This window comes from Equus quagga, chromosome 18, assembly GCF_021613505.1.
Source record: "Equus quagga isolate Etosha38 chromosome 18, UCLA_HA_Equagga_1.0, whole genome shotgun sequence".
In the NCBI taxonomy this organism is placed as follows: Eukaryota; Metazoa; Chordata; class Mammalia; order Perissodactyla; family Equidae; genus Equus; species Equus quagga.
The window spans coordinates 15,243,050-15,315,138 of NC_060284.1; the positions used below are offsets into that span (position 1 = coordinate 15,243,050).

The following is a 72,089-nucleotide window of genomic DNA, read 5'->3' on the forward strand; positions in this document are numbered from 1 at the left end:
CAGCCACCAAGTCTGTGGTAATGTGTTATAGCAGCCATGGGAAACTAATGCACTCGTGGAGATGTCATTCTCCACAAGGAGAATGAAGAGGAGGGGACAGACAGTCAACCATAATTACAATAAGCAAATATATCCTAGAGTATGTTAGAAGGTAATAAGTGCTATGGAAAAGGGGAAAAGTAGTGCAGGTAAGAGGGATGGAGGGGGCCTGCTCCCTGCGGGGGTGCTGATGAGGCATGGGGGGACATTTTTGCAGTACAACTAGGTACTGTAAACTACAGTACTAGGATCGGCAGAAGAGACCTCATTGAGGACATGAGGTTTGAGCAAAGACAAGAAGCTGGTAAAGAAGTTACCTAAGTGGATATCTGTGGGAAGATTATTCCAGGCAGAAAGAACAACAGTACAAATGCCCTGAGGCAAGGGTCTGCCTGGTGTGTCTGAGGAAAAAAGCCAGGAGAATTGACGTCAGAGGGAGAGGAGAATGCAGATTAGAGAGGCAGCTGTAGGCGGGTCATGTAGGCCATTGTAGGCCACTTAGGCCTTTGTAAAGCCTGCTGTTAGGAAGAGGAAACCACTTTACAGACTGACTAGAAGTTACTTTCTAGAACATACTGTATATCTGGTCAATTCGGTTAAGTAATTTTCAATTGGAAAAAAATTATTGATAGGGTAAACTAGAGAATAACCGTCGACACAGAAACCTCTCCTAAATTAGTTTCAGAACACCAAACAGCTTGGAAGAATGGGATAGGTCAACTGATTATGTGTGTGAGACAAAAGTTTTCCATCACTTTTGAGTGTAAATATCTGAGGACTCTACTTGAAGCCAACTGAGTTTCCGCTGATATCTCTGCCTTCTTTTATTTTATAAATTTTTGGTTGATTATTTTAAGGTCAGATTTTCTTAATTTTGGTGAAATAGTTTGTTCTTACATTTTTTTTTCTTCTTCCGGTGTAGTTTTGGATGACAGCACCCACTTTTGGTGTCGTCTATATCTGGATTTAATGTATTTGAAACTGCGGCAGGTTCTCCGTGTGAGGCAGGGGTGTGAAAGTACAGTAACTAAATTGTGCTTGGATGGGTCAGCCGCAGGCCTGCATGGCAGAACAGCCTGGACTGATTGCTTTGAGCAGATGTCTCGGCAAGTTGGAGGCACAACGACACAGTGATGGCCAGCCTATCCTGGCCCAGTCGTTCAGTTCATATTCCAAGCACCTTCAGGCTTTCAATGGCAGCAAGGTTTACCCAATGTGTTTTCCATTCCACACTCTGACGTGGTTAAATTCTAAAATTACCTGCAGATGTGGTGTGATTATGAGCTCAATTTCTCTTTCTTCTTCCCATGTTGTGTTTAGATTATGTCTACCATGCCAGTCCTATCAAAGTTTCTTGCCTGCTTACATTTTGGCTATATAACTTGATGGCAAACTCATTCCAGAAACCATCTAGAATTGTTGCATCCAGAATTTTATTCAAGCTCAACAAAATAATATTTGTTGAAGAAATGAAGAAACCAGCATTAGAATTAGCAGGGAGTATCTGTCCTTGCCTTCCTAGCTACTCTTAACTTTAAGTTTTTGCAGATTCCCAGGCCAGTTCTGATATTAGATGGAGGTGTATCAGTGGACTCAGACCGTCAGCCAAGGGGAACCGGAGCAGAACTTGCATATGGGGTACCTGGGATGGGTCCCAGCTACCTGCCTGTTCAGTGAGCTGACTCTTCCACTAATCACACTGCATTCATCTAATCTTCACAGACAGGCTTCTCTCTTGGTTTCTCTTTCTATACTGTAGTCCCTTGTGTTACTGGTTCTCTGTATGGAATGTTATCCCGACTGGCTGGTGCCCTGATCACCTGCATGGTGTGTGGGAGGGCCAGTTTCATTTGCAGGCCAGGGAGTAGGATTGGGGGTTTGTATCAGGGTTCTCCAGAGAACTAGAACCAAAGGAACACCTGAATAGAACAAAAAGACAGACTTCCCCAGTAAGAGGGAATTCTCCAGCAGACTGCCTCTGAACTGGAGCTGGAGCACAGCTCTTCTGGGTCTCTGCCTGTGGACTGAACCCTAATGTGGTATAACATATCTTATGTATATATATGTAATATATATAATTTACATAAGTATACACACATACACACACACCCCTTATTGGTTCTGTTTTTCTGGAGAACCTTGACTAATACAAAATCCTAACGACCATTCTATCCCAGCCATTTCTCCTTTTCCTTTCCTTTGCCTGTTGCTCTCCAGTGTGTAGATAAGACATCTGAAGTTCAGAGGGGTCAAATGACTTGTCCAAGATTGTCAGCTAGTAGGTGACTGAATTGGCATGTTGAGATGTTGGTGGGGAGAGAGGGACATCAAAGATGACTGATATATATATATATATATATACCTGCTGGATACCTGGGACGTTTTAAAGGAATAGAGATGTCAGGAGAATGTACGTACTTTAAGACAAAGCTATACCCTCACTCAGTTGTGTTAAACCATCAACTGTGGCAGAGATTCGCAGAAGATATTCAACCTGCAGGAGAGGCGTTCTGGAAAAGGAGACATTTCTGTCTGATGATTAGCCTATTGAGAATAAAGATTTGATTATGCGAAAGAACAAACTTCCAACATGTGTGAAAAAAGCAAAGTTTCCATTTGTCAAGAACACAACGTTCTGACAGCAGTTTTGTTCCTCTGGTTAGGGATAACTGGCTTTCCCTGACGCCTCACAAGATGAAACCCACTTAGTGTCAGAGAAGTCACCCTCTGAAAGCCAAGAGTCTTTTGAACTTTAAAAAAAAATTCATGCCATACAGTGCTTTCAATTTTCACTTTGGCTTTTTAAAATTTTACAGTGGAAGAAACAATGTCAACCCCGTTAGAGTAAGTTATAACTGGCTTTCAGAAACTGAGACGTGATGCTTCGTCTATGCCTAGACATGGAACATATTGTGGAGAATGTGGGTAATTAGTTGCACAATTCAGGCTGAGAACAACTTTTCCTCCCAATTTTTTTCTGCCTTGTGTGTTGGATAATTTGAGAGTATCTTTTTGCTTTAATTTATTTAGTCTATAATTTTTATCTCCACTTTATATTATCTAGAGAGATACGTTTATTGAGACAAGAGAAATCTACAAATGTATATAGTTATTCAATACACATTAATGAGCATCAACAAAAGAATTGTGCTAAGTTTTGTGGAAGATGTGAAAATACAGAGGACTCAGTCCTTCGTCAGTTTAGCAGGTAGAAAGTTTTTAGTGCCATAAGGGAAAAATTGTTATATGAATTTATTCACTCACTTACCAAATATTTATTGATTGTATGTTATAGTCCAGGGACTCTGATAGAGGAGTATAAGTGACTAAGATCCAGTGTTTAGTGTGTGGAAGCTGAGAGACAAATGCAAAAAGCAGGAAAAGAGTACTATTAAAAGTACTAAAATAAAAAGTTTTTTCCTTTCCTTTGTGGTCTTGCTCTCGACTTGTCATGGTGCTGTTTTTTCGCTAGTTGATATACTAAGTAAATAAAAATTAAAATGTTAAATTAATTGCATGAATTCTATTGCTCATCTCTATATTGTGCAATGCCAATCCAAATGTAAATATCAGAACATTTCATTGGTATGTGGAGTCACGGAAATTGCACAATTTGTATTGCATGCCTTGTCCTTCGAGGGTGCCTCTAGCTGGCCAGAGACCAACTCAAAACATAATGAAGCTGGTCAGAGACAAACTCAAGACAGAATGAGGAAGGTTGGAAGGAAGAAGAGAGGATCCCCTAGTCATGGAGCTGACTGAAGGGGCAGCTGGGGCATTGGGATACTCATGGGTGAGTCCAGACCCTCACCGGCACCTGAGGGTCCCGCTCCATGATTTGGCATGCATGTGTGTTTGCCTGGGCCTCAAGGCTACTGGGTTCCTCCTCTCACCAGCCAAGGGACCTAGGTGTAGCATCCCAGCTGGGGCTTGGGCAGGGGGAGTCGAGCCAGGTGTCCCCTATTTCCATGGGCCCACTGCCCCAACCCGAGGTGGATGGGTGACCCCTAAAGATCTTAAATCTCCGTGCCAGTATGTGCTCAATGCCTGGATGAGGGTGGGTGCGAGGTTTGCCCCTGTGCTGGCCCAGACAAGTCTCACTTGGAGTGGGTTGGCAGCAACCATGCCCTGCCTCAAGATGCCATAGGGTGTGTACCAACCTCAACCCTACCCAAGCTCTCAGCCAGGCCCCTTCCTAGGTGAAGAGTGGCAGCAATTCTAAGGTGGGGGTGGGGAGGGGGAGGCTGGTTGGGGTCTAGGACAAGGGAATGGGTGGCTGAGAACTTGTCACAGAGAGGTCCATCCCCATGAGGTGGGATGGTGCAGGAGCCAGAGCTTCTAAGCCCCTGGTGCGTGCGCCATTGTCCCATTAGACTTCACTTACAACACACAAATGCAAAGATAAAATGATTAAGAATTTCAAGATCGACTGGCTGCATGCCCAAGAAGCCAGTTGTACTCTGGAGCTTAGCTTTTTGATATTGTTTCCATGGCTGTGATGGCTCCATCTTCCAGGGAAAGCAGTTTCCTCTTTGTGTTGAATTAGAGGAACAGCAAGCCTGTCAATACTTTCCCTTTCAAGCTTTCTTCACTTGAATTGCAGTTCAGGGGACTAATTTTTAATGTTTTTTTAGGGATGGTTTTCTTTACTTTTCCAAGGATGATCTCATCATCCTTCCTGCTGGTTTCAGATTTGCTTTAGATTTAGATGCTGGGGTTTTGAGGCTTCATGAAAGCAAAGCTCACATGAAGATTTTGGACAAGAAGTGAATACAGTCAGGGTGTCAAGATGACCCCTGATGACCACGTAGCCACCAAAGGACATTCCGTGGCAGTCGCCAATACTTGGACAACACTGCGTGTTCAGCTACAGTGAGCAGGGGAGTCTTGGCTGCTCATCACTTTCAGTGATGCAGTCTGGGCCAGGTTAAGGTCAAGGACTCAGGAGTGGAACAGACCTGGGGCTGAGTTCCTCCTCTACTGTCAGGTGATTGAACCCTTCATCTTTCTGTGCCTCAGTTGCCTCATGTGCAAAAGGAGAATCATGGTTTTGTCTTTTCTTATAGAGTTCTTGTGAAGGTTAATCGAATACACATGCAAAGTGTTTAACATGGTACTCAACACATAGTCAGTTGTCAATAGATGTAAATTCTACATCTTTTCATATGCAAGCATGAACTAAAAAGGGGAAGGAGGCAAAGTTTCTTTAAATAACCACCTGATGGTGTTAATGTGTACATTAAAAGAGCCTGTCACAGTGCTGGGCACAGGGCGGGAAATCCATACATATTATTTTTCTGTTCTGCCTCCTTCCAGCCTTCCCTTCTTTCCACCTGGCAGACTTTCTATTCTGCCCCTGTCATGAAGAGTTAATAAAAACATTAGTGCTAATAAAGGGCCACTGTTGGTTTTGGATATTGTGAAAGAATGTAGATGGATTGTTGCAAAACTTTTTGCACTGAAAGAAAAACAATACAGGCATCTGTCCTTCTGATGGTGAGATTAGCAACAACAAACCCTGTGTGGAAAGGACAGCTCTTTGTGTTTTGTTAACCCAGAGGCAGTACCAAGAGTTGGTAGGAGCATGGGTTTTGTGGTCAGACTTGGTTGTGTCACATGTGCTTGCCATTCTAATCACTTCTTTGTGCTTGGATTTCCACATCTGTAGTATACCTACTTCATTTGTTCGTTTATTCATTCATTCCTGAGCACCTCTACAGCCTGTGCAAGGTGCTGGAAACACAATGGCCATGACAGCTGTGCAGTTAGCATGATGTGCAGAAAGCACACTGACTTGTGGGGTGCTGAGCCGTGAAGCCTCAATAGGAGTCAGGCAGTGTGCGAGGGGTTGAAGGAGGGTTATTAAACGGGGAGCATGACTGAAGGCAAGAGACTGGTTTCAGGAGCTGAGAATGTCAGCGTTGCTGAGGCACAGAGTTCTAGGGGTGAGCAATGAGAGTTAAGCCTGTGGGGAGAAGTTGCTGGATAGATTAGGAAGGGCCCTGAAAACCACGTTAAAGAATTCAGAGTTTATCTTAAAGGTGACAATAGCACTTCCTAAACAGTACTTCCCCGTAAGACCAGAGTCCAGTGGGACCCACTGAGAACTCTCCCTTCCAGAAGATTCACAACACACATTAGTATCTATTAATGTTCTTTGGTAAAGGATTCTGTTTAATATTTGTTTAACAGTTTTCTCAAACCTAATTAATATTTAAAAAATATTAACCTCTCATAACTGAGGCTCAACTGGGACTGTGCTTGACAGAAATGATGAGAAATGAGAAGCCATTTTGGGGTTGTGAGTTGGGCCCCAACATAACCATATTTGCATTTTAGAGGTGGGTCTAGTCATAGCTACCACACAGGGAGCACCAGGCACTCTTCAAAGCACTTAAGTAATCAATTCTTATGACAAGTCCGTGAGGTAAGTATTGTTATGTTTTGCATTGTTAAAATGAGGAAACCAAAGCATAAAAGAATTAGGTAATTTCCTAACGTTATGGAATTAGTTATGAGGAGGGCCTTGCATATGAACTTGGCCAGTCTGGCCTTGGAGCCCATACTCAGCAGATTGATCTGACTGCATGGGGCAATGGATTAGAGTCAAACAAGACCGGAGACAATTAGGAAGAGATTGTTGCCATAATTCAGGTGAGAGATGATGGCCACATGGACTTCACACATTTGTTTAGAGGATTAAATATTATAACATGATTAAAGTACCAGTATAGTTTTTACCATATAGTAGGCAGTCAACAAATAATAATTTTCTCATACATATATGGAAAGTTGATATATGAGATACAGATATTCCAGGTTAGTGGGGAAGGGAGGGTGTATAAATTTGCTGGGGTTGCCAGAACAAAGTACCACAAACTGGGTGGATTAAACAACAGAAATTCGTTGTCTCACGGTTCTGGAGGCTAGAAGTCCGAAATCAAGGTGTTGGCACAGTTGGTTCCTTCTGAGGACTGTGAGGGAAGGATCTGTTCCAGCCCTTTCTCCTTGTCTGGTAGTTGGCCATCTTCATGTTTATATGGTGTTCTCCCTGTATGTGTGTTTGTCTCCAAATTTCCCCTTTTCACAAGGACACCAGTCATATTGGCTTAGGACCCACCCTGCTGACCTCATTTTAAGTCATTTACCGCTGTAAAGACATTATCTCCAAATAAGGTCACATCTGAGGTACTGGGGTTTGGGACTTCAACATATGAATTTGGGGGACACAACTCAACTTATAATAGAGGGGTTATTTAATAATGGCACCATGAATATTGGTTATTTATATGGAGAAAAACCCTGGGTTCCTCCCTCACATAGTACTCAAAAATCATTATTTGAAGGATTAAAGACTTAAATGTGGAAGGCAAAAAGGTTAAAATGTTTAGAAAATATAGAGTAGAATATCTTTATAATCCAGTTTCTGGAAGGATTTTAAAATGCTAAAATACAACACAAAGGATGTGATTTAAAATATTTAAATTTGATCGTATTAAAATTAAGAACTGCTCGTAAAAAATGATAGCATAAAGAAAGTGAAAAGGCAAGTTGTGATTTGGAAAAAGATGTTTGCAAAGCATATAACTGATAGAAGATTAGTATCTAGAATACACAAAACAAATTAGTAAGAAGAGGACAACCAATCCAGCAAAAAATTGGACAAAAGAGACGAACGGATATTTCACAGAAGAAACATGAATGGAAAAGGAAATGCAATTTAGGCCCATGATGTGATTTCATTTTACGACCACCTGGTTGGTAAGAAGCTGGACACCTCCAAGCATTATCAGGACTTTGGCTGAAGGGGAACTCCTAAGCACAGTTTGAAGGAGCATGAATTTATCGATACAAGGTTTTAGCATCATCTTGTAAAGTTGAACAATCTCATACCCTATGACTCAGTGATATCCCTCCAGGTATATATCCTACAGAAGCTCCCCACACAAGGTGATGGGTATGAGACATGAGACCAACCAGAGTAGAATATTTCCTAAGAACAAAAAACTGGAAATAACCCCAATGCTTACTGACAGAATACTATTAAAAAATTTGGATGTCAAAACATTGAGGTATTGTAGAACTTTGTAAATGAATAAGCTAGCACTATATATAACAATATACATGAATCATAACTCTTGTATGGAAAAAGCAAGTTACAGAAGTTACGTTACAAAACAAGGAAAATTAAATAATATATTTGTTCATTTGCATATTTATGTGATAAAACAATAAAATGCAAGGGAATGATGACAACAATACAATTCAGGATAGTGGTTATGTCAGTTGTCTCTGGGGGCAGGATACAGAGGAATGCAATGGAGGCAGAAATGTGCCGATAGATAAAACAATATTAGTAATGTTCTAACAGTCTTTGTTATGGATTGAATTGCTCCTCCCCAAAAAAGATATGTATGTTGGAGTCCTAACCTCCGGTATCTCAGAATGTGACATTATTCGGAAATAAGGTCATTGCAGATGTAATTAATTAAGATGAGGTCATACTGGAGTACAGTGGACCCCTCCTCCAATAAGACTGAGGTCCTTATAAGAAGATGGTCATGTGAGGACAGAGACATGGAGAATGGCACATGAAGATGAAGGCAGTGGTTGGAGTGATGCATCTATAAGCCAAGGAACACTAGAGATTGCCAGGAAATCACCAGAAGGTAGGCCTTGGGCCCCGACAGATTCTCCCTCACAGTGCTCAGAAGGAACCAACCCTGCCAACACCTTGATTTTGGGCTTCTAGCCTTCAGACTGTAAGACAACAAATTTCTGTTTAAGCCACTGAATTGTGGTACATACTTTGTTACAGCAGCCCTAGGAATCCCTTAATGGATTTAAATTAGGTAGAAGGTGCATGGTGTTTTAATTTATATCATAATTCACAATTTACAAGTGTGTTACATATGTTACTTTTTATGTATCAAATAGTTTTGTTGTTAGTACCTTCCAGATTCGGGCTCCTAGTGACCCTGTGTACAGCAGAGCGGAACCCTGCCCAGTCTTTTGTGCCATCCTCTCGTCTTCTGGCACCATATCAGACAATGCTCTGCTGCCATTAATATGATTTTCATCAAGCAGTTGTGTAATAAAAATAAAAAGATAAAAGAAGATATTATTATTTTCATTACTACCAAACCGGGGCATGTTTCTATTATTAATCTTGATGGCAAATTCCAGAAAAGCTTTTCTAGACAGTTTTTTTAAACTATAAAAATCAACTTTCAACACTCCCTTTGATTTTTATGGAGTTTTAATTTCAACCTCAGTGTCACTGAGTCCTTTTTTCTCTGACTTTAATTATAGTGTGCACATCTTCTGAGCAAAGTGTCCAGCATCTAATCCTGAATGAAAATGATTGCCAAGCACACACTTGTCATGGTATGTTATCTCCCTGTAGACAGGCCAACATCAGCTTTGGCTGCATTGAACACAAAGGGAATCCTGGGCATCTAACATCACATCAAGGTTTCGGGCATGCATGCCACAAAAGTAAGCACCTTCCCTGAGCCCAGAAGCCATACCAGAGCAGGGGCTCGTGTGCTTTGTTCTCTTAGCTATACTTCTGCCTTCTAGAAAACAGTGCCTGACAGGTACTCAAGAACTTTGTTGAACGAATGTATAAGTGCGTAGTTTTATGAGAGTATCCACTTCTCCGAAATAACAATACAAACTATCACTCTTCAAAAGAGTTTATCAGCCATCCCCGTTTGTTTCCTGATCTGTGTGTTTCCCACATCTGCTGATTCACCAGCTCTTCCTCCTCATGTAAGCAGTCAAAGACTTTCTCTGGGAACTTTGAACAGAGGATCAGATTTTGGTCCCATAAGGCCAGACATGTGTATGTGTGTGTTACTATGTTTTTTCTTTTAAGAGTAGTTAGTTGTTTAATCTTCCATACAAATTAATAGCTTGCTTTACTAACAGTAACATAATCTTGCCGTCTTGAGGAGAAGACATGTAGGTACTTTGGAACCTTTTATTGATACTCAGGTGAAATGTGTCTTGATTAAAGAATAGATTTTTAAAAAGGAACTCTAAGAATGCATGCGAAGTAGATAATTTTTTTTTAAATGGGATTTACCTAATACTTTGAAAAATAAATTAATATTGTTTTGAGTATATTACACAATGAATGTTATGATTTGACATTGCATTAATGAGGTTTTTTTCCTTTTTTTACTTGGTAGATAGAGCAGCTGACGTTAGTGGGGGGTTCCAGTGAGGGAGGGAGAGTTTCCTAGACCTCAAACTGTAATACTTGAAATGCTGACTGTAACACTGATAAATTCAAGCAACATTTGATAAGTGACCAGGCATATTTCTAGGTGAGAATAGACAGAGGAGCAAGACCTCTGTAGGAATTCAGTTCAGTGGGAGAGATGTAAGTAAACAGATAATTGCAATATAATGTGATTAAGTGCTATTAATCATCAAAGGGAAAATGGTACTCTATATCATTCACATTTTCAATGTGGTTTATTACACAGTTGTTCTTTGGATACTGGCCATCCAGACATAATGTTTCTCTACTAACCAGAATATTTGATTAACTAAATTGTTCAGTTCCCTGACCATACCTGAGTAACAGTTTATTTTACAAGTTATGATCAGGTCATTACAAAAACATCTCGATATCTACCACAGGGGAAAACTGTGCAATCATTCTTTTCTGTAATTAACGGCTAATTTATTTTATCTCGCTGTAGTATTTTATGATCCTTTTCAATTTCCAGAAATTTAGAGGCCTCTTCTGATTTTAGAATGGAGAAAAGATGGTTTATTTCTGTGTGACACTGGTTTTTTACATAGGTGGTGGCAACATTTTACTAAAAGAAAAAGAGCAAAGATCAGTAATAGATTCCTATAAGTGTTTACCTGGAAAAATGAGGCACAGTTAATAGGTATGGGGCAAAATGGTATTAGTAAAAAACAGCTATAGTATTAAACTGGCTCATTATAATTTCTTATGAAGTAATGGATATTGCTTCACTTGATCATGAAATTTTCTCCATAAAATTTGTTAGATTCACATCTCTTTGGGTAAATACTCACGAGAAATTCTCTCCCCATTGGGCCTTTTAATCATTAAAATGTTACAATCCCTTGTCTGCAGGGTTCTTCCAGAATGCTTCTCATCGCTTTCCCTTCTCACATTCCTTAGAAAGCCAGAAACACAGTCAGTGCTCTAATTGACAGTGAACCCTAAGGCAGGGACTGTTTCCATTTACAACACGTGGCTTGACTACCTGCTTTCAACTCCGTGGGGGATATCAACCACCAAGCCCTTCCTCAAATACACCATCTCTTTCTTCGTACCTGGTTTCTTTATCCTTTCCGAGCTGGATTTGGGATGAATTAACTCTGCAAACTACGATCTGACAGCTGTGGGTAAGCTTTCCTCCGCTCTCCAGATTCCCATTTTGTAGCCCTAGGGATGGCGTCTTGAGCTTGAAAATGAGTTCAAACAAAACTTTTCCCTAAGTGGTCGGGCTGCTGAAAGGGCAGCTCTGAGGCTGACGGGGGAGCCGTAGCATCTGAGCGCGATGCCCTCGTCTCTCCGGGTCCGGCTCTGGGCTCATGGAAAAGGGGCGGAGAGGAGACAGAAGAGAAAGGGGCGGAGGTCACCCGCGCCCTCCAGCCTGCCCAGGCTGCGAGCGCAGCTAGGTGCTGAGGGATCGGAGGAGCCGAGCGCCCGGCAGGTTCCACGGTGGGGGAGCGCGCAGAGGGACGCGCGGCCAGACCCAGCCTGAGCCGGAGCTGGGGCCGGGGCCGGGGCCGGGGCCGGGGCCGGGGCGGGAGCGGGAGCCGGGGGCGGGAGCGGGAGCCGGGGCCGGGGCCGGAGCCGGAGCGGGGGCGCGGCTCCCGAGGAACCTGTGGCGGCGGTGGCGGAGCGGAGCCGGGCGCGCGATGGCGCACCGAGCGGCGCGCTCTGCTGCTCCGCCGAGAGCCCTGCCGGCGGCCCTGGACGCCAAGGTAAGCACCCTTCCGGCGGCTGGCTTCCCACGCGGCTGCCTCCGGATGCTCAGCCCGATCACGGGTTGGCCACCCTATCCCCGGACGCTCGGCGGCATCTGCAGCCGGCCGCACTGGAGGGCACCTTAGCCTGCGCTTGGCGACAAGTTTGGACCATGCCCCAAGCTGGGAAGACTCCAGAGAGAAGGGTACTCGGGCTGACCCGTCCCGATTCTGAGCTGGGCGCCTGGGGACCGGGTAGAGAGAGTCTCAGAGGAGGGAAATGGGCAGAGGAAGCTATCCCCTTTTGGCTGTGTGGTTCCCTGTTGGCGACGCTTCGAGTCCTGCACCCAGGCCAGAGCAGGCCTTTGGCGCCCCCGGGGTTGGGAGAAGGAAAACGGCCCTCTGGCGTTTGAGCAATCGCAGAAAGTTTCAGCAAGTTAGGAGGTTTGGGAAGGATGTTGCAAGCCGAGGGCTGCGGGCGGCGGGGAAGTAACGGGAGAAAGTCGAGCTGTGAGTAAGACCTGGAGGAGACGGCCGCCCTCCGGGCAGGCCGGGCGGCCCCACTCGGGCGGGTCCCAGGAAAGGCTGGCTCCGGAATTCCCACCTCCCGGAAAGCTGCTCTGGGAAACGCCAAGCGAATTAGCTCGGGGCGGGGTGGCTGTGGTCGGTGGGTACTGAGGGTCTGTGACTCAGGCCTTAATTCACTAGGGAAGGAGCGGCAAATACGTTGTATTGGATGTTGCTACCCTGAAGCTGTAACTTAGCATCTAGGCAGATGTGCTCACAGTGAGCGCCGCCCGCCTCCTTTCCTCTCACCAGCCAGGATTTCTGCACAGGTGGTAGGTGGACCAGAAAACCTTCAGAGAGCCTCACCGCTCTGCTTCCCGTGGGTCACTGATGCGTGTGGTTTGCTGTTATTTGATCGAAATCAAATAGTTTTAAAACTTATTCAGAGAAGCCCTATTTAACATCAGTGAGCTTGCTGGTCCCCTTTGCCCCCTCCCAAAGTTTGGAGAAGATTGTTTTGTCAGCTAACAAACAGGTAGTTCACCTAAGGAATAATCTGCAGTTTGGGGACGAAACCCATCAAAGAAAAAGGCAGGAAATTTTGAAATGTTATGTCGTTATTTAAATAGACGATTCTGCTTTTAAAAACTTTATTGGGTTTAAATCTAATCTTGTTAGTGATTTTCGTAAAAAGTTTTAATGTGTCAGGGAAGTGTCAGGAAGAGATTTAGGAGGTGCCCATTGGCAGAGGGCCCCAGAGGTTAACCAAGGGGTCTCCATTTTGGCAGCTTCTTTACCTTGAAAATGACTCGTGGAACCGCAGGCAGATGTGTGCTGTTTACACTGTGATGCAACCTTGCTTTTGATAGGCCAGATAAATCTGATTCCCACCACAGGGTGCTGGGGCGCTGCGGTCTTAAATGTCAGATGAGCAGTTACCCAGTGCTCATAAATCCTGTCTTTATGCTACAGATGTCTGGACTGCAAGCCTGCACTGTTCTGAGAGGGAGATGACTTGAGCGACCAGCTTTTATCTCTACAACAATGTCCATGAACAATTCCAAACAGCCAGTGTCTCCTGCAGCTGGGCTCCTTTCAAATACAACTTGCCAGACGGAAAACCGGCTTTCAGTATTTTTTTCAATAATCTTCATGACAGTGGGAATCTTATCCAACAGCCTTGCCATTGCTATTCTCATGAAGGCGTATCAGAGATTTAGACAGAAGTCCAAGGCATCGTTTCTGCTTTTGGCTAGTGCCCTGGTAATCACAGACTTCTTTGGCCACCTCATCAATGGAGCTATAGCAGTCTTTGTATATGCTTCTGATAAAGACTGGATCCGCTTTGACCAATCAAATGTCCTTTGCAGTATTTTTGGTATCTGCATGGTGTTCTCTGGTCTGTGCCCACTTCTTCTAGGCAGTGCAATGGCCATTGAGCGATGTATTGGGGTCACCAAACCAATATTTCATTCTACGAAAATTACGTCCAAGCATGTGAAAATAATGTTGAGTGGCGTGTGCTTGTTTGCTGTTTTCATAGCTTTACTGCCCATCCTTGGAAATCGCGACTATAAAATTCAAGCGTCGAGGACCTGGTGTTTCTACAACACGGAAGACATCAAAGACTGGGAAGATAGGTTTTATCTTCTACTTTTTTCTTTCCTGGGGCTCTTAGCCCTTGTCGTTTCATTCTTGTGCAATGCCATCACAGGAATTACACTTTTAAGAGTTAAATTTAAAAATCAGCAGCACAGACAAGGCAGATCTCATCATTTTGAAATGGTCATCCAGCTCCTGGCTATAATGTGTGTCTCCTGCATTTGCTGGAGTCCATTTCTGGTAAGAACCTAACATTTTGACAATTTCTGCTTTCTTCAGTTAATCCATGTTCATTCAGTACAAAGTTTGCTATCTTTTTCCAAGTTGTTAGTCTTGCTGGGCAGCACTGTTCAGTCTTTTAAATGCTGGAGTTCACTCCTTATTTCAGCACTGAACTCTGGCTTAGATTTAAGCTACTTAGGATGCCCATGGTTATTTCCCCAAGCCCTGAGTTGAAAGAAATGTCTTGCCAAACAACTCTAATGGTAATGTTACCTGTTAGCTGTGCAGTATAAAGTAATTTTAACAGAAGTAACGTAGTTTTAATATACTGAATATGATTCGTCTCTAAAATGTGAAAAAAAATGACCAACTATAATACGGTATTGGAATGGACTCCAGTAAGTCTTGGTGGAAAATTAGCCAGACTTTTAATTTATAGACAAGGCATATTAGGTACCAGGTTCTTCTAAACACACAATGCCCAGGTCTCAGCTTACAAGGGGAGGTGATGAGTCGAGACAGTTGGGTAGTTCAGGTGAACTGTATGGATGGATCAGGTAAAGAAATCACTAGTTCGCTAACCCGGGAACCATGCCAGTAGTGCAGGGAAAGATTTGATTGGCAGGAAGGCCAGAGATTCTTCCCTTATCATTTCATTCCTTTCTTTTTTTTTTTAAATTTAGCCAGCAGCTATATTTGACAGCTTGGTATTTTTATTTGGAAGTGAAAGCTAAGTATAAGGAATTAGCAACAAACATAAGTCATTTATATTACATTCTGGGTAGAAGACAAGAAAAAAAATACTTATGATTGATAATATGACCTTCACTCCCTCTAACAGTTTACTTTATGATGGAAAGAGTGACACCACACCATGAAAGAGAAAAATTCCTTCTCTGCGTAGCTAATAATGGCAGCACAGATTATCTTCATTCCTTTTTCTGTACCAATGGGGAAACGAGCTGATATCCCATGTTAGTAATAGAGGTGATACACAGGAAGAGGTGAGGAAAAGGGGTGAGACAAAGGTAGATGGAACACAAAGGTCATGGTCAATGCCTTGAATGGTGGTTTGAAGATGCTTGTGACTAATGCAGTTTTCCTAGGCCCCCAACAGGCCCATTGCCCAGTTGTTGCCAGTGGAGTTTTAATAGAAAATCCTGATGATCTTGATGCACAGAAAATTTGGGGGGAGCTGCTGCTGCAGACAGATTTTTTGATAGCCTATTTTATATCATGGATGGATTTCTAGTTTTTGAATATTTCTTTATTTCTATGTGTATTATTTCCTCACAATTTCAATTTAGCTTCTTGAATTGTTAAATCATTTAAATATTTTTATGATGTTCCCGAATTGGTCCTAGGAACCACACCAGGGGAAGGCTGGGTTGGCTCTGTCAAGGCACGTCAACACTTTGAGGCTTGTTTGTTGTCAGTTTAGGTGACACCACACAGGGATATGACCTGTGCTCACGGGATAGTTGTCTCTGTCTGAATAGCAGAGGCCAGTTCTATCAACACTTGGAATCACTTCAGTGTTCATTCTTGAAGAGTTTAATTTATACCACTTGACAAGGGAATTTCCATTGAAGAAATGTTGCTTTTTTTCTTAAACTTTGAGATAGAGTAGCTTCTCGAAATAAAAAGTGAATCTGATTAGAGTTAAAATTAATTTAGGGGTTGGAAAGGAAATACAAAGAAGGTGAGAAAAGAGGTAGCTGAAATATTTAAAGACATTTTGAAATGAAGGTCATAGCCCTGAGGAAAACCTGAAAATAGTGAAATCGTGAACTCAGTGAGAGACAGAGACACTGAACAGCTGAGGTAATCAGTGGGGCTTTGGTTTTTGCTTGTTCTGAGTCACCTTTAAATTCTGCTTAGTTCTGACTTTTGACTTTGAGAGCTAGGAACGATGGGTTAACTACTCAAGACTATGGAAAGTGGTAAGGTCTCACTCTTGCCATGGATATGTTGAATTTATGTTCTTCCCTAATTTCTTTTCCTGAATTTTTGGTTTCCTGCACTGTTGACATGAATATTACAATTTAGTTCATATTTTGAACATATTTCCTACTGGAAACATAATTTTATTTTTGTGAAACATTTTCGGAGGTCTACGTTCTATTTATCTGTGATTATTGTTACATCTATGATACCAATATACCATTGCCTCTAAAATGCTTTTTAGTGTGCAGATTATTTCTGTGTTAGACATGTACTAGGTGTAGCACGGACACTCCTTGATGGATTGCTGTTTTGAGTTGTTTCAAGCATTCTTTGCATTCCTGGTCTGTCTTGTGGAGACTTGGGTCTTTAGCAAGTTCTGGCTAAAGAATTGATAACTTTCGTGGTCTTGGAACAAGCGCCTTGGGCATGGGTTAAGGCCATCAGACAGCTCTAAGTGGAATCCTAGTAAAACACTCAGGCTTGCAAATGTCAGAATAACACCCAACACTAATACCTCAATTGAAACATTTCTCCTTTTTTCCTTAAATGCCTAGGAGGAATTGCATAGATCTTAATTCTGAGCCAACATTCTCCTGCCCATCCTGTATTTTAAAACTTTCTTAGTTTTTAAAATACCTCTGAAACCAAGCTTCTAGATTCCCTTAGATGTACTATAATGGTGACAGCTTTCAGGTCACTGCCCTGCTTTACACCGTGAGCCTTCTCTCTATGATTGATAAATACAAATTGTTGGATTTGTAATTTGAATTGAACATCTGCACACAGCCTGTGACCTGTGCTGTCATTTTCAAGCCTCAAACTGAAACGAAGGTGCAGGTGCCTACCCTAAAAGAGGAAGCGAGTAATGCAGATGATGTCTGTGCTTGACAGGATGCACTGCATCAAAACTTATCAATAGTGGCATAATTTCTAAAACTATTTAAATTTGTAACTCATGACAAAGGGGATACTTTATTAATTTTGATGATTGAGTTCTAATCAATACAAAGGTAAGATGATCATGATGTTTGTTTGAATTCTCTCTCTTTTTTAATATACTTTATTTTTCTCGAGTAGTTTTAGGTTAACAGAAAAATGAGTGGAAAGCACAAAGTTCACATATACCTCCTCATGTCTCCCCTTATCTCTCTAGGCATCCTTGTTATTAACATCTTGCATTGGTGTGGGACGTTTATTACAATTGATGAGCCAATGCTGATGCGTTATTATTAACTGGAGTCTGTAGTTGACATTAGGGTTCTCTCATCGTGTTCTACATTGTGTGGGTTTGGACAAATGTCTATTGACATGTGTCCACCATTACAGTATCATACAGAATAGTTTCACCGCCCTAAAAATCCCCTGTGGTAGGTTTTTTAAAAAAAAATTTAATCTGTTTTATTTTCCCCAAAGGGGAAATGTGTGTGTGTGTATGTGTGTTTAGGAATTGAGATGTAGAGATGTAGTACAATCATAATATTAGTTTAAAATATAGCTTGTTAATGACTTCTTAAATTTTACAGTATCTGGATTTTATAGTTTTAAACATGGTTAACTCATATAAATTCATTTAATTACACTCCCAACTGAAAAATACAGGAAACTACAATAGATACGTATTAGTTTACAGCTCCATTTAGCACTAAGTTAATACAAAGATTTTTGAGAGTCAAATGGCAACTATAAAATCGTCTTGTGTGCATCCTAGGTGACTCCTTTTCCTTAATAAATAAAGCTTGAAGACATTCTTTTGACATTTAAAAGAGGGTGAAAAAGACATTTACCAGCACTTTCAAGTAACATTTTCTTAATATTCTTTGTTTCTTTCTTTATACAGGTAATGATTCTTTTTAATGTTCCATTTCTAGAATATGTAATCCTAAAAGGAATTTATTCTTATTGCTGTGCTTGTTTCACTAGTTTGGCAGAGCAGTAAATACTTGTTGACTGGTTGACTGTAACTCAAGTAGCATGAATGTCAAGAGATTGGAAATGATTGACCAGAATGTGGATGCTGAGTTTTGTAGGTAAGAGTTAATTAAGCAAATACTGAAACCAAGTGGTAATTTCCAATCTGTTCCCTAAAGCAGCAACTATAGACATGACACTATTAAACTTCAGCGATCTTTCTAGAAGGCCATACCTTTGTTGACCTTCTCTTCAGGGATAGAGGATTATTTTGAATTGGGAAAAGAAGTATAAAGTATATGAAGAGCAAAACGATTTCTTATGTAGGTGAGTTTCCCAAGAAATGTGTTCTCTTGCATGTGTAGAGATTGAGTTTGATTTTTCTAAGATTCTTACTCTTAACGCTAGTATTTCTAGTCAACGTAGTTAAATTTTTGATTACTAAGATGTTTGTCAGATATAAATCAAACAACTGGATGGTTAATTAACTTTACTGAGTTACTAAAGGTATCAGCATCATAATGACCAGATCTTACAGGGCTAGTGGCAAATGATTGAACAACACAACATCACAGAACACTTTGACTGTTAGTGAAGATTGTTTTCTTTGAAAGGCTGGCCCTCGTTATCATGTTTAAGAACTGTGTCATGGAAATCTGTATATGTGTCTTTTACACTTGCCTCTACACCAAAAGGACAGTGGATGGATGTACATTTACCTGTTTTAAGTGAAAAGAAAATGTGGAAAATGTATAAACATGTACATAAATAACGTGTACATGTGTAAATTATTTCCCAAATTAAAAAAATTAACTAATCCACCATTGGGTCTAACTGTACTAAAGAAAAGGGTTTTGAATAGCTTTCTTTCTTAAATTAAAAACAAAATGGGCTCTTATGGTTTTATGTCACATCTTGGAAAGTGGGTCTTTCTGGTGTATCCTCGGATTGCTGCTGATTTTAGAGGCAATGTTGTCATAAATTGTTGTAGCTCATTCCTTTGTGAAGTGAGAGTGCTCCCGTGTTTGGAACATGGAAGCAGCAGTGATGTTGTCTGAGTAAAGGACTGATGACACTTAGGTTCTGCTTCTACAAAATTCTTAAACAACTCAGACACATGCCACTCAAAATTCATATCCAGAAGAAAAGGTGTATTTTAAAGATGTGTTAATGTAGTTTACCTTATGGGAATCCAGGCTACTTCTGTGTTTGAGAGGGCATCGAGTAAGTGGCATGAGGTCAATGACAGTAGCTGGCAGAGGAACAGTTCTAGGAGATTTGGGAGCACATTCCTGTCCCTGAGCCTTGGCGTTCTCTTCCCTGTCACTTTCCTCCTGACATCCATGTGGCTTTCTCTCTTACTCCTCTCTTAAATTTTATGTCCTCTGTGTAGGTTATCTTAAAAAGTACCCTTTCTCTTCTCTCTTGTCCTCCTCTACTGTATTTCTGTCACAGCACTTAGCAATATCTGGTAACACAGGATTCATTTCTCTGTTTGGTGGTTGTTTGGTTTCTACCTCTAGCATATCAGCTCCTTGAAGGAAGGGACCTTGTTTATTGCTATATCCTCAGGTCCTAGACCAATGCTGCACATATTTGGGGTCAATAAGTATTTGCTCAATGAATCTCATGTAAGGAGGGCTCCGTCAGTGACGGCGCTCGTTTCCACTCTGGACCCACTCTGCTGATGAGGTCAGGACTCGGATGGTTGGCCTCAGGGATGCTTCTAATGCTTCGAATTGGGATTTGAATAGGAGAGGTCTGAGAGGAGGAAAGTGTGTTCAGAGGTTCCCCAGGAGTATCAGTTGGAAGTAAAATCCTGGAGAATCCTGAACATTCTATGGTTTGCATTGGTGCTAGAATTTAGAAATTTTGTCAGCAACCAGAGGAATTTCATGGGTAAACTATGATTGGTATTATTTTATGATGATGCTATTACAATTATTTGTCTACATACCAATTTTCTCTCTCATTCTCAGTGGTCCCTGCTGGCTAGGCTCTATATTACTGGTTTGTGTTTTAGTTTCTACAAGCCGTAGGTCATACACCAATGTTTGTTGAAAGAATGAAGTAAGGAACCAAATATTGAATGGGAAGTATTGAAAGCAAAGGAAGAAATTAGGTGACATAACTAATTCAAAGTTATTTTTGCCCCTTTGTCTTTAGCACTGCCTTTTTCTCTACATGCACACATTTTCCTCTCCCCCCAAATGTATTTAATTTTATTGGTGTTTTATCTTTGAGGAGGTCATGTCAGGAGACAAGAAGTGATAATTCCTTTGAGTAAAACCTGCAGATATTGGTCGTTCATTGTCATAAATAAAACCTCTATGGTAAATGTTGAAATTTTTCTATAGAATGAGCTTGCTTACCTCAAGTCTTTAGCAGCTGATTGAGTGAATACATGGCTTAATTTGTATTGCTAATCAGACTAAAAGATTGGGTAGGTTTTATTTTCACAGAGGATTAACAGTTTAAGGTCCAACAGACCTATTTTGTGGACACTCCGGTGCCCCATCCAGAACCCCTTTTGGGTGAGCCTTGCTCTGGGGGAAATTACTTCAGCCAAAGGGAGCTTCCCCCAGCCCATGGTTGTGCCCCGCTCTCTTTGGTCATTCTGTGTGCAGTGACAGGTGGATGTAGGGGTACAAAGCACTTACCTTCTTGCCTCATATGGGACATTTCTGAAGGGTCATCCATGCTTCAGAGCTTGCTGAGGTCTTTCCTGCAACCAGATCGCAGCTCTGCTTCTCCCTTGCCAAACCCTGCTTCCCTCACCGCCTCACACGCCCCAGAAAACTTCGTGCATGCAGATCTCTGTCTCAAAGTCTGCTTCCTGCAGGGTCCGGCTTCCCACAGTCTTCCAGAAGTCCATTTGTTCACACATTATCTAAATTAAAGTATATTACACGTAGGTTTCCACTGTCATTTGACAACAACATTGAACTTTGTATAGGCCTTTGCAGTTGAACTCATTTGAGTCGATCACCTCCCTTCTTGGAAGTGTATAGTGTAAAATTGGCCCAGCAAAGGTCAATTAATTTAAAAAGACACTGCTAGGTTGAGAATTTACGCAAAATTCTCTTGCTTCAGATGTGCACGATGGTCTGGTATACTTTGGTATCATTTACTCTTGGCAAAACATGACTTCCTGTTTTTAGGGAGAAAGACTTATAAAAATGCCCAAAGATATCATAGACATTGAGACGGCACTTACAAAACATTACTTGAATGATTCAAGTGCAAACGGATCAGAGACATGTGGATTAAATTTATACCCTCCTGGATATAAAAATCTTCTGGCTGAATGTGTTTGGGAGTTTTTATTAAGCTCCAAAACATTTGAAGAACAGTTCAAGATGTTGATGTGCCCCAAATCTCTCTGGGTTGCCAATTTTAATTTTATTTGCTTAGTCTTCTCCTTACAGGAGGTATAGAAAATGCGTTCCATTTATATTTGAGTTGGAAGGCATTTGTAGCCACACTGAATTTCACCTGGTACATCAATGCCCTCTATCTGTATTTAGAGAGGGCTTCATCCAATAGGAGCAATTCGTCTTTTGATATTTGTAAATATTAGCCTTCAGAGCTTTTGTAAATTTGTCACTTTGTCTGTCGTCTATCCTGGGTGTAAGGATAGCAATGCCACGAAGAGTGGATACAATTGTGGCTTTATACAGACAGGAAGGTGGTTTTTCTCACTCTTTCTATGCTACTGAATTCCCAAATAAAATTCAGACTGTGGAATGCCAAAGGGGAGTGTGGCTGTGGTGTGAGGATGAAGGAGACAGAGACAATTCGGTTATGTAAAAGGATTTATTTTAGCTTTTTGTGCATAGTCCCAAATCAAGCCTTCCCTTTAGAATACTGTAGTTATTCAAGTCCAGGCAGGGGGCAGGGTCCAGCCCCACCACCTCTTAGTTGTGACCTTGAGTTACTCTAAGCCAATTTTGCACTTCTGTGAACTGATTATAATAATAATACTTAGTTTAAAGTACTATCAGAAAAAATGGTTTGACCTTCCTATTATCCCATAACACAGTGATTGGTGCAGAGTAAATGTTCAAAAAAATCCAAAAATCCTCAAAAAGTCTATTGCTTCTCGCAATCCACCATCTCAACTGGAAATAATCATCTGTGTTTAGCTCAGATGTTTTCCATTTTCTCGTCTAGTAAGAAGGTTTGGTTGTAATGGAAGGGAAAAGAGGGAGCTCATAGATTCAGAAAACTTTCTTGGACATTTCCACTTGAAGTTTCAGATTATTGCTCCTTATTTCACTGCCTCACCAGAAGTAAAGATGTTGCCTGCTAATCTTTTGCATCTTATTCAAATTCAAATATTCCAATAATTTATGATTATAATACTCTGTAAGATATTCATTTATAAATTATTGGAATCAAGTTAAAATGAGCAAAAACTTACTGAGACTGTTGTGTATAAGGCACGATGCTTGGCTTGTGAGTGGTTCCAGGGAATAAAAGATAAAGCTCTTTCTTTAAGGAGCTTATAACTTAGTTGGAGTAAAAGATACACCTTGTCTAAAAGCTAAGATATTAGCTCTTGGAGAGGCAATATAGTGTAGTAATTAAGAGTTGTTTTGTTTCTTCCACTTACTGGCTGTGTGACCATAACCGCTCTGTGCCTCCATTTCCTTGTATGTAAAATAGGTCTAGAATAGTACCTTCTTCACTGGGTTGTGTGAGAACTAAATAAATTGATATATGTAAGATAAAATAGTGCCTGACATAGTAAGAACCGTATGCTTCAGTTATTATGCTGTTGTCATTATTGTTGCTGTTACTATTAAATATTAATGCTGCCAGCCAATAATTTTGTCAACGAGGTGACCAAAGGTGCTTTTTAACTAGTTATAAAATGAATAATGGTGCTATAGTAGCGAGCTGTCACTTGCAATTTGGTGGTCCGCAAGTCATTATTTGTTTATTTATTTGACAGACGTTTACTGAGCACCTCCAGGTAGTGCTCTAGATCCTAGGAGAACAATCTCTGTGATTTAACTGGTCATGATATCTATGGCCCTAAGCAACAGTACTTATAGGCAGTGAGAAAAGAGGACGTGTAGGAAATTGAAATATGAAGATCTTCAATTATATTTTCTGTTATAACAGAATAGCAGGTATTCTGTTAAGAATGTATGTGGATGAGATGATTTCTGATAACTTGTAAAAAGGAAAATTTCTATAGTGTATAATTTAGAAGGAAAAACTACTGGAAATAAATGTGATCCAAAGTCAAGTAATGTAAATTGTAAAAACCAAGAGAAAAGAGATTATAATGTGTATAATTGCTAGAGCCATAAAAATGTATGAATAAGAAACTCTGTAGCATTTGGAACAGGCTAGCGCAAGAGTAGAATTGAGCAGGTTATAATAAATTAATATTAAAGGCTAGAAGAATTTTCAACTAACGAAGCATGAATGGTAGAAAAATTAAATCTGAAATAGCAATTTACAATTCAAATTGGTATTTTATACTATCTTTTGATAAGGAAAGTGGTCAAGGATATAGAAGAGAAATAAATTTTGGTGAAACAAAGCATTACAAAAACCACCAACTCTTTCTAAAAATTTGGCTTAAGAAAATCTTAGAAAGGACTGAAAATAAAGCCAAATAAATTACTGTGAAATTAATAATAGAAATGAAGAAAATTAAAAAATTCGTCATTGTTCATTTACTCATTGATTCATTCTTTCGGCAGACTTTTGCTGAGCAAAATGTTGGATGTCTCTCCAGGTGGAAGGTAAAGCATAGAGACAGAGATGTGGACTGGGAAAATATTCCTGAGGCAAATTCTAGAATCAGACTTCCTAGCTCCTTCATTTTATCCACGATCTTTGCGCCCTCTTCTCCAACCTGTAACTCATACATGCATCTGCCTTTTTCTTCTCTTTCCACTTTTAATATGGGATAAATATAACTGTTGGCGTTTTTCTGGTCTTGCCTGGGAGCAGGGCAGAGGGTTAATTGATTCAGTGACAGTAGAGGAAGCTCTGGCCCGAAGGTGCATTAATAGGGGTTAAATAATAACACTGCTGTAGCAGCAGCCGTCACTGTTATTGTTATTATTATGATTACATATTACTGTGTTTTGCTTCTTGATTCATGTTCACAGCAGAGGACCAGAAAACACGGAAAATAAAAACCACATGAATGACAGAGAGACAGAGCGAGGAGTGGGAGAGGAGCAGGGACAAGGTAGTGAAGGGTGCAGGAAGCTGGCGGTGTGGGGTTGAGAGAGTCACTCAGGTGCTTTAAGAACTCCATTGGAAAGGAAAGACCTCCCTTTATTTCCACGGACGTCTTCTCCTTGTTGAGGAATATTAAATTTTGTGTGTTATAGTCCCTCAAGCTGCTTTAAAAAATAGAATGTTTTCTTTAACTGTAAAATTCGATTGTAAAAAAAAAAAAATACAGCAAACTACAAATTAAGATTTAAAAAATTTTTCCAAGTCCCACTATCCAGAGATAGCCATGATTAGCATTCTGGGTTCATCCTTTTACTCATCTGATTAGTTTAATTTCTTTGATTAGTAAACTTTTTTCTTTTTTTCTTTTTTTTTGAGGAAGATTAGCCTTGAGCTAACATCTGCTGCCAATCCTCCTCTTCTTTTGCTGAGGAAGACTGGCCCTGAGCTAACATCCGTGCCCATCTTCCTCTACTTTATATGTGGGATGCCTACCACAGCATGGCTTGCCAAGTGGTGCCATGTCTGCACCCGGGATCCAAATGGATGAACCCCGGGCCGCCTAAGTGCAACGTGTGAACTTAACCACTGTGTCACTGGGCGGGCTCCACAATGCATTTTTTTGATAGAGTTTTAGGGTGTTTTTCCTGATTGTTGTTTTGAGTTTTCTACTTTTTCTTGAGACAATATTGGTATATTTTATAAAATTTAGTTAAGTTTCTTGAGAGTATAAATTTAGAAGCAAAATTTTGTACTAAGAATTTCTTTATTATTAAAGATATTCTTTTCTATTAATTTATATTTATTATGCATATACAAATTGCATATATACATACATTTATATATGTATTTATTTTACCAATATTTTGTATAACAGTTGCATTATTTCTTTTTAAATTAGCCTTTTCAGAGGGCTGTCTAGTTTAATAGTTAAAAAATTTCTTATAGCAATTAATAAATCTTATTGTTTTCAAATTAGCTAACTTACTATTATTAGATTTTGTAAATATTCCATGGGCATATGAAAAGAATCTACGTTCTCTTTTTCTAAGTTACAAAGTTCAATACATAGCTATTAAATTAAGATTATTACTTATAGAATCCCATTTCCTTATTTTTTCCTAATTGTTCTATCAAATAATGTATATGAGAACTTAGAATTTTATTACATTTGTGTTTTTTTTAACAGTTGTATTCATAATGGTTTTCAATGGATTTCGATTTCAATGTAATGCCATCAGGGGTTAAAATTCATATTTGTTATGTCTTTGTTGTGAAGTTACTCCTTTCATAAATATATAGCAGCCTTCCCTCTCCAATTTAAAACGTTTTTCTTTGAATTCTTCTTTATCTTATACTGAAGGTGAGCATCTTTATTGCAATAGTAGCAATCCACTTGTGAGTATTTTGGATTTTGTTGTGCATTTACTATTATTGGTATAGTCTAAGAAACTTTTAGTGCCATTCATATTAATGGAAGACAGCGTCATAATAACATTCAAACAGAGCAAGTAGAGCTTTTCTCTCCCTCTCTGTCATGCCCCCAGTACCCCTTGGGTGGGCTCCAGAATTCTGACCTTGGAAAAAATGTAATGCGGGAAGTAAGTTCTCTTCTTATATTCTGCTTCCTGTGTTCTGGTAGCTGCTTTAGTTCTGCTCATTTAGGAAGCATGAGGCTAGATCAAAAGGGAGTCAACGAATGGAAGAGCATGGCTAAACTTCCAGTTTGGAAAGCCCATTAGTTCTGCCTAGTGCCAGAAATTTGCTCCAGAGGACAGTGGACTTCAGCACCTGGGATTGGCCTCTGCCTCTTCCAGTCCTGCTCGAGGTTTTGGTTTGTGTTTGCTGGAGATCTGTGTCCTAGGAAGAAACTTCTGAGAATATTCCTCCAATCTAGCATATCTTTTGGATCTGCTTAAATTAGAAATGCACTCTTTGGGGAAAAGCTGGACTAGAACTGCATGTAGAATGAAAATACTGTGTGAATACCTTCTTTCTCCTCATTTCCTAGTATAAAATCTTATTTCCAAATTGCAACACAAAAGTAGCAATATATATCTAGCGTTATGCTTGTGCTCATTGCGGTGAACCGAGAATTAGTTTCTGAAACAGATTAATCTTTATATGCTGCTGTAATGATATATTTTTGTGACTGACAATTTCCATATTTCTCTCATATACTATTTCTGAATCAATAAAGTACCTCACATACCAAATAATTTTTTAAAATTCCATAGTCTTTATAAACTTTGATAGCACATGGTGGCTTTGAAGCTGTTTTGGGCTGGGTGGTGATTCTTTTCTCCACTGAAAGTCCAAGGACAGCCAAGGCAGACTGTTCCTTATTTCAAAGGAATATAAAGCATTCCTGCTTTCAGTCAAGAAAAACATGCCAGGCAGTTCTAAATGCCTGGCATTTAGAGGCGATCTTTGCCTTTTTAGTTCATCTCTTTAAGGTCATCGCAGGCTGATCTATGGATCCGGACGCCAAAGACAGCTTGCCAACAGCTTTCCTGGATGGGGGAGAAGACAGCAGTCTGTCTAGGAGAAATTTCCATTGTGTGCTACTGACCTTCTCCCAATTGCTCACTTTAGGTTTGTCTGTATAAGCTAAATAGTCATAACACAAAGCCAGTCTGCTTATTTAGGTAGTTTGGGATCCATGTTAATTTCCATATGGTTGATTTAGCAAGCCATTTTATATTTGACTGTAAAGATCAACGAATAACCTGTCTTACTTATATCACTGCCCTGTGTCTAACACCCGCCTTGTGTGTGAATTGACCTTAAGATGTAACCACAGCGTTGGTGCCATCTTTCTCTTCAACTTCTTGGTTTGTCTTACGTGGTTGCAAAAAACTCAAGCTCAAAGCGATTCAACTCACCCAGACGTTATTTATCTGCTAAATGGTATAAAGAGATAAGCAAGAAATCAATGAAACATGATATGCATCACAGTGATTTCTCAATGATGCCCGATGTATTTGGTACCCAGCAAAGTAAGAAAACCCAGTGAGTCCTGAGGAATCTCTCTGCTACCCGCACCTACCCCAGCCCTCCCCTAATAAGGCCAAAACATTGAAAAATGTTTCAGCTTGAAGGACCAAGTTCTCTATTTTGGAATTAACCTCATCTTTCCTGTCCTCTGAAGGCCACTAGGATCTGTGGGAAACAGGCAGGGGCCTTCTTTGTGGTGAGTCGAGGGAGAAACCCAGCCTCGGGCCTCCCTAGTCAGTGACAGATGGACACTCAGCCTGAAGAGCAGAGGGAGGATGAACGTGCCATCATGACTTTAAGGTGAAACAGGGAAAGACAGTTCATTAAATAATGTTTTTATAATTAAAATCAGAACACTCATGTTTGAATGCTGGTTAAGTAACTAGGTGTTTTTCCTTCCCAAATTGCTTCAAGAAAGTCCAATGTTTCATAAATAAAATGCCAAAATTACAGGTTTGGCATGAAGTGTAGTCAAACGTATATATGACTGGTGGCTAAAAATCATTTCTCTAAGAAGAATTTGTTACTGTGGCACATTATGCTGATTCGAATCTGATTTTCTTTTTATTATTCAAATCTGATTTTCTTTTTACAATTCTGACATTACACTGATTTGAATCGGATTTTCTTTTCATTGTTCAAATCTGATTTTCCTTTTACATCTCTGACATTACACGGATTCGAATCTGATTTTCTTTTTATTATTCAAATCTGGTTTTCTTTTTACAATTCTGAAAGTCTTGATTTGTTTTTATTTACATTTGTAATAATTTTCTCCGTGAAACCTGCTCTGATTATTCTAGCCCACATTTATCTCTCTTTCTGTGGATAAAATATAGCAACTAATTCTATATAATTATAAAATTTGCATTGTTTGTTTTGTGACTGTCTGATCTCCAAATGGATAGGGAGCACCTTAGAGACAAGTCAGTGTCATATGTTTCTACTTTGTTTCCTGCGATGCCTGATATGCAACTTGGAGAGGTTCAAGGAAAATACAGCTCATCCATTCGAATCCTTTAATCACAAATGAAGTTAGTGAATGAAACAACGTCTTTATAGCTATGGTTATTAAATGCATATGAATGTCACATAAGGATTTTTTTTAAATGTTATAAATATAACTACAAAACTATAATTGTGATGATTATTTTATATGTAAAGTTCTTGCTTAGAAATTGTTTTTGTAGTGTAAGAATTAATTAATAAACCTCATCTATAACTCCTACCGCATGGCGGACAATGCTCTCAGCACTTCACAGATGTTAACCCATGAAATCTTTATTCCATTCTCACTTGTGTATTTCCTCAGACACGGAGAATATTTATGACTCTGTATGTTCAGAGGGTTTACCCAAAGGATACGATCATATAAGGCTTGAGATTATTTGCCTTCAGCATCATGAGCAGCCGCACAACATCACTGGCTATGTGTTGTAACTGAAGTTTTAGTTAAAATTGAAGTGAGTTCAGATTTCAGTCACTATTCATGGGGAAGAGCTCTGACATGAGGACAGCTCGAAGGCGTTGAGTTGGTTGTGATTTGTGGAGAAAGGTAAACATGATTAAAAGGAAGATTATTTTTGTAATCTATTGTTGTACTGACATAGGCCTGATTGAAAGTAAATCTTTGAACAAACTTGCTAAAAAGGCTGCCTTTGATGAATTAAAAAAAAAATTTTTTTTGCTTTTCTTCTTCCTTCCAGAGCATTTCCAATGCCCTCAGTCTCCTATCTTTCCCTGTCCTGAACTGAATGGGTCCTAATTTATCTGTATAAATTAAAAATTCCAAGTTAAAAAACTTGGCAGCTCTGTTAGTTGGTATTGAGTATTAAAAATAACGTAGATTTTGTGCAGCATCTTTTTACCTCTTGAGCAGTGTTCTTTGTCTTCTCTCTGTCCCGGAAAGGTTAACGCCCCATCCAGGGGAGAGAAGTCCTTGCTGAGTGTTTTGAGGGACCAGTGAGGCTTTGATTGAAACCAGAGGATGCCATGAGGAGGCAGTTTCAGAATTTTGATTACAACAAAACAAACTTTTGTCTTGAAAATGTGTTCATCTCGCACTGATAGCCTGTTTATTCCAAATGTCTTGCAAAATCTGATGGCTTTGCTCTCAGGACTCTCCCGTTCACCATCATGCCCAGGCACGTTTGTGGCTAGAGGATGCCATGGTCCTTGATTCTTAAAGAGAGCCAAAGATATGGCCTTAGAATTCTTTATAAAAAAGCAATCAAAACACATCCATAAATACAGTATGTTTAGAAATGCTCATTCGTCTATTCAGTAAGTGCCTTTTTTCTCACTGCCTTCCATGTGTCAGACACTGTCCTGGGTGCTAGGGCTGTGGTGCTGAACAAGACAGGCAATAGTCCCCCTCTCATGGAGGTCACATTCCTCTGGGGGTGGTGGTTGCCAGGGGCTAGGGGTTGTTTGGAGAGAAAGAGGGAGAATAAGTAAATAAATGAATTAGGATGATTTCAAATAGGGTAAGTGCCGTGCCTGAGGGTGGAGCCGGGGCTCATTCAGATTGGGTGGTGGAGGAAGGCCTCACATTGAGGTTAATCCTGGATGACCAAAAGGAGCCAGCCATGCGGAGATATGTGGGTAGGGTGGTTGAGTAGAGGGAACAGCCATCACAAAAACCCAATGGTGGGAATGAGCCTTCTGTAATAAGGGACAAAACAAAGGTCGTTAACTGGAGCAAGGGGAGCACAGGTGAAGGTGGTAGGATTTGAGGATGGAGAGGAAGGCAGGTGCCAGATTGTCTAGGACCTTATAGGCCCTGGTGAGTTTGGGTTAAAATTCGGTTGGAAACCATTCCTTAACAAAGGAAAGATTTGATCTGATAATTAGTTTAAAAAGATAGTTTTGGCTGGTAGGTGGAGAATGGATTACAACAGAGCAGGAATATAGCAGAAAGTTTTTTGTTTGAAATTTCATTGGACACATGAGTGATGAATAAATTACTCTTTTAGAACTTATATTGGGAAGTCAGGCAAATAATAAATCACTGTTAAATAAAGATCACCTTGGGAGTAACAAAGGAAATACTTTCAAAATAATTCTCCTTTAGGCTTAAAACACAGATATGTTTTGTGGCAAAAATTTTAAAGGAAACATATTTAGTTTATCTATTCTACTTGGTTAATAATCTCATATCTCCTCTGCTGGTTTGGCAAAGGGCATTTTGATGGGCAGTAATTTGGTTGAGAATATGCAATTATCTATCTGCGTTTTGCTTTTGAGATGAAGTTATTTGGCTCTCTTTTAATTCTCTTTATTATTATTATTATTAATTTTTTGGTTCTGGTTTTGCACAGCATCACACACACACAGACACACACACACAATTAGATAACTTCATGTTTTAGTTTCAAATGGTTTTCTGTTTCTTGACTCTAGAGAAACCAGCTTTGAAATGCCCTGATAATTATTTTAGTACAAAAGAGAAATGTTCAGTCATTACCGCGTTTGTTATCACAATATGAAGGACACCCAGGAACATACATTTGTAGGAAGGTGTTTGTTACAAGTCAGAAGGACTATGGGTCAGGAGTTTACATGTCCCTTGTTTGGGGTTTATTTAGGCTTTAGCTCTGGAATGAAAAATATTTTTTTTGCTACTGATTTTAATATTAACTCCCACTATCTCAACTGTGTCAATTATGAATAGGGTATAACATTTTATTCTGTAGGGCTTTTTTACAGGGCCCTAAAATATTTAAAAATGTCAATACCCTGCAGAAATGAATCTTTCTGGGCAGAGAAAGAGAGCTGGCCCCACCATAACAGGCCTCAGCAAATCCTGACTTGAAAAGAGGCTGTGCCTTCTGAGTCAAGATGCTTAACTATTCTCCAGCTTCTGTTATTGGGAAAGGATCAGTATTCATTCCCAGTTGAATGGCATAGTTAAGACCTCAATAAGATGACCTGACTTGGAAAACTGGTTGAGTTTCGCACTTCAGTTCTGCATTCATCTACCAAATATTCAGCAGGCACCTACTATATGCAAAGATATCTTGATGTAGGTTGTCTGTGCCGATGAGCATCTTCATCAGCGTTGACTCCACATTATATGACTCTAGTGAATCTCTTTAGCCTATACTCGAATCTGTACTTCTGGTTAGGTGAATTCCTGTGGTCTGTTTTAGTCGACAGAAATTTCTCATTACTTGAGTTTGGATGTACTAGCCACATCTCCTTTGGCAAATTATTAAGGATCTTGTTAAGGATACTGACCATATCACTGATTATATCAAGTAACGTGTGAATTTTCACGTGATACCTGGCAAACCTCCAGTAAAAGATGCTGCTTGATGGCTGTTATTACAGTTATGACCATCATTCCGTTTGATACCATAGTAAAAGTCAGGGGTAATTTGAAAAACATTGAGTGCCTACCATGGGCAGTTGCACATGTGCTACATGGGGATATAAAGATGACTCAAATGGGATCCTAACTTCAAAGGAATTTGTAGTTTATTTGAGGAGGTGTGAGCAGAACCAGCTCTATTGCAAAAGAACCCATGAGCAAGTGCGCATGGCCTTCCAAGGAGTGGCTTTGCTCAGGAACTTCACGTGTTTAGTCTCTGCTGAGAGACGAATGGTAGAGAGTTCTTGACCAAAGCCCCCTTGAGTTCAGGTTCATTGTGGTCTCTGGTGGTCTTTGGGTTTAGTGAAGTAGGTTCTTTTTTTTTTTTTTTTTTAAGATTTTATTTTTTCCTTTTTCTCCCCAAAGCCCCCCGGTACATAGTTGTATATTCTTCGCTGTGGGTCCTTCTAGTTGTGGCATGTGGGACGCTGCCTCAGCGTGGTCCGATGAGCAGTGCCATGTCCGCGCCCAGGATTCGAACCAACGAAACACTGGGCCGCCTGCAGCGGAGCGCGCGAACTTACTTAACCACTCGGCCACGGGGCCAGCCCCTAGTGAAGTAGGTTCTTAACTACCAATCATGAGACTGAGTTCTCTTCTAGAAATGCCATTTTGTCTTTTGACTTAATCATTGATTTATGAACTTTCTGTTCTCTTTTCTTCCTTGGATTAAATGACCTCATCTTTTCCCCACATTGATTCCTCTTCCATAAATTTGTAGTAAATGCCATTTTAGGTTTATATGGTTTCCTTTCTTTTCATGATGTGCTTCTTAATATGAATGTGTTTAATAAGGTCAATTCTTTTCTAAGATGCCAACCAGACACCATTGCACCTTTTGGAATTTTGGACCTTTGCGTTTCAGGGCTACAGGGGTTTTAGATCTTTGTATTTTTCACTGGTCAAATCAAGCGGGGAAATCTGAAGGCTAGTTCAGTCCATCTCCTTTATCAAATCACTTACTTGAATGCAAAGTCTGATTTCTTGTTGATTACATGTGTTTATCTCCTGTTGTTTATTTCTGGGAAACGTCATGTTCTTTTAAGTGAGCCCATGTTTGTGGTATTATTTGCAAAATCTCTTAAGAATTCAATGTCTTCTTTATAACCACAGAGGAAGGGCTTGGCTTTCTGGTGTTGCAAATAATACCACAAAACTTGGTAGCTTGATGGAAAAATTACAGAGAATTTATACGCTGGAAAGAAGAGAGTGCAATTGGATCCACAGTTTTACAGTAGTGCAGGGAAGAAATTTCTAGAGCTTTTGCTGACAGTCTCCTAAGGGAAGAGAACAGTCTTGATGCTGTTGGTGGTCATTTTCAGCCCTACTCATAGGATTAGTTAGACCTTTCTTGGTGATATGAGTGAATCATTAGTTTAATTCGGTGATGACTGGCTTTCAGTTTGAGATCGATCATGGTTAAAGTCTACAGAGAGTGTCTCCATTGCCTCCTTCGAATGTGTTTATAAAGGGAAAATAATTTGAACTCTCAAGCTACTTTTCATGTTAAAATTTACATACCACTCAGTGGATTTTGTAAAAGTACTTATTAAGTATGTCATTGTGCTTTAATTACTATGTTTTGATTACCCTGGGTTCTGAGACTCATGAGGCTCCATGAGGGATTTTTAACCTTGTTATTTCATAATTTGAAGGCAGATCATGGCAAAGTCCCCAGCATTCACCTCCTTGGAACCACTGAGTTCATGCGGGGAGAAGTAATCAGAGCTACACTTTTTTGTTCTGTCTCCTCAGGCAAGACAGGATAGTCAGCCTGCTGGTCGGGTACAGACCATGTGGGCTAGTCCCCTTTCTTACTGTCCCATTCTCCAGCTCCATAGATATGCCCTTCTTCTATGCCAGGTCAGTTTTTTGCCCCTGCAATCTTTTAAGTAAACCTTCTTGCCTTTTGGATCTCATTGTTCTCCATTCCCTTTCTCCTGACTACGGGAAAAATAATTTGAGAGAATTTCCTTGGAGAAAGTGGAAGGCTAAAGTTTGTCCTTCTCAGACAATTTAGAGAGAGAAATATACTAGTCACTTAATTAACAATTATGAGCCCCAAGGGGCTTCTTCACCTGGCACATGCCTGTACGGCTGAATGACTTCTTATTGCCTGTGCCATTCTGATTGGTTGGTGCTAGGGTTCTAAATATTTTGAATGTCACCATTGATAATGGTATATTTTTATCAGCAAACTATTATATGTTCATTATACAAAGTTTGAAAAACACAGAAAAGGATAAATTAAAAATGTGAGCCCCTTTAAAGGTCTTGTTTATTTCTTAAGTAAATTCCTAGATACTTTATAATTTTCATGCTATTTTGAATGATATTTTTATTATATTCTATAGTTGGTAATGTTAGCGTAGAGAGTTAGAGCCGTGTTTTTGATTTTTCTGAGTGAAAAACTGTGACCATGTATTCAGCAACTTGCCAAACTCTTTCATTAGTTTTAATCATTTATTGATTCCAATTATTTCCAGATAAAAGTTTATTGCTTTTCTTCTAATTCTTATATACTTCATCTTATTTTCTTTCTGCGTTGGCTGAGAATTACAACACTATGTTAGTCAGTGGTAGTAATAATGGATGTCTTGTCTTGTTCCCAATCTTTAAGTGCATCTGTATTTTCTCCGTTGAGTGTAACGACTGTTACAGATTTTTGTACATAAACTTTACTGTTTCTAATTTTAAGTCCCTCATAAGTACTATCTTAGTTTTCTATTGCTATGTAACAAACTTAACAGCGTGAAACAGTGCCCACTCCATTATCTCTGGGTGGGTTCGACCGGCTCTCTGCTCAGGGAACTGAAATCAAGGTATGCGTGGGGTTGGGCTCTAACCTAGAGGCTTGGGGGGAGAATCCTCTTCAGGGCACGTTCAGGTTGTTGGCAGAATCCAGTCCCTTGCAGCTGTAGATGTGAGGTGCCCATGTCCTGGCTGTCTGTCTGCTGGGGGCTGCTCTCTTCTTCTAGGGGCAGCCAACCTCCCTATGCATGCAGTCCCCTCCATCAACCAACCAGAAATCAGTGCGCCGCATCCTCCTCATGCTTGGAATCTCTCTGGCTTCTCCTGCTACCAGCTGGGGAAAATTCTCTGCTTTTGAAGGAGTGCATGTGATTGTTTTAGGCCCTTCTGGATAATCTCACTGTGTTAAGGTCAACTGTGCCATATAATACAACATAATCGTGGGAATGATCTCTTATGTTTCCGGGCTCCAGGGATTAGCTTGGGACATCTTTAGGGGGTTATTTGAGAAATTCTGTTTACCACAAAGTACATACTCAACCTCTAAGTATTGTAACATTTTTGTTTATATTCTTCCATGCTTTTCTCAAAGCATATACACGTGTAATAGAGAGGCTGTATTGAGAGTGTGACTTTGGGAGCCAGATTATCTTTAGTGTTTCACCTTGGGCAAGTGAATCAATTTTCTTTTGTCTCTTTTTCCTTATCATTAAAATGGAATATTAGTAGTACTTGTTTCAGAAGGTACATAGTAATTATGCAATACATTTTAGCTCTCGTAATAATTATTACATTAATCAAACTGAAACGCTATTATTTTGTAATCTTTATTTTCTTAACTATAATGTAAACATCTTTATCTTATCTGTAAGCATTCTTAGGCAACATCATTTTAATAGCTGCAGATGATTCCATTGTGTGGGTATACTAGAACCTATTTAATAAATCCCCAATTGTTGGAGGTTGCTTCTATTTTTCCATTTTATAAACAACACTAAGGTGAACATCCCATGGACGTTTGCACACTATTTCTATTTACTTCCTTAGAATAAATTCATAGACATGGAATTGATACTTTTAAGGGGGACTACTTAAGGAAAGCTTGTGATTTATTTTACGAAGTTACTCTACAAAAAGATCACACTAGCTTGCACACTTTGCTCTCCTTTTCCCCGAGACATCTAACTTACTTTTTAAAAACACTTTTTAAATTATGGAATAATAGCATTAGAGAGTGAACCCAGGAGGTCAGAACCATGGAGCAGTGGAAGGAGAAATAGTTCAATTCATAGCTCATGGGGAAGTAGTCATGAATAGCAGTCTGAATTGGAGAACAAGTTCTGGGGAAAAGAAGACTGTGAAAGACAAGTATAAGTACCTTTGGACTAACAAGGTAATAGGAAGTCTGAGAGTCAGAATTCTACATAGCTTTCAGATATGACATAAAGTTCAATTTAGAAAATAAGTTACTTGTTTTTGGTAAGGATTACCAACATTGCAACAAAATTTTATTCTAGTTAATTTTTTGTGTCAATGGCACAATATTTTAAACTAACATACAATAAGCAGACTCTACATTATTATGGTGAGCTATATTCTGTGCTCTAAATGGTATTTATAAATGAGTGATATTTCAAAAGTTTGTAATCAGAGACTGTCTGTGTTTCATTGTTTAAAGAGATCCAGTGGGTTTTTCAAGTACTCTGGTAATTCCTTAGTTCAAAGGTTGTCCTGATACACTTCTAACTCTTGGGAACTGTATACCCAGCATGTCTAAAAGTGACCTCCAATACAGCAGCAATATCAATACCAGATTTCTGAAAAGAAAATCTCAGCAACTCTTTTCGAACACAAAGATCTAGTTGTAACTGACAGCATGCACGGTGTATGGTTTGCTTAATCTTGATGGTGCCTTTCAAGCAGCTGGTGTAGTAGCTGATCGACTCTAATCATCTCTCCTTAAACAGACTGATACAACTTGATGAGGGCACTTGTTCAAGGCTAGGGAAAACTCCATCCCTGCACTTGTCCTCTTCAACCTCCACCCGTCTCACACCACACTCAGCAACCGCACATACCCGAGGCTTGATGAGTTACTTTGCCCAAGAATGTATTGAAGCCAGTTTACTCCATCTGACTCCAACAAAATGAGGAAGAGGATAAATACATGCTATCTACAGTCTTTCCAGACTTTTTTGAATTCTTGAAGTAACTCCAGAACCAGAAAATTTGAATAATAATAACAATGACAAATATAATCATTATGGTAATGTTCATAAGCAAATACTAGATGTGATTTTTTAGGAATTTATGATGTACCTGACACAATGCTACGTGTTTAAATATATTATTTTATTTAGCCTTATTCACTTATAAAATTGTTTTTATTATTCCCATTTTATTATTGAGGAAATTAAAGCGTAGAGAGAGATTAAAGGACTTGCCCGAGGTCACATTGCTCCTAAGTGATAGAATCATGTTTTAAACCCAGGACTCTGACTGTAAAACCTATATTCCTTTTTTCTTTTTTAAACAAACAAACATACATGCTTTGGTTTAAAAAACCTTTTTTATATGTACTGAATAGTTACAAAAGTATTAAGGAGAGTCCCCTATATATACCTTTCACTCAACTCCCCCTAAAATTAACATCTTGCCTTTCCATAGTGTACTTATCAAAGCTAAGAAAATCACATTGGTACAATATAATTAATTTAAATATAAACTTTATTTGGATCACCAGCTTTTCTACTTATGTTCTTTTTCTGTTCCAGGGTCTAATCCGAGATCCAGCATTACATTGTCATGACAGCATTTGTTGTCATGTCTCCTTAGTCTCTGTGAGAAGTTGTTAGTCTTTCCTTGTCTTTTATGACTTTCACACCTTAACCTTGAACTTTTGAAGGTTCTTATTGTTTTGTAGGATGCTCCTCACTTTTGCTTTGCCTCCTGATAGTAAACTGATATTCTTAACTGCTAGGCCTCTTAACAAAGATTTAATTGTATTTTCTAGGCGAATATATTATTTTTGAATAATTAATTTACATTTGTGTGTTTGTTTTGATGGGCTGTATCCCTTTCAGTCCCTGGAATCCTGAGGAGCTACGCTAGGATTCCGCAAGCAGCAGCATTCCTCCCGCTGTTCCCTATCGAACTGGAGAACTTCATGTTGGAAGGACTTCTGCAGCCAGAGTCTCTTACTTGCTTTCTCCTCAGATGGTGCTCGGCCACTCAGTGGGCTGGAGGTCTGTGGGGGCTCTCCTTGAACGTGCTGACACACTTAGCTGTGGGTGCCTGCTTCCTTCATTCTCTGTCTGGTTCAAATTTCTTTATGCCTCTAGCTTGAGCGAGAAATTACAGAACTGAGTTTTAACTCTTCAGACAAAGAATCCATTCTGCATTCTTTATCACAAGACTTCTGTAATAGGGGCTGGAGAATACTAGGTTGGAGATGTACTAAGGCATGTAGAAAGAAGAGCAACAAGATAAAGCGTTCCTGTTGAGAGCTTCAGGCAACTGGGCAAGGTTGTGTCCCAAGTATGCAATAGAGAAGGTTGCTTTTTCTTTTGTGTTTTGCTTAAAATCATTTAATGGCTTCACACGCCCACAGAATAATAGCCAAATTCCTTTGTCAGGTAGAGAAGACCCTTCCAGGATATCCCCACCTTTCTTCACTGTCCTCTCTCATGGCCTCGATTACAGGATTTATGCAGCTGCATTTATTTTTTTATGAAGGATGAAGTTCCCCTCATTAGAAAACAGGGGCTTAATAATTAATCTTGACATATCTAAGTTCCCAGTACTGATTTATAATAGATGCCTTATAAATGCATATAGAATGAGTGAATATCTGCATTGGCTACCCCTTTTGTAACTTACGTCAGCAGAAATGTAAAGAGACATTAGAAGTGCTACTTTAATGATCAATAGAAGAAAGACAAGATGTTTGATTATATCCTGCATGCTGTTTTTTTGCTCCCTCTTTCATTGGCAAGACAACCTGACTAGAATTTATCTGCCTTTGTTTCTAAATAATGTCTTACCGCAAGGAGCTTGGGAATCAGAGTATGATTTTAGATGTTACAGATCTTATCTAGTCCCAGCTCTGATGCTAAATAGCTGTTGTGCAAATAACTATCCCCCTGGCCTTGGTTATTTCCTTCCCTGAGAAATGAACAAATTAGACTACATGATTTTTCAGGACTTTTCCAGTTCGGACCTTATCTTCCTTTCTATAATAAAATATTTGTCGTGTGTCAGTCAGAGGGGGATGGTAATAATTTCATCCCAAATTCTACACTTTGAACAAATGCAAGAATTTTTTTCCTGCTAGTTACACCGAGGATAACCGCCACGGCTTGTTTGAAGAGTTCACATATATCTGCCAGCTGCTTCTTCTAGTATGAAAATGGTATTCCAATCTCCAGTTCCAACATGCAAGATTGATATCACGATGCCTAAACTGAAGTAGTCCAGAGCAATTGTAATACTTCCAGCCTCACTTAACCTTTGTCATACTGACATGATCAAAGATCTTACGAGGACCTGCAATGCAATTCTGATGCTGACTGCCCAGAGTTATTTCAGATTTCACAGGGTAAGGGCACAGTTCTCCACAAGACTGCCCTTGCTTCAGACACTAACTGCAAGCTTGGGGATTTGCAGGCCACCTGCATTTCTGACCAACTGCCTACAAATTCGGGGGTTCCTACTACCTCCTCAGGTTTGATAATTCTCTAGAGTGACTTACAGAACTTAGGAAAGTATTATACTTATGTTTACCATTTTATTGTAAAGGATACAAATGAGGCCAGCCAGAAGAGACCTGTAGAGTGAGATCTGGGAGCATCCCAAACACCAAGCTTCTGTATCTTTAGGACATTTCACCCTCCCAAGACATCAATGTGTAGCACCAACCAGAGAAACTCACCTGAGCTTTGGGTGTCCAGAGTTTTAATCGGGTTTCATTACCTAGGTATGACTGTTTGAATCATTGACCATGTCGGTCTTCAGGAGGTCAGGCTGATATCAGATGGCTCAAAGCCCCAGCCCACTGATCACACGCATGGTCTTTCTGGCATGGCCTGCCTTCGTCCTGAAATTGTCCAGGGGTCCACCATGAGTCATCTCATTAGCGCAAACTCAAGCATAATTCCAGGGGCCCACCATAAATAATAAAGACACACATCATTCAGGAAATTCCAAGAGCTTAGAGGCTACTTCCTAGGAACCAGAGAGAATGGCCAGCCAAATTCTTTATTTTACCACAGGACCTAAAAGTGGTATTATATTTTGTTTGTTGCTTTGAAATCTTAGAAACTGTTCCAATTCAATAGTTACAAGTTGGAAGTCGTCTGCCAGAATTAGTGAGATGCTTACATAATTCTTCACGTAGTGATTGCATCATGGAGACCTGAAGTGGATTTTGGTCTGTTGGATAAATAAATAGACTTATCTAATCTATACTAGACTGACAATAGAGCTTTAAAAACAAAAACAAACAGAAAAACCCAGGTCCTGCCCTCTATTGCGAGAACTATACACAATTTAAGTTAGTCACTGGAACTAAAAAATTATTGCTAGATCTTTACTTCTAAGTGGTGCCATATTCACTGATGGGAAATTGAAAACAACCAATAATTTTTTATGAGAGGCTGCTGAAGAATAGGGTTGATGTAACAACCTCCAGGTTTTACACCACCTGGAGAGCCGAGGAGGCAGGAGTCCTCCTGAACCTCCTCTATGGGCATGATGCATTTCTAGAGATACTCTGAACTGAGATGACTGAATCCTGCTAGGCATGTCTAGTGCTGTTGCCTTTTGCTTTGTTTGGTGTCATTTGTCAGCACAGAACGATTGAAATGTGTAGTGTAAGTTGACAGAGTAGAGATACAATTCTCAGACCCAATTTGCCACAGACATCCAGGTTTCCAAACGGTTTCACCTACAGATCCCCCTGAACGTTGAGGGTCAGGGCAAGAATACCAGTGGTTTTATTGGAATAAAGCCAGATCACCAGCATTTCTATGTGCTCTTTATAATATAGGTCCTCAAGTTTGGACGAATAAAAAGAATGGGATTGCCATGTGTATCATTGTTTAGAAAGCTACAAGTGAAGCAGTGAGCAGTACCTCACTTGTAACAGGGCACGGAAATACTCATGATGGGCACTGTGATCTGTGAGAGTGATGGCAATGAGGTGCCTTTGGTGGAGCAAAAGCTTGAGGTCAGTAGTGAATCAAGGAGACATTTCATACATGGATTATAGTCACTCATTAAAAGGGATAGAATGTGCTTGTGCTAAAAGGAGAAAAACCATGACTTATCCATAAAATGGATAGAGGACTCAATCTGCTTCAGAAAAGGCAGATCTTGAAGGGTCTTGTAGCCTTTGTTAAGGATAAATGATAGCATGAGTATGTTTCCTTTCTTGTAGACCATTTTGGCAAATTCTCAGTTTTCTTTTTATACTTTACCATAAGCTGTAGACTTCAGCTACAATGGCAGCATATATAATTCATATTACCACCTATGAATTTTTAGGTAAGATAAAATGCTTCATGAGGGACCGACAGAAATCTGACGAATAGTACTTTTTTCAGAAAGAGCATCCACTCAACCTAACTACTGTGTATACTGTACTGTAAAATTTTTGATTTTACTTAAAAGTTGGATTTTTGTGACTTTTAAAAATAGCTATGGGGGTCTTTATTTGAAAGTTTAAATGGCGTAAAGGCAATAAGTTTTCATATTGTAGTGAAATTGCTTGATTTTTAAGCAATAATTGTTAGCCTCTCAGTCATTAAGTGTATCTTAAAATAGCAAAATAATTTCTTGAAATTTTTGGTTGTTATTGTTATGATAATACACCAGTAAATGACAACCTTTCTGAGGTCATAGTGAAGTAAAAATTAATGGAATGTAAAAACGTCATCATAATTGTATCTCCAAATCATGCCAAAGAGGTGCATCAATGACGTGCTTATGCTAATGCTGAGGCTTATGCTTGTGCTTATGTTTCCAAGGTCTAAGTTTACTGCTTCAAATAACTTAGTCTCTTACCAAAAATAAATAAATAAAATTTTAAAAATTGAAAAAGATTCTCCCCAAAACCCCATATGCCATTAAATCTGTCTTTTGTTGGATATTGACCATAATAGTATCATGAACTTGATGAATGTTGGTTATTCATTTACTTATGATGATCGTGTGGCCACTGAAGCAAACTGGCGTGGTTTTGTGCATTACAGAGAAGGGTGTATGCCAGTTTACAAATAGGCACCCACTATGTGCTCAGCACAATGTAGAATGAGTAATGGTTTGTTGCTTCCATGCACTCTAACATTTCTTGTCATTTGTTCATTGCTTTATTTGGTAGTTATTGAGTGCCAAGTATTGATTATGGCACTGGGGATAAAGGAGTCCACAGGACATACAAAGTTATTTTCTTGATGGAGTTGATAGTTTAGTGGAGCCATGGTATGTGCTTCTGAAAGAGTTGAAGAATGGGTGATATATAACAAAGTGTCAAGAGAAAGAACCAGGTAGAGTATAACCATTGCACTAGATTGTTTCGTAGATGAAGTGGATTTGGAACTGGGCTTTGTGGCTAGTATTTTAGGCCATGAGATAAGATATGTATTCAAAGTGCTGAAAATTACATGAGGGTGTATTTGATCAGAGATTTAGGCCAGTTGGCTGTTATCTAGAGGACACTAGAGTATTCATTGACTTAGGACTAAGGAAGATGAATTTCAGTTTGCTGCTTAGATATTCTGAAGAAAAATTAAAAGTGTAACTACAGAATTCCAGAGAAATAAGTTCACAAAGTAAAAAAACTACTTCAATAATGAACAAGTTGTCTTATCTTTGTGATCAAACAACCAGATTGACTCAAGTGACACCATGAAATGAATTATTTTTTAATTAAATTGGATAAGCTTCCAGATCTGATTTTTTTTTCCTGACCAGAGGTATATGTTGATTTCATTTTGAACTATAGCCCTATTTTGCTTTGGGGTTAAATAGACATTGGTTATAATCCTGACCCAGACCCTTCCTAGCCATGTGTTCTGTGTGTCTCAATTTGTTCATCTATAAAGAGAATATAATAATATTTACCTATAAACTTGCTAAGAGATTTTGCATTTGGTCTGTGGGCTTAGGTTGTCTTTTTCAATGACTGGTTTTCACGTAAAAATTATGGATATCTTTTATCTTTAAAGGGACACTCGTTTCACTAAAAATTCCCATTAAATAATAAATTATTGTACTAGAGCTTAGAGAAGGGATCAGAAAATCTTTCCAAACTTCTGTAATAATAAACTAACCTTGCTGGTTGGAAATTTCTCTTTGGAAAAGCATGATGTGTTTTATGGCAGATGTTTTACCAGAACACCTTACTGCTAGTCTGCTTTGGCTGTTAAAACTGTTGTCAACAGTTGAACAAAGTGGTCTTTTGTTCCTGAAACAGTGTGCCTCCCGTACTACAACCGATTTCTATCTAGTTGTTTTTGCTTTAATTTATAGATGAGTTGCTAATAATTACTTTAGTTATGACATTTTAGATAAATATTTCTTGATTAGGATGAAAATGTCTTATGCATCTATCATTGCCAAGGTTTAGAGCATAACCAATATTTTGTTAGCCTTAACTATGGGCTCGAGGTAGATAATCACAACTAGAAAGAACCAGAGTTTACGATGTTGTTAAGAGCATAGTTGAAAGTAAAATGCCTCAAATGACTTTTATAACAAGGCAGGACATATAAACATACATATTTTCATACACACCTTTTCTTCTAAGACCTAAAATTTTTGCCTACTGGTTTTTTATTTTCATCATAGTCAAAGAACAGAAGTGATTGAATAAGGATACTAATGAGAAGTTTGGATTAAAAAAATAATAAACAAGATCCAAAATGATATCTGAAGACCAGCTAAAAGTCAAAAGGTGAGAGGAAAGAGACTGTGAAAGTGAAAATCGTGCCATTCCTCATGGGTTGATATGAAGAAGGGAAAAAAAGATACTAAGCTTTGTCTTATTGTATCACTTTACAACTATTAGTTAATATATTAAAAAGTGCCTTTCCATTCTGGGACAGATAGCTATCCTCTGACCTCTCATCTTTTTGGCAACCACCCTTCTGAAGGACACCTCAGTTGTGTGGTGCTCAGCTTACCTGAGTTACCTATCAGTTACATCTGTTGTTATGGGCACAAGAGATTTGGAGCAATACATTTATTAGCATAGGTTCCTGATTTTAAAAAGAGACACTGGTGAAAGTATATTAATAGATATGCTGGGTGAGAGAGTGCTAGAATCAGCTAGAAAGACCACTAGTCATGGGCAGGCAGAAATAGAAACCTAGAGAGTTAAAAATGAGATCTACTGATGCCAAGGAGGCCAATACATGAATTCTTACTCATCATCTCTCGCCTTTCAAATCCTGACTCTACCACATTTTAGTTGGGTGACTTTGGGCGAGTTACTTAACTTCTCTGTGCCTCAGTTCCTTCTTCTTAAAATGGGGGTAATGTTACTTTCCTCAAAGAGTTGTTAACAGGATTAAATCTGATAATAGATATAGAGTATTAAAGCAGTGCCTGGAACATAGTGAGTACTCATTGAATGTTAGCTATCATTTTCTTTTTGTCATCTTGTTCATAAATAGAACATACCACTGCTGATCTCATTACTGGGAATGCTGTGTGAAAGATCATGGGCTTTGAAGTCAGATAGACTTGGGTTGAAATTCTGCCTCTGCCACTTACCAGCACTGTGAATTTGAGCAAGTGAATGTCTTTGCGATTTAGTTTCCTTATCTGCAATATCAAAAAAATAGTAATTATCCCTGGGAGTTTTGTGAGGATGAAATGAGTTAAAATATATAAAGTGCCAACACGACTTTTCCCTTTGCTTTTCCCACTTCCTTGAAGACACATTAGAGGTAAAGGAATTCCATGATTCCTGCTGTGCCTAAGCCACCCCCGTGGACCCGGTCTTCCTGCACCACTCCTGTGGCGGGAGGTGTCAGATGCTGACAGGAAGGGTCAATGGCCAGCAGTAGCAGGCTGAAGCTTCTCTAAGCTAAATCAAACTAATTGATTAGTCAGTGAGTTTAGCAGCGGTTAAATCTAACAACTTATGCAGAAGGTGTGGGGATGGCAGAAGTCCTTTAGCCAAAATAAAGACCTCTAAGATAGAGAGGTCTCTGTCGTAGCACCTTTGAATGCCCCCCGTCCCATTTCCAAGCTCCCAAGCCCTCTGGGATCTGGCCAGGTAGGACTCTCTGCATCTGTGTCTCTTCTCTTCACCTTCTCCAATGATTCTCAGTTTTGACCAGAGACTGTGTGACCTTTCCTTAGGGACAGTAAAGGCTTCTGGGGAGATGTTTGATTTATCACCTTAAAAAAACTGAAAATTTAAAACTCACTTTAACTGTACCAGATGCCTTTACTTTAAGTGAATAGGCACTTTTGGGCAGACTAGCGATTAATGGTCTCAAAGAGTCTGAGGCTTTCCTTGAGACACAAGGCCGCATAAGCTTTCTGTTACTTCCGTTGTTTTTCACCTTAAATCCTCAATTTCTTGGATCTGGGGTTGGCTGGCCTGCTTCCTGTTGGACCGTCTGAATATCTGTATGTGAAATTGCCTGTTTCTTCTTGTCTTTCTTGCCTCAACTATGGGAATCTTGTCTCAATTATCCTGTGTAGAGTGGAGGAGAAGGATTTGAGAAAGTTAAAGACATAATTCCTATCCTCAAGGCACTCACAGTATAATTGAGGGACTATTGTACATATACTGACATTATCTCATTATATTTTATGTATTGTACTGACAGTGTATCTATCAATGCTAAGGGAATGGTGCCCAGCATGATGGGAGTGTAGAATGAGAGGTTACTGAGCTATAGGGAGATCATGGAAGGCTTCCTGGAGAAGATGGGATAGGGAGGATGGAAGGATTTAGATAGGTCATTCCTACGGACGGAAAGACAGGGAAAATAACATGTTTTGGCATTTATGAAATATTTGATAAATAGACTAAACAAATTGAAATAAGTTAAATAAATAAATAGTGTCTGGAAGACCAGTTAGGAGCCTGTAACATAATGGTCTGCTTTTTAAGCGGTGAGACATTAAACAAGAGGGGGCAGGGTGTGTGTTTGAGAGATGTCATGAAAGTGGATCAAAGAACATGTACATGGGTGCTGGTTCAGATTTGACGTCCGAGCGCCAGAATTGGATGCTTATTCTATATGGTAAATCCATTAATATAGAGTCCCAGATATGGGACTGCACCTTTGCATATTTATGTCTAAATATTTACATATCCACACATCAAAGTCTGAATAATTTGGAAACAAGCAGGGAAAAGTCAAGATTGTCTAGCTCTGCATTTCATTCTGAGTAAAAGTAATACACGAGAAGCTTATTTCCTGTAATGTACTAGGAGTTAGGATCAATTCACCCGGCGGTGAGGAAAGGAGAAACTAGCTATCATCATCCTGAAGGCCCAGATGGGAGTAGTTTGTCCAGATCACAGGAAGCGATCGTTCCACTGAGCTTTATGCTTATTGGACGCTATATACATTATTAAGTTTATTTCTGACTAGTGCATTTTTTAAAGGAAGATTGAGAAACTAGAATCTAAGAGATGGACAGCCAGAGGTTTGCAAACCATGTTGTATGAGAAACAGTTGAAGAAGTGGAGAAATAAACAAAACTAGTGTTATTTTTAAAGCATGTGAAAGGCTGATATTTAGCAAGCGGACTTATTCCGTGATGCTCTGGAGAGCAAAACTAGGATATATAGAGTAAATTTTGGCTCATGATAACAGAGAATGGTCAACAGCTCACACAGGTGAAAGGGAAGAGATTCTCTCATGACTAGTGCTGAGTCTTTTCCGCCAGATGCTTAACGACACCTGCAAGGAATCTCTGCTTTGTGAAGAAGACGGGACTAGACAAAGGAAACTTTTCTGCATCCTGTAAGATTTTGTGATTCTGTCATCTCATGTGAAGTGATGGAGAGAATTCTGTCTGTCTATAATCAATGAAGCACATTTTTTCCCCCTGCTCTCAGAATCCTTTCAGTTACATTCTGCTTTACTCTCTGAAGCCTCAACTGTCTTGGTGGTAGTGAGCACACGAACACAAAATTGTTTACTGTACATCATGACTCACTTTGGGCCAAGAAACTTGAACAGAATTCCCTGGACCCCTCTGATTTGGAGACATCAATCCTAAACCTCACTTGGTCACCCCTGCCTTATCATCCTTGGCCTGTCTCAGGGGCAGGATGTATGTATTTGTGTCAGTTTGAAGGGAGGAAGAGGAGGGCTTCTTCAGGCGTTTTTACAACTGGAGCAGGATCTCAATTCTGCGCTGCCTTCTCCTTCGATCCCCATCTGCTCATCTGCTTTAGGGTGGATAGAGATGTTGACAGGAGCAGCAGCTCTTGACCTTGCAGCGGATTCCAAGGGCCCCCTCCTCTGTGAGATCTCTGTTCCTTCAGGCAAGTGCCTCTCTAAGTGTCTCCCACTCCTTAGGAAGCTTTCGCTACTCTCCTGGGCCAAGTTTGGTAAGATGATGGAGCAAGTAAGCTGCAGGGACCCTAGGCGGTCTAATGTAGCGATTAGAAGGACAGGCCCTGGACAGGCTTTGATTCAGGTCCTGACACTTAACCATGGGCTGGCCCCTTATCTTGATGGACCATAGTTTCCTTGTCTGTAAAATGTACATCACAGCAATACATGTCATAGAGTTGTATATATTAATATACAGAGTATATATATTAATATATAAATATATAATGAATCTATAATTATGGTGTGTATATGTGTGTATATATATATATATATATATTTTACTTAGGAAGATTCTCCCTGAGCTAATATCTGCCGCCAATCTTCCTCTTTTAGTATGTGAGCCACTACTACAGCATGGCTACTGACAGAGAAGTAGTATATATAGGTCCATGCCCAGGAACCAAACCCAGGCCGCTGAAGTGGAGTGCACTGAACTTAACCACTAGGCCACCAGGGCTGGTCCTACTGGTATATATTTTAATGAAATAGATAAATATTTATTTAACATATATAAATATATATAACATATATATATAAATTTTATTTATTTTAAATTTTTGTTTTATTTGATATCTTGGATAAATGACTATTTTATTCCCTTGAAAAGTATCATAAAAAGAAATTACAACATTATTTTGTAAGGAACTATCAGCAGGGGGCCATATGGACAATTATTCCCAGGAGTTTTGGCATAAATCTTCCCACTAAACAGATTTGAAAAAAGTGCAAGCCTGGGAGTAGAGACTAGAATAGAAAATGAAAATAAATGAATTCTACAAATGCACCTTCTCTATAAAGATTGCCATTTTGGTTTTTCAGCTATTATGCATTTTTTCTTCTCTATGTACTATTCAGTTCAGAATTTTTCCTGCTGTTCATTTTGCACATTATCTCCTCAGCTGGCATAAAGAAATGAAGATGCGTATAGAGTATGATGATTTGGGATTGCCCCATTCTAGAGGGAGCAACGTTGATGTAGCATGTCCTGTTTTCTCATTTCTTTATAGCTTTCAAAGTCTTTAGGCAGAGATTGGAATGTGCTGTTAATTGGATCACTGGTTAATCCTCTATTAACAAATCAAGCAGAAAAAAAGTTTTCTGTACAAGTGTTTGTATTTTGCAGCACTAAAGTATACTTTGGGGATGGACAACATTTCACAGCTGTTCTAGAATTGTAGTATAAAAAATTCCATATGCTTTTGGCCTTTTTTCCCCCCGTTACAATATTTCTGTCTTACTTATCTCCGAATCATTTACCATGTGCAAAATACTGCCTTAGTTTTAATAAATATTCAATAAATGAGAAGTGATTGAAATATTACTACCTTCTATATGCAATAATCTAGAAATTTGTATAATTTACATATGGAAAAAGTTTATAGTTGAAGAGATAAATCTTGTTAGAGCCTCTGCATTTCAATTTGTTACAGCCTTTCTTTTTTCTAAGCCTATTATCCTGGAGTTGCCCAAGAGTAAGTTTTTTCCTGAAGGTTCTTGTAATCACTGTTGCAGAGATAAAGTATTCTATTTCAAGAATAAATGCTATATTGTTAAATCACCACGGATATATTTAACTCTAAAAGTTACCCGTGGGACTGAGATGGATTCAGTGATTTATATAATGCGGCTTTTCTAAAATTGCCGCTGAGATTAAATTACAGTGAAATTTCTCATTTGTAAATGCTCATAGAGGCTGTGACATTTAAAAATCAATCATCTATACATAGTTGTTTAGTCATTGCTTGCTAGTCGTCTAAATTAACACAGAGATTAAACTGCTCAAACATGGAGAGGTAATGAAATGGTCTGTTGGTAAAGCTTCCAAATGGACCTTTTTCATCATCAGGTAAGTCTGGATTGTAATCGCATAATGACAGTTAGCGTCCTATCTCGGTGGTTATTCAAGTGCCAAACCTAAAGATGAGAGTTTGTATGACAATATTATGAAGGATAATAATTTGTAAATTAATGAATTGTACTTCTGTGTATGCTTTCGTTCCCCAAAGAAAGTGTCCCTGAACTAGTCTTCTATGATGACAGAGAGGAGGAAAGGAGTGGTCTGCTTCTTGAAATAAGATAACTATGTATGAAAATACCTGCTTCAGTGACTAAATGAGAACCATGGATAATTGTCACAAATATTTTTATATGAAAATAGATGTTGATTAAATTCCAGAAAATGAGTTGGTATCTAAAGAAGTTGGACAGTCTACCAGAAATGATTTTGATGATGTGTTCATTAAAATTTCCTTAAAAAAATGGTGCCAAGGAGAACTTCAGACGAACTGCAGCGGAATCACCATGAATTCAAAATTAGTCAAATTTGAATAACTGAAGTTTTGATGTCCTAGAAAAATTGCAAAAACTTATCATTTTTAATGACCACATCTGTGATCATGGACTAGTAAATAGCCCTGCCTCTGGCGCCTTTTACATGTCCCTATTATATTACCTGCAACATTATAACTGTTTGCTCTCTCTTGTCAGTCTGTCCTCATAGGGACTTCATTTATTCAACTCATTCAACAAATATTGACTGTCCTCCTGTATGCCAGGTGCCGGGGAAACAGCAGAGAACCAATCAGACAAAAACATGTACTTTCAAGATTATATTTTAGTGTCAAAGACAGAAATAAAAACTAGGTATATAAGCAAAATATATCATATGTTAGATAGGGTTTCTCTAAATGTTCATCTCCACATCACTTGCATCTAGGACAATGCCTGGACATAGTGGACACTCGAAAACTACTAACTGCTGGATTGATTTATGATTACTCAAAGGAACAGAAGCACAATTCTTGAATTTACCATTGCATTTACTTGTGAACAGCCACTGAAGTCCTGACATTGGCCAACAGATATGCCGACTTAGGGTAGGGGATAATGGAGTAACTTCCAGAATGAAACTTTAGCGAACACGAGCTCTGTTATCTATGAGTAAAGTAGCCTGGCAGATTCATTAATTTTGGTGACCTTAACAGCTGATATAATTGTCTCATGTGACCTAAATGAATGGAGATTTTATTGTATCATCTATTTATTTTGTTCTTTGCAAGCTGGCAATGAACATAAACTCTCCTTTTCATATACTTCTTTGACCTCACTTTTTCTTTCACATGTTGGTGTTGAGTGTTCAGAGGTATGAGGTTAATTAATCGATTTTTTCATAGAATATCCAAACACTTGGCCCTGTCCACTTCTCATTCTTGTCATTGTCAAAGGCGAACAACTGTAACATAACAAGGTCCAAAGGAAGATATTTTAGAAAATAACTCGTAATAGTTCCGTGTGTTGGGTACCTCTTGGAAACTAGATGAAAGACTGTGTGTCTGTACATGACTCTCTGGAATTCAAGTTTGAGTGGGCTGGCTGGAGAAGAATGCTCTGAAGGCTTGTAAGGTGACTGTTGACAGAGCCCAGGGAAAATGGCAGACGATCCTCATTCTTACCTCAGCTCCCACACTTCTGCCAGTCTTCTCAGGGCTTAAATTTTTCAAACAATTCTGTGGCTCCTCACTCATATAAATAGACATGCAGAAATAATCCAGATTAGTTCTGATTCTTTAGTACAATAATATATTTTGACAAATTACTTGGGGAAAAAGTACAAATTACAAAACCAATGCATGATCTATCTAAAAAATTAGTAAGTTAGAGACAAGCCAAAGGAGAAAATCAAAATCCTGTAGTTCTCCTGTCTGGAGTTAACCAATGAAAATGTTGATGCATATCCCAGTCTTTCTTCTATGCATGCACAAAATTACATATTTGGTTTCTTTCAAAATTGGGATCACACAGTCAATGCAGTTGGTAACTTGCTTTTTAAAAAATTAACACTGAGGGGCCGGCCCTGTGGCCTAGTGGTTTGTGCGCTCTGCTTCGGTGAATCACAAACTTTAATGCTTGCATATTTTTCCATTACATGAAATTACCATAATTTATCTTTTGTTGGATACTTAGGTTGTCCTAAATTTTCAATAATATACTATTATCTATCAATAATATGCTAATGATCTTTTACATAAATACTCCACCTACATCTTTGTTGGTGGCTAAGTGGTGCTTCTCCCAAGCCGGGCTCTAGAGCAACCTCTCTTCCAGGCTGGGCTGGAGGTCAAAGGAGGGAGAGAGAGTGAGAGTGACTGCCTGGGCACTGCCCTGGTGTTCTGGAGAGAAGCCTGGCCCTGGCTTCCCTCATCAGAGGACTCAATGTCTTTTCAACCCTGGTGACCACATTGCTGTTTGCAGGAGAGAGAGTTAGAGATGTGCGTGACATGTGACGCAGGCGTTTTTAATTTGCACATCGCTAAACCAGGCCCAGCTGTTTCATGCAATTACACTGAGCAGCTTTGTTCCCAACTACACAGACCAGTGTCTTGGCCGGGCTCTGAGATCCCAAGGAACATGGCTTGTCTTTAATAGGAAATGCATTCATTTAACATTTGTGAGGCAAGAGAAATATTTGTTCATTCTTTCTTGAACCCACCCCCGACCCCACCCACAACCCAGCAAATATATTCTAAGCTCCATGAGGGCAGGCAAAGTGTCTGCTTTGTGTGCCGTTGCGTCCTCAGTGCCTAGCACATTGCCTGGCACAGAGCAGATAATCAATAAATATTTGATGAGTAAAGAAAACATAAAGTGAAAATATCTCAATCCAACTACCAATTGGGTCTTGGCCCTGCTTTGTTCTAAGCAGAGCTGGGGCCGTGGAGCTTTACTTCTTCCATCCTTTTGGGTGGCCTGGGGAGCAGTGATAGAAGAGTCTGTATCTGACACAGGTACTATTGTATGGGGACTGTATTTTTTCTGGGCTGAGACTTGGTTAGCCTTATGCAGCTACAGAATCTTTAGGCCTGCACTTTGATACATTATTCCCCCAGGAAATGAACCCAAGGGAAAGAACCATTTCCCAAGGGATCTGTGTGGACTGCAAGATCCTGATCCTTTTAGTGGCAACAAACCACCTTGGAATCCTTCACTAGTGGATGCTGTTGTATTAAAACTTTTAGAAACATTTTAAGCCTCAAGATATTGGACCATTGTGATGGATGGCCAGAAGTTTCTCTGATGGCTAGTTGCTGTGCTCGTGGAAATAGCCTCAATGAATGAAAAATAATACAATTTTATTCATTCCGACACTTACTGAATACATCCTAGGTGTCAGCTTTGTACTGAGAATTAGAAATAAGGGAAAAAGAAGAGATGCTCATAGATATGCAGATAAATGCATAATTATCATTCAGTGTGGTAAGTGATATAACTGGGTCTGGACAGAGGGCTGTGGGAGCACAGAAGAGGGAGCAACTTGCTAATTTCTCTCCGTGAAGTCAGGGAAAGTTTCATGGAGGAGAGCCCATTTTAGCACGGAGTTTGAGAGATGGAAAGGAGTTTGTCAGGCTGAGAAAGGGGGGAACAGGGGTTCAAGACACAGAGAGTCATATAAGCCAAAGCTCAGAAGGGCATGGTGCATCTGGGCAGGTGAGGCCTTCACAGCGCTTGGAACATGGGGTATTTATAGGGGAGATGAAATTGTAGAGATGGACTTCAGACGCATCATCAAGGAACCAGCTAAGGGGTTTGTACTTTGTTGTGTAGGTAATGAGGGTTTTGATGAGGGACATTTATCCTTCAACCGTTAGTATCATCAGGCCAATTGAAAACATTTCTTCTGATAACAGTCCAATAAGAAGACCAAGAAGACTTATTTTTCTTTCCATTTGGGTTTAGGCTTTGTTCTAGCTTCTTGTAATCCTGGTGGCGTAATGATCCAAGCCTCCCTTCATTTTTTAGTTTCACCTTTTGTTCATTTATTTCTTATTGTTTTTATATCCAGGGTGTTTTCATCCTGTCTTCATTTCTCTCTCCTGCAGCTGTTTATTTGGAAGTCAAAGCCAGGCTCAGTGATTAGACCAGTTCTAATATGTAGCTGGGACCATTTATGGAATTTATTCCACAAGATGATCTCTTTAACATCCTGGGTGGTCAGGAAATGGACGCATGAGACCAAAGTCTACATTGTTGTTGTTAATTCTTAGTGGTAGTGTAGAAGAGGACTCATTTTCTCAAAGTCCTTAGAAAATTTCATTGCTTTTTGGAATATTTTAGCCAAGTTAAGGCTAGAGTGAGAAATGCAGAAAACAGAATACGAAATAGAAGACATTTGTATCATTGTAGTTACTAAGCAGAAAATTCTAAAAGTCACATTTCAGAACAATATCATATACCTTGTGTGAATTAATATCAGATACTCTAAATTCGTTTTTAAAAACTGTTTGTCTATACTTTAACTTATCTATAATTTATTTGCATAAATGAACTTTAGTTTTTTCATTGAAATATACAAATGTGTGTTGGCTTTGAATTTACTATTCCCAAAAGTAAGAAAAGGTCAGTTATTAATATCAATTTGTCTTCTCTTGGGTCATTCTACTTGTGCACGTTTGACTTACCATAAAAGTTATCATTTTTGTAGTTTTGATGTCAGTTTGAATTCAGAGGATTCATATGTCTGCATCAATGTTTCTGCTATTGTTCATTTGTTTTTGTCAGTATTTTGCAAAATAATGTCATTTTGTGAAAAGTGAAATGAATATCATGTAGCATAGTTGGTTAAGTTAAACAACTATAGGTAACTGCGAAAATGGCTATCAATTGATTTTCCTGTTTTGTTTGTTTTGCAGGTGACAATGGCCAACATTGGAATAAATGGAAATCATTCTCTGGAGACCTGTGAAACAACGCTGTTTGCTCTCCGAATGGCAACATGGAATCAAATCTTAGATCCCTGGGTGTATATTCTTCTACGGAAGGCTGTCCTTAAGAATCTCTACAAGCTTGCCAGACGCTGTTGTGGAGTGCACGTCATCAGCTTGCATGTTTGGGAGCTGAGCTCCATTAAAAATTCCTTAAAGGTTGCTGCTATTTCTGAGTCACCAGTCGCAGAGAAAATAAATCAGCAAGCACCCAGTTTAATAGGGCAGTAAGTCATTGTAGATCTAGGAGACAATTTAAAAAGTTTTGGCAATATGTCAGTTAATTAAATACATATATAAAGCCTAACTGGAAAATTCAGACCTCAGCAGGTAGTATGGGGGCAATTTTGTTAGAGTTGGCTTTTGAAATTTGTTAAATTTACTGTTTAATTGCACATTTTCACTTGCTTTTGTCAACTGGATGTAATCACAATGAAATAGTGCCCCATGGGAGTCAAAGTGAAAGCAATTTGGGGCTTATCTGTGTTAGTCATGCTTTCAGGACAGACTCTGTTGAAGCCTAAAGCATTTACTTGGCCTATTTGCCAAAGTTCTTCTTAACGCTACCTGCACAGTGAAATGGCTATTTGGGGGTCATTGCTCTGCAGCTGCTCTGTATAGACTAGGCTCAATGAAATGGAGTGCCCTCATCTTTTGATCTGGCCTATTTTACCCCTCATCATGTAGCCTCAATCAATATGCATGTGGTCATGCCCCATAGGATTCACTGTGGCTTGTTATAATGACCTCTGCATACCGCGGGTCTGACTGTTGGCTTGCCTGATCTTACGAGCCTGTTTAGAATGAGCCCGTTCTTGTCATATTTGACAAATATGGTTGCTTATATTTACTATTATGAAGGTCAATTTTTGTTTGAAGGGTTTATTTGGTCAGTCATGATTTGCACAGTTTTCAAGTAATCCTCTTTTGCTCTGAAAATTCTAGTGCATTATGCACAATAAGTAATTTTTAGAGAAGCAAAGGCTCTATCTCACCACATGTAGAGACGACTGGCAGTTCCCAAGAAGCTCTGCCATGGACAATGCAAACAAACAGGACTTGACCCCAGTGGTGGGCGTCAAGAGCATGGCCAAAGGTATTTTACTTTGAGCCGTCATTTCCGTGTCAAAGAAGAAAAGAAACACAATCTGTATATAATAGTCAAAGACTATCTGTAGCTGGTGTGTTTTTGCTTTCCATTTACACACACACACAAAGACCCACACATATACACCCCCCCCACACACATATATACACACTACAAAAGGGATTAAAAATTTCTGTTGATAGTGGGCTCATTAAATCTGTAAAATGGCATCTTCTAAAGCCTGTGCTACCAGTGTCAATGGGATGATTGGCAATTAGCCAGGCACTGGGAGATCATTATAATGGTTAACCAAGAGATAATCATCTCTCCTAATATTTCCCAATAATACTTTAGACTTTGCTTGTTTGTATAATTCAACCCAAAGAATTTTGTAATCATCCAAAGTGTCCTGGTCCATCAGAACATAGGGCAGGTAGTTCTGCTTTATTATAGGGAAATGCATGTCTTTAAAAGAGTTCATTGCCTTCAAAAACTGGGGTCCATTTTAAAATTAATCTTCCCTGAGAGACTGATTTCAGATTCTCCAGGAAAGCTGTACAGTTCAACTAGACTTAAATTATTATGTTCACAAATGTTTGCTTTAGACTGGTAATTTACATTGGAAGTCATTGTTAACTTTTGTGAATGTTGGTAAATTCTCATGAATAAATTAAAATAAATTAAGCAAATAGCCTCATTGAAGATTTAAAGGCAGCCATTTTTCCAGTGAATTTAAAGAAGGAAAACACACGTACACACGCTGGCTCATGATATTCCTAATTTAGGACCAATAAATGATTAATCACACAATTTTAGGTTATTCTCAAATATAGAGCCCATAGTAGACGCTCGAAAAATACTTGCCAAATTAAATTACAGACTAAGATTTCTTGGTGCAAAATGAGCATGGAATTGTAAAGTGTTTGTGCATTTTAATTTAAACTGACAATTACGTGTTGTTTATTGTGACGTATATGTTTATAAGTATACACATATATGCACATATATGTGTGTGTGTATAAATCCAGTGTATATGCTTAAAAAAAATGGCCATTACAATTTGTGATTGCTGTTACATTTCATAAATGTTGTCAGTGTTTCAAGAGCCTTAAAGCCCAGAAGAACTTTTAGATGGTTTTAGAGGACATGTCTGTTTCTCACAGCTACTTAAGAGTGTTGATGTCCTGTAAACTGAGGCACAAAGAACCAAAGCTCCATCCTTCCTCATGCTAGGTAGGATGCTCCAGCGATCACATCTTTGTATTGTGACCTGGGAGAAGCACAGAGGAGAAACTCTCATCTAGAGTTCCAAGCCTCTTCTCCTTGAAGCTTCTAACTGAATGGCAGAATTGTTGCTTCTTTGTCACAATGTCACCCTGGCCGTGTGTATCTTGAGGAGATATTGTGACATGATCATGTACGGGAGTGCATGAGTATGCAGTGTTTGGAGAGTAACAGGGGGGTCACTCTGTGAGTATCCTGGAAGGATGATCTGTATTATCTGGGCATAGGTTTGGGGCAACTAAATGGTTTTATGATGATGTCTCCCCAACAAGTAGGCACTAAAAATTGAAAAGAAATTTAGTAAAAGAATATCAATTTACATTGTTTTAGACTTTTCACCCAACAAAAAAAAATAAAGTGAACACAACGATATGCATATCTGACTTCAGAATTTTATTTCTGTTATTATACATATTTCAGTGTAGTTGGGCAATTTATTGTGTAAAGAATAATAGAGCGGAGCATCCACCAATAACTTTCATATAAATGTTCAAAACGAAAGTGTGTTTGTCCAGATTACTGGAAATAAGTGGTACAAATAGTGTTCAACAAGTTTACCAATTTTTAAGTTTTAAAGTCTATTTTAAAATTCATAATTAGACCATCAGAGTAACTGAGTTTCTCTTCTCTTTGGGTAAAGTGTCTAAGCAACTTCACATACTATTTGATCATATTATTTCTCAGGAAATATGTTATTCTGGGCAAATGACTTGAAAATGCCAGGCTTTTTCTCATGTTGGTGAATTGTTAAAAGAATGAGACTGGAAAAAAAGCCAACCCAACAGCACATGGGTGTTTATGATTACGCGTACAAAGACGGATAGTGCTGACTCATGATTAGCTGTGGATGCATCCCAAAACATGACTTTTTACTGATGGATTTAACTAGGTGGTAGAAACAGACTCTTTTAATTTTTTTCTAAAGGCAGAAGTTTGCTTCTAATTATCTGTATTGCTGAAGTGGAAAATACTTAAAAGTTAACAGACAGACGCACAGGCACACAGACACACACAGATATATCTGTCTTATCTAACAAGTGGCTCTGTTTACTCATTTTCGGACTTAAGAAGAAAAATCTGCTTTAGTTTTGGGTCTAATCTGAGTTTTGAAATCCCAATAAAAGCATTTGTTAATCACATACAGTGAACTTTTTATGGAACTTGTTGCTAGCTAGCTTCATCTAGCTAGTACCATCCTTGCTCCAAACTAATGAACTGTTTAAGGTCACAATAGAAAGGATGGGAATGTCCACTTTCTTACTTCGTCTGGGTGTCAGAGTATTTTACCACCTGGTGAATAGTGTTGGACTTCAGCCTGTTACTGACACATTTTAACAATAGGTGAAATGTGTTATGTGAATAAGTGTATTTTGTGCTCTTCATCCTTGTTGAACTGTATAAGAGATTAAATTGTGATATGTATATTTTGTTGCTTGCATCAATATGCAACTAATGTAATTTTAGTGCTTGGACTAGTTTAAAACTTCAAACAAATGATTTTGTAATAAACTTGGACTAGTGTTTATCAAGAGTGGTCCTTTTTCAGGCAGGTCATCATATAAAACTTGGAACTCTTGAACCCAAGATGGGAACAGTTTCAACTTGTTTTCCCTTATTCCCTGTTGCTCTCCCTTTTCTGCTCACACTTCTGTGACATCTGCTTTCTTTCTTTGTCCTGTGCCTCACCTTACCTAGGCAGATCATAATTCTGATGGGAATCTGATCATTTCCCAAACAGAGTGGGCTAGGTGTGTCGGTCAGGATAGCTGAGGTATGTCTGTGAGAACAAACAACCCCCAAATTTCAGTGCTGTAAACCCACAAAGGTTTGGATCTCACCTGGGCCTCTTGTCCACTCAGAAAGGAGCTCCGCTCATTGCAATCACTCAGAGACCTCAGGTGACAAAGCAGCCGCCATCTTCTCTGTTGCTTGTTTGCCATCCTACAGGGAAAAAACACAGCAGGGTGAACCATGTGCTGGCTGTTAGGGCTTCCACCTGGAGGTAATACGTATTACTTTTGCTCACACATCTCTGGCCAAAGCAAGTGATATGGCCCTACTAACTTTAAGGGGGCAGGTAAGAGAATACTAGGATATGCACAGGAGGAGAATTGAAAATAATTGGTGGGCAGCACTAATAATTTCCATGTTAGTGAATTTTTTCCTCATGCTTCCCTTCCTAATAGCCTTCCGCCTGGAACCATGCTTAAAAGACATTATCTAGGAACATCATGGGATGAAAACATTTAGGACTCATTCCTCTATCTTGTAATCTATAAAGATAAGGTAGAATGAATGTCACATGTATGCCACATGCTTTTTGCAGTTAATAGGAATTTTAGATGACAAAAACACTATAAAATACAAAGTGAAAAACTTGGTTCCTAAAAATGCAGGAAACGAGACCTCTCTGTACCATGCCCACGCATCGCCAGTTGCAGCATTGTCTGAAACAGTTGCTTTTCTGATAAATGAGGGTGTTTGAAATGTATTTTTGCTTTTACACTTTCAGTCTCCTTCCTTTAGAATATGTTCACCTTGATGTAGCCTGTCCCATTGAATTCCATCAAACTGTCAGAAAACCTGAAATAGTATAATAGCACCAAAGTGAGATTAAACTACATTTCTTTTCTTTTTCTCCAAGGGAGAACAGTTCCTTCATTTTGAACCCAAACATGACAGTACTTGAAGTAAATCAGAAACCTGGATAAAGTTAAATCATAATAATGTTGAGATGCAAGTTCATATCTACCAAGTGTTTTGTTCAAATCTACTATAAGGAGTTATTGCAAAGAATTTCCGACAGGGCTGTCTTTCTGCCCTGCAAAAATATCAACTGAAAGCAATATGATATATAATTATGAGAAAGTAATTAGAAGGTTTTATGCCTCAAAAATCTCATATTTGCTAAAGTATATTTTTAGTTAATCTAGATAGCTTATGAAAGAATAATGAAAATACCAATATGTATTTATCTTACTCATAGCAAAGTAGAGGCAGAATTATTGAAATCTAAAGGAATTATAGTTTGGATTTGAAGTGTACTTTAAATTTCCACTTATAAAAGGAGATAAACTCAGTCTTAGAGTTTTGTATTTAATTTCATTTGAATTATTTTCAGCGTCTGATTGGTAAAACCCCAAATGAACAATTTGCAATCGTTAGTCCTTGAAGTGACACCTTTCTCATGTCAAATGAGGCAGTCCCACACTAGCACACACCTATGTAACTTTAGTTCTAAAGAATGAGCTCGTACTAGACATGCTGTTGTGTTCTGCAACTTTTTAATTTCAATAGTCCATGTTAGCACAGAATATTCTGTTTAGTAGCCAAATAGCACTACATAATATAAATGTGCCATAATTTAAAGAACACTTTTCCTGTTGAAGGAGAGTTGTTTCTGATTCCAGCTATTTCCCTCTCTCAAATAATGCTGTTCCAATATGCACAGCCTTATGCTTTTTCCGTGGTGTTTTGTGGAATTGCTGGTTAAGGCGTCTTCCTTCTCCATGTTGATATGTACCGCTGAATTGTGCAATGTGTACTCCTGTTCTCGTCTAAGAGAAAATGCCTGTTCCTAACATCATCTACCGTGTATCACAGCAATCTTTTTATTGTCACCCATCTGATTGGCAAAAATAAATCATATTTAAATCATACTTTGTTCTGTTACTTGTATTTCCCATTGCTAATGAAGCTGAGCATCTTTTCTTACTTTTATTAGTCATTTGCACTTCCTCTGTAAATTTCCTGTTCTTGACCTTTATCCGTTTTTAACATGTTATTTTTTCCTATTGACTTTCAGGAGGACTGTGTATATTAAGGACATTGTCTTAGTCAGCTTGGACTGTTATAACAAAGTGACATAGACTGAGTGGCTTAAACACCGGCAATTTATTTCTCACATTTCTGGAGACTAAGTCCAAGATCAAGGTGCCAGCCAATTAGGTACCTGATGAGAGCTCTTTTCCTAGCTATTTTCTTGCTGTATCCTCACATGGTGATGAAAAGAGAGAGAGAGAGACAGGGAAAGAGAGAAAACTCTCTGGTCTCTTTTTATAAGGACACAAATCCCATCATGAAGACTCCTCCCTCATGACCTCATCTAAACCTAACGACTTTCCAAAGGTCCCATCTCCAAATACTTCAAATTGGGGCATGAGGCTTAAATATGAATTTGCTCGGGGGGGGGGGGGACATAATTCAGTCCATAGCAAATATTAACCCTTTATTTTTTATATATGTTACAAAAACTTTTCTCTCAGGCTGCTATTTTCTACTGCATTGAAGGTGTCTTTCACCATACAGGAGTTCTACATTTTTACTTAGGCAGAACTAATCTTTTTTAGATTCTTTGTTTTCTTTCTTAATCAGAAAGACTTTCTGCCCTCAAAGATTATAAATATATCCCCCATGTCATTTTCTACAATTAGACATTTTTTTTTTTTTTTGAGGAAGATTAGCCCTGAGCTAACATCTGCCCCAATCCTCCTCTTTTTGCTGAGGAAGACTGGCCCTGAGCTAACATCCATGCCCATCTTCCTCTACTTTATATGTGGGATGCCTACCACAACATGGTGTGCCAAGCAGTGCCATGTCTGCACCCGGGATCCGAACTGGCGAACCCCGGGCTTCTGAGAAGCGGAATGTGCGAACTTAACTTCTGCGCCATTGGGCCGGACCCTAGAGTTTTGTTTTTTATCTTTAGATTTTGTAGTTTTCATGGAATTCAATTCTTTGTGTGTCATGTAAGATAGGGATCTAACTTGATTTTGTAGTTTTCATGGAATTCAATTCTTTGTGTGACATGTAAGATAGGGATCTAACTTTGTTTAATCAAAATGTGTAACCAATAGACCCAACATGACAGCAATTTGAGCAAAAAAATTTTTTAGTTATATTTTTGAAGTCTTAAGTAGATTTCCATTAGGCTTTTTCAAATACTGGACCTAGCTCACTTGGTCTCTTGTTATTAACTCGGACTTGGAAACACTAACCTAGACCACACAATAACAAAAGTAATACTATGCCTAGTATTCAACAATGACAGTAAGACCTATCACCAGCAGGATTGTTTTTCTAGTAAAGAGTATAATTTTTCTTTTTTTATTGAGGTAACACTGGTTTATAACATTATATAAGTTTCAGGTATGCATCATTATATTTCCACTTCTGTATAGACTGCATCATGTTCGTCCCCCGAAGACTAATTACCATCCATCACCAAACACAGGTGCCCTAATTATCCCTTTTACCCTCCTCCCTCCTCTCATCCCCTCTGATAACCATCAATCTATTGAATGTATCTATGTGTTTGTTTGTTGTTGTTGTTACTGTTTTTATCTTCCACTTATAAGTGAGATCATATGGTATTTGACTTTCTCCATCTGACATATTTCACTTAGCATAATTCCCCCAAGGTCCATTCATATTGTTGCAAATGGCAAGATTTCAGCTTGTTTTTTTATACCTCAGTAGCATTCCATTGTGTCTGTATACTACATCCTCTTTATCCATTCATCCCTTGATGGGCACTTAAGTTATTTCCAAGTCTTGGCTATTGTGAATAATGCTGCAATCAACATACGAGTGCATATATCTTGACCCATTTGTGTTTTCATGTTCTTTGCACAAATACCCCGAAGTGGAACAGCATATGTTAGTTCTATTCTTATTTTTTTTAGGAATCTCCATACTGTTTTCCATGGTGGCTGCACTAGTCTACATTCCCACCAGCAGTGTATGAAGATTCTGTTTTCTCCATATCCTCTCCAACATTTGCTATTTCTTGTCATTAATTATAACCATTATGATGGGTGTGAGGTGATATCTCATTGCAGTTTTGATTTGCAATTCCCTGATAATTAGTGATGTTGAACATCTTTTCATGTGCCTGTTAGCCATCTGCATATCTTCTTTGGAAAAATGGCTGTTCAGATCCTTTTCCCGTTTTTTAGTTGGGTTTTTCATTTTTTTGTTGTTGAGATATATGAGTTCTTTGTATATTTTGGATATTAACTCCTTATTAGATACATAATTTGCAAATATCTTCTCCCAGTTGTTAGGTTGTCTTTTCGTTTTGTTGATGGTTTCTTTTACTGTGCAGAAGCTTTCTAGTTTGATGTAGTCCCACTTGTTTATTTTTTTCTTTTGCTTCCCTTGCCTGGTGAGACATGGTATTCAAAAAGATACCACTAAGACCAGCATTGAAGAGTGTACTGCCTTTGTTTTCTTCTAGGAGTTTTATGGTTTCAGGTTTTACATTCAAGTTTTTTATCCGTTTTGAGTTAATTTTTGTGTATGGTGTAAGATAATGGTCTACTTTCATTCTTTTGCATGTGACTGTTCTGTTTTCTCAACACCTTGGTTCCCTTGTCGAAAATTAGCTGCCCATATATGTTTGAGTTTATTTCTGTGCTCTTGATTCCGTTCCATTGATCTGTGTGTCTGTTTTGGTGCCAGTACCATGCTGTTATGATTACTATAGCTTCGTAGTATATTTTGAAATCAGGGAGTGTGATATCGCCAGCTTTGTTCTTTTTTCTCAGGATTCTTCTGGCTATTTGGGATCTTCTGTTGTCCCATATATATTTTAGGATTCTTTGTTCTAGTTCTAGTGAAAAATATCGTTGACATTTTGATGGAGATTGCATTGAATCTGTAGATTGCTTTGGATAGTAGGGATATTTTAACAACTAATTCTTCCAATTCATGAGCATGATAGAGCTTTCCATTTATTTATGTTGACTTCAACTTCTTTCATCAATGTCTTATAGTTTTCAGAGTAAGGTCTTTCACCTCCTTGGTTAAGTTTATTTCTAGATATTTTATTCTTTTGCTGCAATTGTAAGTGGGGTTGTTTTCTTAATTTCTCTTTCTGATTGCTCATTATTAATGTATAGAAATGCAACAAATTTCTGTATATTAATTTTGTATCCTGTAACTTTACTGAACTCATTATTAATTCTAATAGTTTTTGGTGGAATATTTAGGGTTTTCCATATATAGTATCATATCATCTGCAAATAATGACAGTTTTACTTCTTCCTTTCCAATTTGGATCTCTTTTATTTCCTTTTCCTGCCTGAATGCTCTGGCTAGGACTTCCAATACTATGTTAAATAAGAGTGGTGAAAGCAGTCATTATTGTCTTGTTCCTCTTTTTAGAGGGATAGCTTTCTGTTTTTCACTGTTAAGTATGATGATAGCTATGGGTTTGTCATATATGGTCTTTATTATGTTGAGGTACTTTCCTTCTATGTCCATTTTATTCAGAGCTTTTATATGGATGCTCTATTTGTTGAATGCTTTCTCTGCATCTGTTGCGATGATCATGTAATTTTTATTCCTCGTTTTGTTAGTGTGGTGTATCATGTTGATTGATTTTCAGATGTCGAAACATCCCTGCATCCCTAGAATAAATCCCACTTGATCATGATGTACAATCTTTTTTTTTTTTTAGAGGAAGATCAGCCCTGAGCTATCTGTTGCCAATCCTCCTCTTTTTTTTTTGGCTGAGGAAGACTGGCCCTGAGCTAACATCCATGCCCATCTTCTTTTAGATTATATGTGGGATGCCTGCCACAGCATGGCTTGACAAGTGGTGTGGATGTCCACACCAGGGATCTGAACCTGTGAACCCCAGGTTGTCAAAGCAGAACGTGCGAACTTAACTGCTGTGCCACCAGCCTGGCCCCTGTACAATCTTTTTAATGTATTGCTGGATTCGATTTGCTAGTATTTGTTGAGGAGTTTTGCCTCTGTTCATCAGTGATATTGTCCCGTAATTTTCCTTTTTTGTGTTGACTTTGTCTTGTTTTGTCATCCCAACTTTATAGAATGAGTTAAGAAATGTCCTCTCCGCTTCAATTTTTTGGAAAAGCTTAAGAGGTATAGATGCTAAGTCTTCTTTGAATATTTGGTAGAATTCTTCAGGAAGGTCCTGGACTTTTGTTTTTTGAGAGGTTTTTGATTACTGTTTTGATCTCCTTACAAGTAATTAGTCTATTCAGATTCTCTATTTCTTCTTGTTCCAGTTTTGGAAGGTTGCATGATTCTAAGAATTTATCCATTTTTTCTAGATTATCCAATTTGTTGGCATACAGCTTTTCATAGTAGTCTCTATAAGCCTTTGTATTTCTGTGTGTCTATTGTAATTTCTCCTCTTTCATTTCTGATTTTGTTTGAGACTTTTCTTTTTTTTCCTGGTGAGTCCAGCTAAAGATTTGTGAATTTTGTTTATTTTTTCAAAGAACCAGCTCTTAATTTTGTTTTGTTTTTCTATTTTTTTCCATCTGCATTTTATTTATTTCTGCTCTGATTTTTATTCTTCTTTCCTCCTGCTGATTTGGGGCTTTGTTTACTCTTATTTTTCTAGTTCTTTCAGGTGTATTGTTAGATTGTTTATTTGAGATTTTCTTGTTTCTTATGGTAGGCCTCTATCGCTATAAACTTCCCTCCTAGTAATTCTTTTGCTGTATCCAGCAAATTTTGATGTGTTTTATTTTCATTTTCATTCATCTCCAGGTATTTTTTGATTTCTCCTTTGATTTTTTCCATTGACTCAACAGTAGTTTAGTAGCATTTTATTTAATATCCACATATTAGTGGTTTTTCCAGTTTTCTTCCTGTATTTGATTTCTAGTTTCATACCATTGTGATCAGAAAAGATGCTTGGTATTATTTCAATCTTCTTAAATTTATTGAGACTTGTTTTGTGGCTTAATATGTGATCTATCCTAGAATGTTCCATGCGCATTTGAAAAGAACGTATATTCTGCAGTTTTTGGATGGGATGCTCTGTATTTATTTACTAAGTCCATCTGGTCTAGTGTGCCATTTAATGCCAAATGTTTCCTTATTGATCTTCTGTTTGAATGATCTTTCCCTTTATGTAAGTGGAGTGTTAGAGTCTCCTACTGTTATTGTGTTACTGTCTATTTCTCCTTTTATGTCTCTTAATAATTACTTTACTTTGCCAATCATTCCCCTTTTTGCTTGAGGAAGATTGGCCCTGAGCCAACATCTTTGCCAATCTTTCTTGATTTTTCATGCGGGATGGCACCACAGCATGGCTTGATGAACAATGTGGGTCCAGGCCCAGGATCCAAGCCTTTGAACCTTAGGCTGCTGAAGTGGATGTGAGAACTTAACCACTAAACCACTAGACTGGCCCCTGGGTCTTGTTTTTTTAATCCATTCCGCTACCCTATATCTTTTGATTGGTTCATTTAGTCTACTGACATTTAAAGTAGCTGTTGATAAGTATGTACTTATTGTCAGTTTGTTACTTTTTTCTGGGTGTTTTGGCAGTTCTTCTCTGTTCCTTTCTTCTTCTCTTGCTCTTTTCTCTTGTGACTTGATGGCTTTCTTTATTCATATGTTTGGGTTCTTTTCTCTTAATTTTTTGTGTTATTATAGGTTTCTGGTTTGAGACTACCATGAGGTTTGTATATAGTAACCTATGTAAACAGCAATCTATATTTAGTTGATGGTCTCTTAAGTTTGACCTCTCACTAAAAGCTCAACACTTTTACTCTCCACCCCTCCCCAATTTGTTTTTGACATCACATTTAACCTCTTTTGTTTGTTTGTGTATCGTTCACCTCGTATATGGAGATAGATATTTTTAGTACTTTTGTCTTTCGACCTTCATAGTAGCTTTATAGGTGGTTGATTCACTTCCTTTGCAGTATATTTACCTTTACTAGTGATTTTTTTCTTTGATAATTTTCTTTTTCACATTTGTGGCCTTTTCTTTCCCACTTTAACAAGTTCCTTTAACATTTCTTGTAAGGCCAGTTTAGTGGTGAGAAAACGCTTTATGCCTCCTTCCATTCTGAATGATAACCTTGCAGGGTAGAGTATTCTTGGCTGTAGGTTTTTTCCTTTCAATACTTTGAATATATCATGCCACATTGCTCTAGCCAGTGAGGTTTCTGCTGAGAAGCCAGCTGATAGCCTTTTGGGGTTTTCTTTTATGTAGCTTGTTGCCTTTCTCTTGCAGCTTTAAGGCTTCTCTTTTTATCTTTAATTCTTGACATTTTAATTATAATATGTCTTGGTGTGGGCCTCTTTGGATTCATCTTGTTTGGTGCCCTACGTGCTTCCTGTACCTGGATGTTTGTTTCCTTCCTCAGATGAGGAAAGATTTCAGCTATTATTTATTGAAATAGGTTCTCTCTCTCCTCCTTTGTCTCTTTCTTCTCCTTCTGGGATACCTATAATGGTAATGTTAGTATGTTTGATGTAGACCCAGCAGTCCCTTAGACTCTCCTTGTTTTTTTTTAAATACTTTTTCCTGTTCAGCTTGGGTGATTTCCCCTACTCTTTCATCTGGATCACTGAGCCATTTTTCTGTGTCATCTACCCCACTGTTGATTCCCTCTAGTGAATTTTTCATTTCCACTATTGTGTTCTTCAGTGCTGATCGGTTCTTTTTTATATTTTCCACTTCTTTGTTGAAGTTCTCACCGTATTCATCTATTCTTCTCCCAAGATCAGTGAGCATCCTCATGGCTATTAGTTTGTACTCTTTATCAGATAGATTGTTTATCTTTGTTTTGTTTAGTCCTTTTTCTGAGGATTTGTCCTATTCCCTTATTTGGAATATATTCCTTTGTCTCCTCACTTTGCCTACTTCTCTATGCTTATATCTATGTATTAGCTAGATCAGTTGTGTCTCCTGATATCGGAAATGTGAGTTTTATGTAAGAGATGCCTTACGTGGCTGAGCAATGTGCTTCCCTATTATCACCCACTCAAAATGTTCTAGGATTGTCCCTTGTGTGGGCCTCATGTGCCCTTCTGTTGAGGCAGGGTTGCTTTTTCTATAACAGGGATAGCCTAGGCTGGTCCCTGGGCTGGCTGCTAGTAAAGCTCAGTTGTGTGCAGCTACTATGGTCACTTTATTGGGTGGGGCAAGCCCCAGTACGGCTGGCTGTAAGGTCTAACAGCACAGAATGAGTGCTGTTTTGTTGTTACGCAAGTTACTCCCCCAGTGTGGCTGGTTGTTAGACTCAGAGGTTCACAATTGCTTCAGGCCTCCAGTGCAGCTCTCTGCATCATGCAACTGTTGTGGGTTCTCTCAGGAGTGCAGATGGGTGGGGCCAGCCCCAGGAACACAGTGCACAATCTTTTCAGGTGTTGGTATGTAGGGCAGATTCCCTATGTGGCTGTTTCAGACGGCTGGCAGCACAAGTCTGCTGATGCAGATATGCCCCACCACCTGCAGGTCCCATGCATTCCACTAATGCGGGCTCACCTGTCTGTATGCCCTCCTACCCTGGGGTTGACCCGCTTGACCCGCAGCAGAGTTCCCATAGTTCCCATAGTTCCAACCTATGTGAGCACACAAGTTTGCTGCTGGCTTGGTGGTGGCAGGGACAGTGCCTGATTTGGGCTGCCTGTCCTGACTGTGCTTGATTAAATCAGTGCTCTAGTGGGCAGGGCAAACCCTTGTGCTCACAGGCTAGAGGAAGGAATCCAATGACATCTGCCAATGTCTGTGTCAGCACCACTGAACTAGGTCACAATAATAGCTGCTTCCAGTATCTCAGTCCCTGGTGGGGGGGCTCAGCTGCCTCCTGCCTCTCTGAGATGTGCTCAGTGCCTAACAAGTGAGTCTTTTTTTTTAGCAATGGACTATGTACTTTTCTTTTTGGTGTTTTTGTGTTGGTATCTGGAATGGGTAAATCTGTGCATGGCACTTTAAGAGCAGGTTTTTCTTTCTTTGAAGTTTGATAGTTTTTCCTGGGGTATTCTGTAATGGTTTTCAAAGCCAGGAAATCCAGGTATTGTGAGATCTTGCCTTGTGCTGAATCTAAAAGCTGGGATGCCTATTGTGGCATAGATCCCCCAGGAAAGGCTTGCTACCTTTGTGTTTGCTTCCAGTTGTGAAGCACGACAGGTAGAACGTGTTATTTTCCTCAGCAGAGGTGTATTTCTACCTCTCCCACCTGGTCAGTGTTGCCTCTTGTGTGGATTCCTTTTATCCAGTTTCTAGATCTCTCTCAGAGGTAACTGTTCCAGAGGTAGTTGTAGATTTATTATTTCCGGGGGCAGAGGTGAGTTCAGAGTCCGCTTACACTGCCATCTTCCCAACTACCCACACTCTTCTAATAATGATACTTCCATCTCCTTTTTGGCAACCCCCCAAGAATAAACTTTTATGCAATGTCATTTTCCTATTTTGCCAAATGTCTGAGTTTACTAACAATAGTTTCCAGATGGTTAAGTGGGTTAATTAGGAGGTGTATTAGTGTGCTAGAGGTACTATAACAAAGTACCACAGACTGAGTGGCTTAAACAATTTATTTATTTCCTCACAATTCTGGAGGCTGGAAGTCCAAGAACAAGGTGTCAGCAGGGTTGATTTCTTATGAGGCCTCTCTCCTTAGCTTTTACCTTTATCTTCACATGGTCTTTCTTCCATGTCTAATCTCTTCTGATAAGGACACCAGAAATACTGGTGTAGGTTGGTGGCCTCATTCAACCTTAATTACCTCTTTAACAGCCCTATCTCTAAATTCAGTCACTTTCTGAGGAACTAGGGGATAGAACTTCAACATACGCATTCTGGAGGGACACCATTCAGCCGATGACAAGTGTATAGTCTGTGATATTGAGGCAAAGTTCCAATAACTGGCTCACCCAGGGATTGAGTCTATTCCCTCAGGATTATTATCCAGTGGTTCTTAAACATTAGCATGAATTTCTTTTAAATGGAGGGCTTCCTAAATTAAATTGCTGGGCGTCAACCCAGTGACTGAATCAGTCCATCTTGGGTAGGACTAGAGGATTTACATTTCTAACAAGGTCCTGGGGAAGGTCCTAGGCAATGCTAGTCTGAGGAACACACTGAGAGTCACTGATCAACTAGGCTAAGCAGCCACAGATGGCATGATATGAAACATATTCATGAATAACAGTGATTTTTGATAATGCAAAATTGTAACACTATTTTTGTAGGAGCAATTTAATTCCTTTCCAAAATACTTTCTTTTGCTCCAACCCCAAACCAACTGGATTTGAAAAATGTAAGAGCTATGCAGAAAGGGGCTAGAAGAATGTGGGATGATATAGATTGACAGTAAAATTTATATGTACAAAAAGACAAAGCAGACATAAGTGAGGCCATGATTTAGTTGGCCACAAATCTCTTACTGATGTCGAAAGGACTTTTGTTTGTCCTGTAGACAGGCAAAATTCTCACAAATTTCCATTAAAGAAAAAGTACAAGGCTACTTGGATTAATTTTATATTTTCTTTTTGACACTTCCAATGTTTATAATCTTTGATCCTTGCATTTTCCACTCTTTCTTTAATCCAGTTGATCTTAAAATAATTTCCTACTCTAGTAACATAAATCTTTAGTCAGTCTGTTGGCTTTCCAGGGGGATAATGAGGCTTTTTCAGTTTCCAAATAAAATATGATACTAATACTTTTGGAACAAATAAATTATTATAGTGGATTTTATTCAAAACAATTAGAATGATAGAAGTGAACAAATGGACCAAAACTAAATAGAAAGACTTGAACAGAAAATCTCATTCTAAAGGCATTAAAAATACAAGGTCTTTTATACAAGTCCAAGTAAATGGTATTTATCGCCTGAAATTTATATAATGTTATAAACCAATGTTACCTCAGTAAAAAATAATAACAATAGGGTGAGAAAGAAAAAGCTACAGAAGCAAAAGCCCAAGCTATGCTTTTTCAAGACATTGTTCTACTCAGGAAAGTTCCTCCTCCTCTTAACAATAATATATCATTGGTTACTGGGAGACGTACAAAGGTTATCAAACATAAACATAGTTAAAAACGTTTTTAAGTAATCATTTATTTAAATATATCACTCTAAAATTTCAGCACCAAATATGCTAATTTGTGAAACTTGAAATAAAAGAAAAGTTGAAAACAGCAACAAGAGATAGTTTCCTGAAGATAGTGACATTTGTTGTCACTTTATGATTTTGGTTTTATAAGATTAGTGATTTCCTCAGAGCAATACTCAAAGGAAAATGGAAAACAGAGAACTCAAAAATGCCCTGAGAATTAAAGAAGCTAAAATTAGAAGGCCCACATAGCCATTTGCTTTCCAAATTGTGGTTAGGCAGATATTAAAAATGTCCTTTAGTGATGCCTTAAGAAATAATGGCATTTCCCAAGAGGTAGAATTCTCCGGAAATTCTCGCTACGGCTCCTGTGGATCTTATGCTTTTTCTGATTTGTGGTACACATTTCCCAGCCCTTATTAACTGCACTAATCAGAAACTTGTGATTGGGAACAGTTTGTCAAGAAGAATCTCATGTGCCAAGGCCCTGGGGTGAAAAGGAGCTTGGATTTGTGTGGTGGCTGTGGTTTTGTGCTAAAATAAATGGATATCAACTGACTTTTGTCTCCTGTGTTCCCTAAACATGTTAGCCCATCCTCCATGCCTGTGAAGATAGGTTGTTGGTCCTCTACTAATTTAAGCTCATTACAGCTTATGTCCAATGAAAATGCAAATATATTTTGGACCAGCTTGTCTTTATACGTCAACAGAATCAAGTGTGGATTGTGATTCAATTCACAATTAAGATAGCAGTTCATTCTGACCTAAGGAAGCAAGATCAACCACTTAGCCTATGGGCTGGCATTGCTCTCATTCACCTGTACATGTGTTTAGGAACTTTACACCTTCCTGATTTGTGGGGAGTAAGCATGCGGGGTAGGGAATGAGTTTAATGTCTCTAACCTCAAAAGAAAAATTTCTGCACATTTCAAGAATTGAAGATGATCTGCCATCACATTACGAAATTGCCCTTGGAAATAATGAAACTCTCATAAGCATTAACAGTAATTCTTTACAAGATTCACCACTCCCTGAAGTTCAACACTTCAATTGTAATTCTCAGTAAATTTTGCAAGTAGGTGAGAGTGTCATTACCAAGTTTGTAACTATTAATACCATCTGAGAAAAAGCCTGTTATTTGACCTCCACTTGCCTAATGACACATTTCTTTATAGATGCAAGTCATTCTTTGCTCTGATGATTAAGAGATGGTAGATGGCTGTCGAGTCCCAACATGTAAGCTTCTTCATTTTGCTCTTCATTGCAATTGCCACTGCAGGTTAAGGATCCTCATGTTTTACCCGATGTATCGCTGCCTAGCTGTTTTTTTCCCCTGTCACTTGGTTTCTCAATGGGTCAGCACTTTGACCATTCACACTGAATGTGGAATTTTCTTCCTAAAAATTAATTATGACTATTTTACCCGATTTCAATTAATTTTCATTCTTCTTTGCCTTTAAAATCAAGTCCAAGCTACTTAGCATGACAACCCAATCTTTCTGTTATCTTTTATGTAGTGGATCCTTTCTGGAGAATCTGAGCAGCCTTTAAACCATCCTCCCTTCTCTGAGATTTCTGAGTCTCTTTCTATCATTATCAGGGATGTGAAATGTCAACACAATTTACCAATAACCATTCTCTAGATAGGAGAGATAAGGTGGTGAGTTTTATTTGAGCCAAGCTGAGGATTATAACCCAGGAAGGCAGTCTCCATAAAGGAAGAAAGCATTCCAGAGAAACATGGTTTTCAGTACCGTTTTATACCTTTTTAGAACAAAGTACATACATCAAACATGTCCAGGATACACACTCATCAAAGTCTCAAAGAGCTATTCAGTTGTAAATTAGCTGGTCAGCATGGAAGGGGAATTTATCTTCAGGAGTACTGATACTAGTGTTACCAATACTGGTGGGTGTTACTATTACTGGTGTTCTAGGAGGGGAGGTATGCATTCTTATCTTCAAAGAGAGCATTCTTTTACTTTAATGGTTAAAGCAGATGTACAATGTGTGTT

The 72,089-nt window shown here is 38.9% G+C and overlaps 1 protein-coding gene across 4 annotated transcripts; it reads left to right on the forward strand.

The window, feature by feature from the left end:
• Window positions 1–11,309: 11,309 nt before the first annotated feature.
• On the forward strand, window positions 11,310–59,897 carry PTGFR (prostaglandin F receptor). Of its 4 annotated transcripts, none has more exons than XM_046645741.1 (3): window positions 11,310–11,436; window positions 13,483–14,352; window positions 53,796–59,897. In XM_046645741.1, exons 2-3 carry the CDS (start codon window positions 13,555–13,557, stop codon window positions 54,096–54,098), a joined length of 1,101 nt encoding a protein of 366 aa, XP_046501697.1. In that variant the 5' UTR covers window positions 11,310–11,436; window positions 13,483–13,554; the 3' UTR covers window positions 54,099–59,897. The 4 variants fall into 4 exon arrangements, with proteins under 4 accessions (XP_046501697.1, XP_046501696.1, XP_046501699.1 ...); XM_046645740.1 differs by lacking the exon at window positions 11,310–11,436 and adding an exon at window positions 11,866–12,021; XM_046645743.1 differs by lacking the exon at window positions 11,310–11,436 and adding an exon at window positions 12,128–12,209.
• Window positions 59,898–72,089: the final 12,192 nt, after the last annotated feature.

Excerpts from the sequence above, each read along its gene's own strand:
- PTGFR (XM_046645741.1), top strand. The coding sequence starts at position 13,555 with ATGTCCATGAACAATTCCAAACAGCCAGTGTCTCCTGCAGCTGGGCTC. Across the intron at positions 14,353-53,795 it reads TTTGCTGGAGTCCATTTCTG|GTGACAATGGCCAACATTGG; the intron begins GTAAGAACCTAA and ends TTTGTTTTGCAG.